The sequence below is a fragment of the Heterocephalus glaber genome, unplaced genomic scaffold (genome assembly GCF_053883595.1).
Source record: "Heterocephalus glaber isolate CG9 unplaced genomic scaffold, H.glaber_assembly_v1.0 deba00001729, whole genome shotgun sequence".
NCBI classification, from domain to species: domain Eukaryota; kingdom Metazoa; phylum Chordata; class Mammalia; order Rodentia; family Bathyergidae; genus Heterocephalus; species Heterocephalus glaber.
In genome coordinates this window covers 13,451,550-13,523,638 of record NW_028258440.1, presented here as the reverse complement: position 1 = coordinate 13,523,638, position 72,089 = coordinate 13,451,550, and the positions used below count along the sequence as shown (strand labels likewise).

Sequence of the window (72,089 nt, the reverse complement as noted above, 5' to 3'; positions counted from 1 at the left end):
CAATAGGTATAGAAATACTTTATCTCAGTCTGATAAAAAGCCATTTATGCCAAACCTACTGCAAACATTATGTTAAATGGGGAATAATGGAAAGTTTTCCCTCTAAAATTGGGAAAGGAAGTCCACTGTCACCTCTATCACCACTCCTCTTCATCATAGTACTCAAAATATTAGCAAGAACAACTAGGCAAGAAAATGAAATAAAAGTGATATGTATAAAAAAGAAGTCAAATTATCATTATTTGCAGACGATATGATCCTCTTTGTAAAAGACCCCCCCAAATCCCCCCAAAGTCTCTTGAAATTAATAGCCAAATTCAGAGTCTAAAATTAACATGCAAAAATCAATAGCATTCTTGTACACTAATAATTTATCCAGTGAGAAAGAACTTAGGAAATAAAGCCCATTCACAATAGCACCAAGAAAAATTAAATACTAAGGAATTAACCTAATTTTGGAAGTGAAAGTCCTCTACAATGAAAACTACAGTATGCCAAAAAAGGAAATTGAAGGGAACATCAGAAAATGGAAAGATATTCACATTCCCTGGATAGACTGAACCAATATAGTCCAAGTGACCACATCTCCAAAATTAATATGTACATTTAATGAAATCTCAATCAAAGTACCAATACATTCTTCACAAAATGAGATAAAACAATACTAAAATTTACATGGAACAAGAAAAGAAACAGAATGGCAAAAAAAAACCCTGGGTAACAAGAGCAAAGTTGGAGGCATCACAATCCCAGGCTTGAAGTTTTATTACAAAGCTACAGTGAAGAAATCAGCATGGTACTGGCTCCAAAATGGACATGACATCAATAGAACAGAATAGAGGATGTAGAAAAATCCCCAAATCACATTCAAGTATTTGATCTTTGACAAAAGTCAATGTTATGACTTATATATCTAGATGTCCCCCAAAGCTGCACGTACTCATAGTTTGGGCTTTTGGGAGTGACAAAATCAGAGGTGTGAGACACTCTATTAGTCCACTGATGGGTTTAGCACATAAATGTGACTGAATGGATTTATTGAAGATAGAAGACCCACCCTTGGTGTGAATGGCACCAACCAATAGGCTTGTAGCCTGAATGGACTAAAAAGGGAAAGCAGAAGGAAGGCTGCTCTTTCCTTCCTGCCACACCATGAAACTCCCTCTCTTCTGTCCTCTTGCCTTGCCTTGGAGCCAGAAGTCTATGGGCTGTACCCTCTACAAATTGTGAGCTAAAATAAATCTTTCCTCCTTTAATTTATGGGTGTTGCGTGTTTGTCCCAGCCACAATAAATTAGCTAAGACAGTCCTCTATTTTCACTGTTCATCATTTCCAAAATGAACTTTTATAACCCATCTATGAAGAAAAATGTACAGTTTTTAACTGTTCTGTTTTTCCTCACTAGAGTTTGAACCCAGGGGATTTGCACTGAGGGACATTCTCAGTCTTTTTTTTTTTTTTTTTGAACAAAGTATTGCTAGCAAAATTGCCCAAGCTGGGCTTTAACTTGAAATCCTCCTACCTCAACTTCCCAGAGTAGTGGGATTAGAAATTTACACCATTGTTTCCAGCATTCTGATTTTTTCCTCATTCTTTTCCTCTTCATTTCAGGCTGGAAGTTTAAACTGACCTATCATCAAGCTCACTGATTTTTCCTCACCTATGTCCAGTGTATTGATGGCTCCATCCTAGTCATTGCTTATCTTTATTACAATAATTATAATTCCCAGCATTTTCCCTTATTATTTCTTATATTTTTGATCTCCCTGATTATGTTAACTACTGGTTCTTGCATATTATCTTTTTTTTTACATTATCACCTTCAATATATGAATGAGAATTATATATATTCTTCAAAACTGCAATTTAAAATTTGATTTATGATTTTAATTTGAGTCTTGGTTAATATATTATTAGTTACATATTCAATAATAAAAATCATGAAGTATTTTTTCTGAGAGTGCAGTGCTATAAAAATTCTATAAAAGCTGAAGTTTTGTTCACATTATTATTTGTTTAAAAATTTTTAAACAAAATTTTGTATTTACTTATTGATTCTGAGATTCATGGATTTCCCCCAGATGATCTTTTTGTTTGTTCTGCTCTAATTTTTGTGTCTTGTATTACCTTCAGTTTTTCAAATTAATCAGTTTTATACAAATATTCTACATACACAAAAATTAGCTGTTTCTTCCAGAAAGTTTGATGTTTTTATTTACAAAAATATATTTTTACTAAAAAAAAAAAAAATTTAATTCCAGTACCTATGCTATATCTGTGTCTGACGCTTCTTGTTGTTTTTTTTTTTTCTTTTTGGACTGCGTTTTTCAATACCCTTTTAATTCTCTGTAATTTTTTATAGAAAGATATGATATATGAAGTTTAGGAAGTCAGTTAAGTGGTCTTTTACTGTAAGGATTTGTATTAATTAGGCTAGGAATTAGGCTGTATTTCATGTGTTTTGTAGCTACTGGTGCCAGAGATTTCAACTTATTCTAATGCTTCTAATTCTAATTATTCTTATTCTGTTCTTTTTGTCTCCCTTTATACTTTGTGATTCTCAAAGAGAATCTATATTTTGAAGTTCTTTCAGCTATAATCTACATTTTTGATATCAGAACCCTCTTTGTATGACAATAAAATGGGGTCAAAATGAGTTTTCTACAATGTTGTCATTAAATTAGTCTTTAGTGTACTTATTTTCATTGGTTTTGACTTTCACAAGTAGTATTGCTAAGCTTTTTTTGTTGTTGTTTCCTTTTGTCTCCTCAATTGAAAAGGAAAGCTAAAGAAAGATAAAAAACACAGGTAAAGTATTTTCTTCTATAGAATTAAGCCTTACTATGAAGAAAACTCTGGCCATATTTTACAGATTCTTCTTTGCCTCCCCCTGCCGAAACTTATGACTTTTCTTTGTTCTTTATTATGAAAACAAAACAGTAGTGGTTGTTTTTGAGGTAAAATAGAAGTGTGGGGATACCGAGGATCCTTTTAGTTATGCTACTGCACTCTTGGTCTCCATTGTTATTTAAGTTTCTGCGAGATTATGACTTCCGCAAAGCCTGTTAGAGATAAGCTTTTTTGGCTTTGACTTTGTGTATGTTTCTGTTCTCCAGATTTCATAGTAGCAAATTTGTGTTCTGCAATTTTAGCCTTATTTAATGGTGAAAGAGCAGTAGTTTGTTTTTAATTTATTTAGCTTTTCTTTTGTTCTATGTACAGGAGGGATACCTTATAAGAACTTATTGAAGATAAAACCAGTAATCCCAATATTCACTGTATATCTATTGACTATCAGTGTGAAGATGGGAAAGTCTCCAGGAAAGGGGGAGAGGGAATTGTAGGAGGGGATGGTGAAGTGAAAATGATTAAGATGTGATATGTTTATATGTATGGCAATGCCCAAATATGAATATTGTATAATTATTATGTATCATAAAGATACACCAACAATAGAAACCTGTGAGTGAGTGAGTTTGTAGGAAAGAATAAGCATACTCATTTGAAATAAGGTAATTTTATTCCTGATTCTCATGTATTTTCATATATTTGTGCAAATGGTCCTAGCAGCAATTGAACAATTGGGAAAATGAACAATTGAGATGCCATCAGAAGATAGAACAGAAAACTATATTCATCCTTGATATTTCGCATTTACCAATGGCATCACCTCAATTTTACATCCATCAGTAAATCATAGTAATTTTATCCTTAAAATATCAAATCTAAACATTTTACCTATATCCAGAGCAAGAATTCTTGTCCATACTACCATCATTTTAACCTTCCACTAGACTAGTAGTGTATCAACTTATGCACCTGCATCCTCACTAACCACCACTCCACGCATATTTTATGAGTATGATATTTTCAAAACACAAGTATGATAATTTCTGAAGCACACACATAGACATTATATGTCATTCAATAATTTTATCATATTGTTAGGATATATTCAAATGTCCTTAACATATTCTACAAAGCTCTACATGGTAAGCACCTTAATTTTCTAATTAATCTCTCAAAATTTTATTCTCAAACTCTATGCTGCAGGACACATCGGTCTTTATATTTTATATGCTGTTTCCTTGTTTCCTATCTGCCTTCACTGAATACATATATAAGCTGTACTATGTCATTGTCTCTGCCCCTTTTTTCCCCTCCTCATCACTAGTCAATCAATGGATTAATTTTGACTTGTCTTTAAAGACCTTTTGACCAAATAAGAAACCCCTATTACATTTCTGTAGTACAATAGAGTTCTCCTGCATGCTCTTATTATAGGGACAATTTTCTCTCCATTATATGGCTGTTTGTAAGGATAGTAACTGTGCATGGATGTTTTCCTCATCTTTTATTCCAAATACCTTGCACAGGGTTTTGTACATTGAAGTTTATCAATAAATACAAATTGAACAAATAAATACATTAATGAATAAATAAAACAAATCTTTTTGCTCTTTCATGAAGGCTAGGGGACTCATAACACAGGTGAAAACCTGGAAAATTAAAATATTAAGTGACTTCTTGAAGATTTAAACAATATCAAGCATATTAACTCTGTACTATAGTCAATTTTACTTATAAATTGTTTAAAGAAAGGGATATTTATAATTGTTTTACTTAAGGTCTTTTAATTTCAACATGGCCTGGTACTCAATAGTGTCTAAATATGTACTTGTGACTGACATGACACTTTGAAGTATGAACTCTTTGTCTACCTCAAAAGTTTCTGAATGACATTATAATGAAACTGAGACCAGAAGCATAACCTAGGAATCTTTACGTAAGTTACAAATAAAAAATGAATTACAGGGCTGGGAATTTAGCTCAGTGGTGCTGCTGCCTACCTCACAAGTGCAAGGTCCTGAGTTAGAACCCCAGTACAAAAAAAAAAATTAAAAGCAAATTTCCTGGAACTTTTCAGCAATGACCACTTAGGCTTGATTTTCAATTTGTAGTTTTTATGGAGAACTTTTAATATATAGCAATATTCTTCATTGTATGTCTTCATAGATTTTTTACATATGTTTAGACCCATGCATCCACAGCCCATGTCAACATATAGAATACTTTCAGTAAGCCAAATGCTTTTCTCATATTCCTTTCCAGTCCAAATTCCTCCAACAGATCTATTCAGGTGTTTTTGAATTACACCTGAATGTTGCCATTCTGGAGGCATTCTTTGTGTCTGTCCATTTTTACTCATGAGTATGACAATAAGACCAGACCGTATCATTGCATGTATCAGTATTTCATTATTTAATTTTTAGACAGTATTCTATTATAGTAATAATTATTTATCCTACTGTTGATGAAGATAGAAATTGTTTTCAAATCTATTGTGAATTAAGCTGCTTTGAGTATTATGATTGTATATATCTATCTGTGAGTAAAGACACACATTCTCTGTAGATACATACCTAGGAATTGAAGCTACATGTTTACCTTTAATAGATACTGCCACAGAATTTTACAAAATGGTTTTATCATGTACATTTTCATGAGCAATATATGTGAGTTCTTGTTGCTGTATACATCCTTGCTAATATTTGGTGTCAGCTCTTATTTTCAATGTTAGTAATTTTGTCATGTGCATAGTAAAAGTGAGAGTTTAACTCTGAGTCCTTGATGACTTATAATGCATGGTACTCTTCAGTGTCACATATTTAAGTTAAATTGAGAAATATACAAACTTATTTTTAAAATCGATTGTTGTATATGTGGGGTTTTCTTCTTGTATTTAATTACAAACAGTAAATTTATTTACACAAGTATGAAATAAATTCTTTCTCCTTATTAGAAGTGAAATCAGATAATGTCAGAACAATACAAGGTCATTCTCCTCTTCATATTTGGTGAGTTATGTGACCTCTGGATATAATATGTTTTCTTTTATATTGATATAAGTTGTGGTACATAATAATGACATTATTTTTTGTAAATGTACATATATGTATGCATGTGTATATGTATGTATGTATATAAGTATGTGTAGTAAGGTGATCAATGTTAATACCCTTACCTCTACCTATATAACTTCCTTATCTATGCTTCTTTTGTTGGGCATCTAGGTTGCCTCCATAATGCCTATGGTTAATTATCCTGATATAAACGTGGGTATGAATGTGTCATTGTCATATGATGTCTTCAAATATTTCAGAAATATACCCAGAAAAGGTATGGCTTGGTCAAATGGAATTTCTATTTTTAGATTTTTGAGCTGTCTCCATACTGCTTTCCATAGTGGTTGTGCTAATTTACATTTCTGCCAACAATGTAGAAGGGTTCCATTCCCTCAATATCCTCACCAGCAGTTGTTGTTCTTCCTCATGTGTCTGAGTCCTCAATGATCAAATGAAATCTCACAGTTGTTTTGATTTGCATTTCCACAGTGAACAAAGATGTTGAGTGTTTTAGAGGACCAAATGGTGAAATTTTTTTCCCAATTCTGTAAGGTATATCTTCACTTTGTTAGTTGTTTCTTTTGCTGTGCAGAAGTTTTTAATTTGACATAATACTGTTTTTTGTTTCTTGGTGTTATTTCTTGTGCTATTAGAGTTGCATTCAGGGAATTCTATGTCTTCAAGAATTTTTCCTATTTTATCTCGCCAAAGTTCCAGTGGTTTTGTTTTTGTATGTAGGTTTTGACTCATTTTATTTGATTTTATTACAGGTGAGAGATGTGGATCTAGATTCATTCTTCTCCACACAAATAACTGAATTTCCCAGGATTACTTGTTAAAAAGGTTGTATTTCTCCAGCATATCTTTGTAGCATATTTGTCAAGTATCAGATAGATAAAGGTACATGGAGTTGCTCATGTGTATTCTATTCTACTCCATTCATCTACATTACTACTTTTGCCAGTATCATGCTGCTTTTGTTACTATAGCTTTGTATTATAATTTGAAATTCAGGATTATAATGCCACTCACTTTGCACTATTTGATCAGGGTTCCCTTGGCTATTCTGTGTCTTTTCTGGTTAGATGTAAATGTTATTATTTATTTTTAGCTCTCTTAAAAAAGTTGTTGACATTTTTATAGGAATTACATTGAATCTGTGTATAACTTTTGGCAGTATGGCCATTTTGTTGATATTGATTCTGCCTAAACATGAACAGAGGAAGAATCTCACTTTTTACTGACCTCTTCAATCCCTTTCTTCACAGTAATATAGTATACATTATAGAAGTCTTTCACCTCTTTGATTAGGTTGATTCCAAATATTGTTTTTGACACTACTGCAAATGGAATTGTATTCCTGATTTCTTTTTCAATGGTTTCATTGTTGGTGTACACAAATGCTGCTGACTTTGGGGGTTGAGTTTGTATCCTGCCATTTTTCTGAATTTGGTTATTAGCTTTGGTGATATTTTTGGGATCTTCCATATAATTGACCGTATCATCTGTCAATAAAGATAATCTGACTTGTTGTTTTCATGTTTGTATCCCTTTTGTTTTGTGTACTTAATTGCTTTGGCTAAAGTTTTAAGTACTAGTTTGAAGAGGAGTAGTGAGAGTAAACACATTTCTTTCATTTCTGATTTTAGAGGCAATGATTCATGATTTATCCTTTTTTTTCCTGGTACCAGGGTTCAAACTCAGGACCTTGCACTTGCAAAGCAGGTGCAGTGCCACAGAGTTAAATCCTCAGCCAAATTTCTCCTTTTTGTATGATGTTAGCAGTAGATTTGTCATAAGTAACTTTTATCAATTTGAGGTAAGATCCTTCTATACATATTTTGCTAGAGTTTCTAACCAGAGCACCTGTTGGATTTTGTCAGAGGCTTTCTATGAATCTACTGACCTGACCATGTCATTTTTTTCCTTAATGCAGTCTATACGGGTATTACATTTACTGATTAACACATATCACACCATCCTTGCATCCTTGGGATGACCTTGTCATGTGGCATGATCTGTTTAGTGTTTTTTTGCATTCTTTTTGTGAGTACAGTGGTACCTCAGATCATGAATGCTTTTGTTTGCAAACAATTTGGTTCAAAATCCTAAGCATTTGGCAACACATTGTCTTTGTTTGCATTGAATGACAAACACAATCTTGGCTATCTTTCCCACACAAACATATGTGAGGCAATATTTTTCAATATTGTAGAACAAATTATGTTCACAAACTGAGATAACATGGTGCATTATAAAGGATAATTACATCTAAATTCATCAAGGATATTGACCTCTCATTTTCATTTTTTGTTGAGCTCTTGACTGGTTTTTTAATGATAGTATTATGGGTTTCATAGAACGAGTTTAGCAGTATTATTTCTCTTTCATTTCATAGAAGACTTTGTGAGGTACTGACATTATATCTTCTCTGGAGTTCTCATAAAATTCAGCAGTTAATCCATTTGGCCACTGATTTTTCTCTCTTGGAATAGTTTTGTTACTGTTATGGTTTATATCTAGATGTTGTCCAAAGCATCATAAATTCTTAAGTAGAACTTTTGGGTAGTGATTAGATTATGGGTGTGTGGTACTCATCAATGGATCACTCTGCTGATGAGTTCATAGCTAAATGTTGTGTTCAGAGATGAAGCCTGTTTGGAGGAGTTGGGTCACTAGGGTTGCGGGTCGGGAAAGATCTATCTCTGCTCCTATTCCCTAGAGCTCTCTCTGCTTTTTTTGGGGGGGGGGTACTGGGGATCGAACTCGGGACCTTACGCTTGCAAGGCAGGTGCCGGAACCACTGACCTAAATCCCCGACCTTCTCTCTGCTTTTTGACTGCCATGCCATGAGCAAGTTTCCTCTACCACGCCACTGTGCTATGCCACTCTGCTTGGGAACCAGCCAACTATGGACTGGAACCTCTAAAAATTGTGAGCCATAATAAATCTTTCCTCCTTTAATTTGTGGGTGTTAGATATGTGTTCCAATAATGAAGAAAGTTACTGAGACATATTTTTATAACAGAGAAATAGGGATGTTACTGTGACAATACTTGAGCATTTGGTTCAGAATCTTTTAGAATTGGTTTGAAGGGGAAGCTTGGAAATGTTTTCAGACACCAACTAAAGAAGCTTTAGAATCCAGTAAGCTGAGCTTGATGGGAGATTCTGATTAGAGGTGAGTGAGAAGATGAGAATGAGCTGAAAACACGAACACCGGAAACTAGGCCTTTATTAGGGGATGGGGTGCTGGGCTGTCTCGAACAATGGCAAGAGCAGCACTCAGGGGCTGTCTAGGTGACCTCTTATATGGGCAAGGGGCATAAGGATCGGGACATAGTGGAGGTAGATGTTTGGCTGCAGCCAGAGGTGAGGTTTAAATCCATTGGCAAGTTTGAACTTCTCAGTGGGAAGGACTATAAGCAGGAGAGCTTCCAGGTGGGAAAGTTAGGTTATTGTTTCCCTGAGTGATTTATTATCTGCAGGGAAGAGGCATTTAGGAGGTAGGGCTGCCAGAGCCATTTTATCTAGCAGTGAACTCTATCAGCGAGAAGATCAAAATGCTGATAAAAATGCAGCCAGTAAAGACCAGGCTCTGCAGGTTTCAGTTGGGAACAAGCACTGCATTGATAGCTGGACTCCAGGCCATGTGTTTTATGCTTCATCAGAAAATTTGCCTCCATTTTCATCCTGCTCTGAGACAATGCGGGAGAATGAGATGAAGAGCAATAAACTAACCTGGTGGAAGAAATTTTAAGGCAGTCTAATGTTGAGGTGGTGACATGGCTACTGTTGGGAGTTTTTAGCCAGCTGTGCCTTGAGAATCAAGACCAAGCACCCCAGGAGAATGATTTAAAAAGTTTTGAGTTTGGCCAGAAAAGAGGCTCTGGTAAAATTGCAGCCTGCAAAGATGGAGCAAAGAACATGAACGTCAAAAGCATTAGCATTAAAAAGCCAAGTATTTTGGAACAGGTCAATAAAAGAATGGCCTGAGGGTATTGCAAGAACCAGGAGGACTTCACCCTTGCAGGCTCAAAATTGCAAAAGTGAAAGAAAGACTTTGCTCTGAGAAGTGATCTCCAGGGCATCCTGTTCCAGAATGGCCACAGCCTAGGGAATGGGAATTGATACCTTAGAATTCAGATCACTGTGATCAGCCATCCATGCACTCAAAGACCTCTGCAACCACGAGCAAGATGCAAAAGGGCTCAGCTATTGCTCCAGCTGGAAACAAATCTTGGTGTCATCCACATGGTGCTGATTTTAGGAGAATGCAAAATGCAAGAGTTGTGAAGGTCAGGAAGGCTTCCATCTGTGTTTCAGAAAAAAAAGCCTGGAACACCAGGCAGTGTGCCCCTGAGAGGGAAATGTGTGAATCTATGAGTGTGAAGCTGAAAGTGCAGTGTAGGCCCCAGCATGCTGGAAAAGCCAAAAACATGGAATGTTTGAGAGAAGCCACAAGTACTGAACACAACCCACCCAAGAGAGAGGGCTACAACCACTGGCAGTGCCATAGGGGCAGGTCCACCTAAGCACTTTGGAGTTCACATATTGCCACAAATTATTCTGGGTACTGGACTTGGAACTAAGGGATTTAATGTAGTTCAGTTTTGCTTTGGTCCAATTCCTTTCTATCCCTCTATTTCTACCTTTTGTAATGGGAATGTTTATCCTGTATGTTGGAAGTGTTTAACTTTCTTTTCATCTCTGCAGGGATTTGCAGCTAAAAGTTTGCCTCAAAGCTCAGAAAAGACATTGGGCTTGGACTTTTCAGAAATGCTGAAACTATTAGGAATTTACCAACTCTTAGTGATGGACTAAATGTGTTTAATATAAAGGAATGCACATGAATCTTTTGGGAACCAGGGGCAGAATGTTAGTTCATATGTAGATGTCCCCAAAGCCTCATGCATACATAGACGGGGCTTTCAGTAGCTAATTTGATGGTGGGGGCATGATAATTATACATGGAGTAGGTCCACTGATGAGTTTTTATCTAAATGTGATTTTGGTAGGTTAAGCATGGTTGAAAGAGGTGAGTCACTGGCGGCGTGGCCTGAAAGGATCTATGTCTCTTCCTGATCCCTCTCTGCTTCTTTACTCCCATACCATAAGCAAGTCTCTTCTTCCATGCCTCTCTGCCATATATCACTTTTTTGGAGCTAGCCAACTATAGACTAAAAGCTCTAAAAACTGTGAGCCATAATAAGCCTTCCCTCCTTTAATTTGAGGATGTCAAGTATTGTGTCCCAACAATGAAGAAAGTAGCTAAGACCATTATGATTTTAGTTTTATTCCTTGTGATTGGTCTGTTCAGGGTACAGTGGTGCCTTGGTTCCTGAATTTAATTCATTTCATGATTTTGAAAAAGATGGCCACATTCATGTTAGAGCAGGAAATATGTCAGTAATCATGTTTGTCATACTATGCAGAGTTCACAAACAAAATTAAAATTTTGCCAAATGCTTGTTTGTGAATCAAATTGTTTGCAAACAAAAGCATTCTTGAACCACTGAAGTAGCATTGTGTTCATTCATTTATATATTTATTTATTTATTTATTTATTTATTGTGTTTTTGGGGGACAGAATCTTGCTATGTAGTCTAAGCTGGCCTTGAAATCACTATGTACCCCAGGCTCACCTTGAACTTGTGGCGATCCTCCTGCCTCAGCCTCTTGAGTGCTAGGATCGGGGTATTTATATGTTCTTTGTTCAACATTTTCAAGTCATCTCTGTCTAGGAATTTTACACTTTCTTCCAGATATTCTAATTTTTATTGGAATATTAGTTTTCTAAATCATTTCTTATAATCCTCTGTACTTCAGAGGGGTATGCTGTAACTTTGATTTATTACTTCTACTTCCACTAATATGAGTCTTTTTCTTAAATTTGGCTATGGGATTATTAGTCTTATGTCCTCAAGAAGCCAACTTTTTATTTACTGATTTTTTTCTAATTATTTTTCTCAAAGTTTCATTGATTTCTGCTCTGATTTTTATAATTTCTTTCCTAATACAAGTTTTGGATTTGGATTGCTCTTGATTTTCTAGGATCTTCAGATGTCTCATTTGGTTATTTATTTGGTAATGCTCTGTGTTTCTAATTTAGGCAGTGAGAGCTACTATCTTTGCTCTTAAAACTGCTTTCACTGTATCCCAACTCATTCTGAAATATTGTGTTGACATTTTGATCCTAGAAATTTTAAATTTTCTTTCCTAATTTGATCTATTAATTATTCAAAAATATTTAATCTCCACTTATTTGTGTAGCTTCTGTGGTTTCTTTTGCTATTGATTGCAAGTTTCATTCTATGGTCTGACAAGATGCAAGAATTATTTCAAATATTTTACTTTTGTTTTATGACTTAAGATATGGTCTATTTTGGATAAAATACCATGGTCTGCTGAAAAGAGCGTGTATTGTGTTTGTCAATGAAATACTCTGTTGATACTTACAGACAGCATTTGTTCGATATTGTGGTTCAACACTGATATTTCTTAGCTGATTTTATTTTCTGACTGACCTATTTGTGTTGGTGTGGTATTGATGTCCTCCACTAGGACTGTATTGTTGTTTCTGTCCTTTTGAGTAGTTTTTTAAAATGAAATTGGGTGCATCAAAAATTGGTGCTTCTGCATTTACAATCATTGCCGCTCCCAGCTGATTGTTTCCTTTACCAGTGTGTAGTGACCTTCTTTCTCTTTTGAGTAATTTTGGGTTGAGATTCACTTTCTCTCAAGATAGAAAACCTACGCTTGTTTGATATGGGGCTCCTATTTCATGGAGTAACATATTTTATCCTTTCAGTTTTAGGTTGTATGTTTTTTTATGAATGAGGTATTCTCTTGTAGGCAACTTAAAGTTTTGCTTTGGGATCTAATCTGCCAGACTTTGTCTCTTGACAGGGAAGTTAAAACTATTTACAATAAATGTAATTATTTAAATGTATTTAGTGACTCCTCTCAGTTTATTACTTTTCCATTGATGATTTTTTAAAATTTTCCCCTTTATTAAGGGGAAAAGGTATTATTTCCTTTGGGTTCTTTGGTGATTTTCATCTCATTCTATCTATTTAGCATTTTTTGAGTATTTCTGCAAAGCTGCTTGGTGGGCATGAATTCCTTTGGATTGTCTTTTTTGTGGAATTTTTTTTTATTTCTGTAGATTTTGAAGAATCAGGGTTGGGAATTATTTTCTTTTAGGGCTTAAAAAACTTTTTTCCAAGCTCTCCTTATATTTAAGGTTTGTATTAAAAATCTCTTATTCTGTTCATCTTGCCTTTATAAATTACTTGATGTTTTTCTCTATCAAATTTTAGTATTCTTTTTTCTGATTTTCTGATAGTTCACTGTGATGTGTTCTGAAGAGTTTTTTTTTCTATGATCATTTCTATTTGGGGTTTTAAGTGCCTCATTGATCATTTACCTGAATATTGATTTCACTCTCTAGATTTGGAAAATCTTCTTCAATGATTTTGTGGGTAAATTTTTGTATCTGTATTTTCATGTTCTAAACCTCCTTAGATCTTATTATTCTTAGTTTTTCTTTTTAGAGTCATCTCATACCTCTTGGCATCTTGTTTTGGGGGTATCATGAGTAAATTACCCACTACGTCAACTTTGTCTTCAGTTTCTGAATATGTCTTTTCTGATTGGCCATGCCTATTGTCAAAAATTTCAGTTCAGTTTTTCATTTCCAAGATTTCTGCTTGTTTCCTTTTTTCGATTTTTAAATCTTTACTAAAGTGATCATTTATATCCTGCATTTCCTTACTTAAATCCTTCAGCTATCTTCAAGTTCAGTAATCATATTAACTGAATAATTTAACTGTTTATATACATCTTCTTTGAGCTCATTGAAAATCTTAGTACTTGCTTTCTGCATCTGTTTATTGATCTTGAATTCCATATCTTTGATTATTTTAACTATGTTTTGAGCTTTTTTGGAAACATATCTGTTTCAGTGCCCATGAACTCAGCTTTTTGGGAGTTGTGAACTTTTGAAGGCATCTTCTTACATTTTTTTAATGATTCTTGTGTTTTTTTGTGTTGAACATTGTAGATAATTTGGGATAAAAGTCTCTGCTGTTATAGTAGACATATATTTAATGTGTGGGTTTTTCCTTATGATATGCCCTTGGCTTTCAGTATAAGTCATTTTCCAACTCTTCTTCCACCTTTTTAAGGAAATCGCTTTAGACTCTATCATTGTTTTGTGAAAAGAGAAAAATCATACATAAAACCAACATTCAAAGAACCAAATTATAACAATTATAAGAACAACATTCAAAGAACCAATCATATCTCAGCATTTAATTTAAGACTTGTGTAAACACTTATACCACTCTCCATAACACAGGAAATTAAAGGAATAATACTGATAAAGTATAGGGTGAGAGCTAGGAAAGAAAAAATGTGGGCAGGACATAATAAAACAAAATAATGCAAAATAAAAATTTTAAAATAGGAGAGAAACAAGAAAATGGATTATGATGGCATTGTTATTATTTTTTTTCATGGACTAGAGGTGGTAAGAACAGGCAGTTCAAAAATTTATGTGAAGAGGCAAGGAGGAACAAAAGACAAAAAAAAAAAAAAGGAAAAGAATTGGAAAACTTGACAGCAAAGTGTTTATGTGTTTTGGAAGCAATTATTTTCCTATCTCCCCCTTCAAAAACCCACACAGAAATTACAACATTAATCCACACCCATACACAGTTGCATAGTCACTTAAGCCTTTCACCTACACTTTGAGTATCAGGAGTTTTGAGATAGAGTCTCAAATTTGTTTCATGTGCAGTCTTCAGGTAGGTTTCAGGGGATAGCCAGTTCCAACCCTGCTGTTTTTAGCCCTCTGGGTTCTGGATCCTCAATTTTTTTCAAGATGCTTGCTGGAGCATTTAGTTGGCTCCTTCAGTGAGCTTCAGCATAGAGTTTCACCAAGAACTTTCAGACAGCTGCCCCTTGTCTTTTTCACAGAGTCTCTGGAACTATCTTTCCCTTTTTTCAGCTCTCTCAGCTCTATGATTTTGGTATCATCCAGGAAGTTCAGAGGAGGTTTTTTTCAGTTAGTGCAGTCCTTTTGTTTTTTTGTGCTTTTTAAATCTCCTTTCTAGGTTACAGGCCCTAATTGCCCCAACCCTCTGCATTTAGTTAGTTGTGGCATTTTCAAGCCCAGAACTTGAAAGATAGGAATCTCAACCCTTATCCTGCCACATGAGCAATGGGGAATAGAGGAAGTACCCAGCTACAGTTGCCCCTACTTTCTACCCCTGAAAGATTTAACATTTCACAGATAGCTAGAACTCTGAGCCTGCACTGGGCTCCACACTCCTGAATCAGGACCTGTTTGATATTATTGTCGTAGATTCTGAGCTGTGTCCTGGCAGAAAGACTGTAGGGTTCCACTGGGGATAGGGAACAATGGCTTTTTGAGTAAGTGCCAGACTGCAGCCACCCATGGCCTTCTTTCCATGACAGTTTTGTGCATTGCAATGCAAAATGGCTAAATGTCTGCCTGTCTCCAGAGTTGGGCTGGGATCCGCACTAGTGATTTGGTAGACTCTTTGCTAATACTGTAACAGATTCTGTCCCAACTGGGAATCTGCATGGCTCAGCTACTCTGAACAGTAGCATCTCCAGACCTAGGCTGAGTGAGTACTGGAGGGTTTTTTGTGACTTCATTTCTTATTCTAGCTTTTCCATGTTCTGTATTCAATCTGATAAGTATCCTGTTCAGGGTATAATCTGGTGGTTGGTATTTCTACCAACTCTGACCTTGATGCATACCACAGAGCACTCTGTGGATGCTTCATCTGCTATGTTTCCATGACGATCATCACTAAGTGAATCCATAACAATATTCTTTCCCAAATCCAAGTAATACAATTATCCAACATGTCTTATTAAAGCATTAATCTTTTCCCATTGATTTGAAATGCCATTCTATGGACTTTTTAATTCTTACACATTGATCTATGTGTTTATTTTGTGTCAATAAAATGCTATTTTAATACATGCTACTTTGCAATAAATATTGATGTACAGAAAAGTATCTCACCACTATCTTTGTTTCTATTTTTTAAAACTACATTTGCTACCCTTACATATTTACCATATATATCACGTGCTGTTGAATGCCTACTCACTTACCAATCTCCCTTTCCTCCTTCTTAAAAGAGCATGAATTTTAACCAGCAGTCTCCCTTATTCTATATAGTCATGTGCTTCAGAGGAGTATGACATTCTCCAGCTCTGTATATTTGATTCTAATCTGTTTAACCTCATCAGACTAATCCAATTTGTCTTGATAAATATTAGGCTAAGAATGCTCATATGGTTATTCTGAGAATGGTTTCCTCACTTCTAAAATGTAAAAAAGGACATAGCTATCATCTCTTCGTCTGTACATTCTTTTATCTGAAACTGCTGAACCCATATTACAACCACCTGGAAGTGTAGCTACTGCCAAAATTTTCAGAAGAAAGAGATTAGGTCTTTGATGACATTGGTAAGACAACAACTGTATCCTAGGGGCTGGGGATTTAGCTCAGTGGTTTCGCCACCTGCTGCGCAAGCGCAAGGACCCAAGTTCAATCCCCGGTACCAAAAAACCCAAAAAACAACTGTATCCTGTTTGGAATCAGCATATTTTCTAGACTTTTAGATATATTACATATTGTTTTACTTGCTTTTTGAACCACTTTGAAAAAGATTTTGTATTTTTAGAAGATGAAAACATCCTATATGATCCATTGGTCCATATGGACATTAGATATAACTTGTCAATTTCTTGGGAAAATATTGTTGAGTTTGTAGTTGCCTGTGCATTGTATTGATTGACAGGAAGAATCTACATTTTAAAATGTAAATATGCTTACAATTTCTGGTCTGGAATGTAAGGAGGTTGTAAATTATCACTGCTATCCATATAACAAGAAAAAGTTGAACAGATTGAATATCAGCACTCTTGTTCATTGGAGAACTGATGCCAAAGGCAAGCTGATGCTCCAAAAAGCAGGGAGAGATAAGGAAATATGGAGAAGTGCAACTTACATCAGAAATCCAAGAGCAGAAACCAATAGCAGTACAGGAAAATAAAGTGTAATTGATGAATTGACAAGTTTAAGAGTGAAAATTTCTAGAAGAACCAAGCTTAGGCGACCCCCCCCCCACACACTTTTGTGAATTTTACCTCCAGGAGCCCTATGAGGGTCTCAAAGAAAAGACTGAAGAAAAAAAAATTCCCTTATGCTTTCAGCAAGAGAAGGACAAAGTCAGTATATTGAAATATGCCAAAATAAGTCTATTTTTAACCAAGGCCTACTCTCAGAAGAAATTATTTAATCAAAGCATAACTGAATTGGTTTTTCATCAGACTCTAGCTGCCCTGGAGAAAAGAAATATCCCAATGTAGAACCCTCTAGCCCATTTGTCTTAACTATCCGGAGAACAGAAACATTTGTGAAAGTCACAGGTAGGGATCTGATTCATTTAAACATTGAAACTTGAACATAGGACTATAAAATGCTCTCCACTTCCCCCACACACACACCATGCCACCACATCAATGGGATGGATTCCTCTGTGATGATAGGGGAATACAGTGAAAAGAATTGTACGTCTCAGGCTTTATTTAAGAAGTTTCTAGGAAATATCAAAGGAAAAGAAATAAATCCAATGACCACAGAGGAAATATTAGCCTCTGACACCTGCAGTAAACAGTAAACACAGCCAAATCCCTGGAAAGAGAAGCCAATTACTAAAGGCTTATTTAGCTCCATTCCTCTTACTTGGAATATCATGTCTGGTCTCAAATAAAAAGTTACAGGGTACACTTGTAAAAGGCAAAGCCCTTAGTTTGAGAAGACAGATCAAAATCAACCATCAGAATGAGACTTACATATGACAGAAATGTTGAAAGTATCATAGCAGAAATTTCAAACAACTAATTTATATGCTAATTATTTTAACAGAACAAGTGGACAACATGAATCAGCAGTTGGGTGATATAAGCAGAGAGAAGAAAACTCTAAAAAAGAATCAAAAGGAAATTATAGAAATAAAATACTATAACAAAAATGAAGTATATGTATGATTTGTTCGTAATTGAGCCCCCTCTGCTCATTAATTTAAAAATATTTAAGAAATAGTTTAGAAGAAAGCTTTTTGGAATTTCCCCTATCATTTGAATCTTCAAAGATTAATATATAAGCACATGATGGAAGTTTTTAAGTGCAGAGTAAGACTTAGAGCCCTTATAACAGCTATTTGTTGATTTAATAAAAATTGTTTTTCATTAGCAAGATCATTCATCAGTGTGAAGTACTAGAAGCAAATGACGTTTCAGGCCAAAAAGTTACCTGAGGAAAGAGTAGGTGTAAATACACTGAGGGGAAATTTTCTTGAACATGGAGCCAATGTGTCTGGACTTTTGAGGAGGAAGATAATAAGGAGATGAGATTAAAGCCATGAGCTTTAATCCATAGAACACTAAAAGCCATAAAGTGGACCTTGGGTTTTATTTATGTGGGGCAGTCAGTCGGTGGAGTGCTTTAATTACACCTTTGAACATGAGGCTAATGTTTTAAACCAGAAATAATTATAATTTGATTTTGTTACAAGAGGGTATCTTATGCTACTCTGATAAGAATAAATTTTAAAAACTAGGATAAAAGTAGGACATCAATTAGGAGACTGTTACAGTAACTCTGGCAATAAATGATGGTAGCTTGGTCTTTGGGTTTCTAATTTCAATAGCTTTACCCATGGTCTCTAAATACTTCTACTGTTTTCCTTAAAATGGGAAGCAGGTATCTACAGCTCAGAGACTGATTGGTCTGAATAACTTTGCAGAGATAACCAGGTAATTACCATGTTAGTTTTCCTTAAATCCTCTTCTGCTTCTGGGTTCTTCTATCTCCAAATATAAACCACCTTTGGTATTGATCTTCCATTTCTGATGGCATAATATTTTCATGTTTAACCTTAACTGACTCTTGTTTTTGAGATTCTGTCTTCCCTCTGAGGCTTATCGTCCAATTTCCATTTTTCAGTGATCCTTCATGGGTTTGATCTCTTTCACTCTCTGTCTCTCTCTCTATATATATATATGTATATATATATACACATATATATGTATATATACACATATATGTGTAGATATATATGTGTGTGTACGTGAGTATATATATGTATGTGTATAATACATGTATTTTAATTATACATATGATTTTTGTGAGTGTGGTGTCAAAAAGGAAAAAAGTCTTTGTACTTAACCAAACATATTAAGCTGAATGGTGAATGTTTAAATTTTAAATAAATGGTTTATTGAGCAAAATATCTCATATATGAAATTCCAGGGTTCCCACAGATATTTTATAAACATATTTTTAGTGACCAGTTCATGCTTTTTTGTGACATTTGATGCTTAGAAAAATTTAGTTATTGGGCCAGGGATTTAGCTCAGTGGTTCGCCCACCTGCCTTGAAAGCGCTAGGACCCAAGTTCGATCCCTGGTACCCCCCCCAAAAAAAAGAAATTTTAGTTACTTGATTTTGATATTAAACCTTGAGACTCTGTCTCAAGGTACTGTACCCATTCTACAGAAAGATTCTGTAGGAGGTACAGAAAAGAATAGAGAAGTTAAATCTGGCTAGAGCAAATATGTATCTGGAAAAATTATAATTTAATAAATATGTGATCTCCATCAACATTTCTCAAATGTTTTAGCTAGAAAGATATCATCCTTCTGTGTGAATAAAAGACCATTCAGCCAGATAACAATTTTCCCATTCTATTAAAAGTTGCTTGTCATAAGAAATGGGAAGAATTTTGCTGCTTTTTCTAACACCACATCAAGAAGATGATATCTATTGGTAATTAAGTTCTAAAATCTGCCAGTATCATATTATATTATTGTTAATAGAAATCCATCTGCAGATCCCTCACATCACTTATGAAGAATTACTAGTCTACACAAAACCAGACTGGGAAAAAGATATATTGCTGGAAACAATAGTGGAAATAAATACTGAGTGGACATGTTTAAGAATATGACACACTATAATAATATTATTTTAAACATGATTCTATTTTATTATAATCTCAAAACACTAATAAAACACATATATAGTCACAACTAAGAAAGAACACATTCCAAGGAAGTGCCATTCTCCTTGGAATCAATAAAAATGACATCTTTATATAGATTCAAGCCTAATAATCATAAAATGCTCTTTGTCTTGAACAAGTTGAAGTACTATAATAAAATACCTTACAGTGGGTAATTTATAAACAATGTAGGTGTATTACGTACAGCTCTGGTGACTGGGAACTCCAAGATAAATGTGCCAATAGCTTTTATGTCTGTCATGGGGTGATTTCTCTTAGATGACAATTTCTGTGTCCTCACATGGTGAAACGTTATACAAACACTATTCACAGTAGTGAAGGCCTCACCTAGTGGCCCCATCTCTTATTATCTTATCAGACACTGTGTTTCACTGTATGAACTTTGAGTGGATATCGATATTGAGACCATAGTACTTCCTGAGCATTAACTTTTCCCCTTCTTTCCTTTTCTCTTGTTCCTTCCCTCTTCTATTTCTTGTTTCCTTTCTATCGTCAAACATAATTCATCAATCTTTATAGCATAATCCTAATTGAAGGACTGTTCTACTAGTCCTTGAATAGTCTCATCCCATAAAATATAACCTGACTCATATTAAATCTCCTTATTCTTTCATGATAATCTAGCACCCTTCTCAGAATTTTAAGAAATATGTAAGAATAGTTTAAAAAAGAAGAGGGTTTTTTGGAATTTTCCCCATTATTTGAATCTCACGAGGATTAATTAGGAGGAGATGGAAGCTTTTGTTGTAAGAATAGAATAAGACTTAGAGCAGTGCTGGTGAATCTATGGTGCGAGTGCCACAATAGGGTGTTTGCATCATTGAAAGCTCTAAAAGGTTTGCCATCACTGACCTGGAGCCTTTATAACAACTATTTGTTGATTTAATAGAAATTGTGTTTCACTAGCAGGGTCATTCATCAGCATGAAGCACTAGTAGCAATGTACACAGGAAAATCAATTTTCCAGAAGACTCAGAACTTACCATAAGTCTTATGTTTTAAAGTCAAGAAATTCAGTTTGGTTGCTGAAGAGTAAAAAGGAAGAATAAAAATGGGCATTTTAAACCAAAGCACATATCATCATCATGCTGCATCAGGTTTTATCATTCAAAGCAATTTAACAGATTTTATTGCTTTAGTAACCTTTTCATAGCAGAAATAAATCATCTGGATTTTAGAAAATCTGAAACAACTTGTATTTCAGCTGAACCTTATGAATGTGACTCATCATCATTGTCATCATCCTTGTCATAATCATCACAATTATTCAGTACTTTAAGTAATCATTGAGTTTAAAAGTGATATTTCATTACTTTCAAGACCATAATACAGCAAGATAATATTTTATTTAATTACTCATTCATTATGATTTTTATACTCATTTTGTACCCAATAATTTTTCTTCCACATTTAGTATTAGGGTAGGGCATACTGCAGGTCAAATTTATATCTCATATAAAGCCCTCATTACCACCAGATAGTCTGTGTATCCCTTCTATACATCCTTCTATGTAGCTATTTGAGAAAATGGTAGCTGAAATAAAGAAATGTCGAGTGGATCTCTATACCTCCTAAATGAATGAGATTGACCAGTGACTACCTTGAAAGACTTTGGGATGGGGGCAGTTACTCATATAGGTGCTGGTTAGGATGCACGGGCTATGAGTATAAGGTCATTTTGGATGGCATCTAGGGGAAGAAAATCTGGTTTTTGTTAGGACATTTGAAGAGGGGTAATACTTAGGTATTACTCCTGTTTTACTAAAGGCTGATTCTACAATATACTGACTATGCAACAACCTAGAAGTAAAAAAATTTGAAGCAATGTAACTTCAAACATTGAAATTAAGTTACCAATACTTTTGCAATGACCAACAATATCCTGCAGAGTAAATCACACTCATACAATTTTGATTTTAATTTTACAGATAATAAAACTGAGGATCAAGGGAGAAAGAAATTCATTTAAGGTTATCTAGGCATGAAGTTGAGATGCATGACTAAAAGCCAGGTCCTAGAAATCCCACTCATGAGAATTGTCCTGACATCATTGATGGTTTCTTCAACCAGCAAAAGATGGGCTAAAGTGCCAAAGGTTAATACCATTTTTTAACCTATGTTTTTCCAGAATCCTAGGAAATAATAGAACTAGGCAGAATAGAACTTAACATTTTTGACTAAATTATATTTTACCTCTGAAATCATTTGCCTCCTTTACACATGAAACACTATCCCCTAGAGATTAGGGTAGTACTATTGACAATTCTATTACTTGAAAAACTACTCTGGTCTCTTATTGATGGTGTTTGTTTGGTTGTTTGTCTGCAGCACTGGTGACTGAACCCAGGCCCTTGCACATGTTAAGCAAGTGTTCTACCACTCAGCACTTCAGCCCTTTTAAAATTTTATTTTGATACAAGGTCTTGCTGAGTTGAGTAGGCTTCTCTTGAAATCACAAGGCTATTGAGTCAGCCTACTAAGAAACTGTAATTATAGGTATGTGTCACCACCTCTGGCTTCTTGTAGATGGTCTTAATGATTTAAATGTACTTAGGTAACATTTTTCTCTCTGTCTTTGGAATATTCAGTTTTGCCCTTTCAAGTGCAGTAGTAGTACCTGTTGTTGTTCCCATTTCACAAGTTGATTTCTAAGTCCCTAATAGTGACATCATACTCAAGGCCACACGGGCAGTAAATATTAGAGCAGCGACAGGGACTACATTTTAGATCCTACTGCTAAAATGCTTTGAATTCTTTATTTTTGATTTTGAATACATCTCAGAGTTGCATTCGATGGAGACTAAGATTAGCTTTTATGAAAATAAATGAATTAAAATCTCCATGAGTTGTGTATACGCTTCATAATTAAAGTACCTGTGATTGTCAGTAAAAAGGCATGAACTTTTAACTCAAACACTATAGTGGAAAATAAACTGACAACAAAAAGTTCTATGTATAGGAACAAAATATTCTCTGAGATAGGAAACACTGACTACCCAAAGGAAACAAAACGAAATAAAGATCTAATGTTATTTTCTACAAATTCTTTGGAAAACTCAATCCACTGGTGAAGTAGCCTTTTGTTTTGTGGAATTATGAGATATTCATCCTTCATGAATTATTCAGAACCAAATATTGAGATTCAATAAGAAATGTGTGCCCATTTGTGTAAAGGAATCTCCAGGAGACAACTGAGTATTAAACTTAGTTCTTGTGATAGAAGTGTATTCTGAAACAGGATAGCTTTGTTCACTGAAAGAAAATTAAATTTTATTTAATTTCAAATAGGAGTAGTAAATATTTCATATTTTTTCATATTTTGAAATTGGTAGCATGCCTGCAAATAAAAAATTAGTAACATGAAAATTTTTATTGTTTATCTTGGATTTCATTTTATGGAAACTGAGGGTCTTGAGGATTATAAGAACTAAATTTTCCCAATGTGTTCCCATCAAGCATCTGTAAGAAGGAAGTTGTTTATTGATGGGAATATGATAAGATGTTTTCTTCTGTAGAAATTATCTGCTTTTAAGGTCTGAAAATTTGGTTTTGTTTTCTGCATCCTATGTGATGCTGTGTTCATGCTGGGAATCCAATCTATTGTTCTGATCTCAACAACAAAGGGAAATTTCTCTTCAGTCTCATCTCACTTCAGTTTGTCCATCCTTGCTAATATGACTTGACTTGAACTTTCCAAACTTTTGTCTTTCACAAAGTGTTGCTGTATTTTTATGCCCTCTCCCCCCACACACCTACCTCTACAAAATCCATTATAATTCCATGTATTAGTCAGCCTTCTCATTTTGGGGACACAATACTGATCACCCACACTTAAAGAAAGAGAGCTAAATAGATGCACATTGAGGCTATACTCTTAAGTGAAATAAATAGGACACAAGTGTAAATACCAAATAGTTCCTCTGGTGTGAAAAACTAAAAGTGTAAATAAGGTTCAAATGGTATAATTGATAATGCGAACTAGGAAGTAAAGGTCTAAAGGAGTAGGGGAAGTGAGAAGGGTAGGGGAAAGGAAAGAAGGGGAAAATATGACAAAAGGAAAAAATGGAAACAAAGTCTCTGTAAATAGGGAAGGGTGGAAGGGGTGAAGGGATGGCAGGGACATGGGGAAAAAATAAGAACTAAGATACACCATGTAAAGGTACAAGATCCCAACGAGGAATGTAACTGTATTTTATACCTCAAATGTACCAATAAACTTAATGAAAAAAATAAAAAGAAAGAAAGAGAGTCAACATATGGCTCATGATTTTGGGGATTCAGTCCAGAGTCAGCTAGGTACAAGGCCAAATCATCATGGCAGAAAGACTTGGTCAAGCAAAGTTGTCTAGTTCATGGCTTCTGGGAAGCAAAACAGGGAAACACCACTGTAGAGGAAGGGACCAGCAACCAGACACAGACCCTAGGGCTGTGCCTCTGTAACACATCTAGACAAACCTACAAGTGTACTCTTATTAATTCCCAGGGTAGATCCCAAAACAAATCAAGTTGAAACTCCACCATAACCATCATAATACATATTCATTGAAGATTGAAGAATCTCAATGAGTTCTTCTTTAGCTACAGTCACCTATCATTTTTGTTTTTCTGATTATCTATTACATATAACTTAATATACACAAGGTAACATTATAAATATTAATATAGTACCCTCCAGTAGTCAATTTCCATGTGTGAGTCTTCATTCAGGGAATGAATATTTATTGAATTATTGCTTGATACAAGGCTATATGATACTTTCTAGAGACAGAGAAATGAATAAGACACAGCCTTACCCTCAAGTTATTCACAATGGTAGGAAATGCTAACAAGTAATAGAGATACATTTTCATTGGTGCCATGAGAGAATTATGTACAGTGATGGTATAAAGAGGTAAAGTTGAGGGATAGGAAATTTTTCACAGAGGAACTTATATTTTAGAATTTCATTCTTCCACCCAAGAACCTTTCTGGTGAATTTAGTCTCTTAGCATTTGAAAGAAATAGTATGTAAAAGGATACTAAGATAATATACTTAATATTTGGCACATAATGAGACCTTCAGTTTTTCTTGAATGGTTATTACAAAACTGGCACTATTATTCTTATTCTATAACTTGTGGATAAAATTGTTAAGCAGTTTAATTAGGTTTGTTTTGAATTTTTTCAAAGTTCACTAGAAGCATTTGAGAATGGGGCCATGTCATTGATCTCTTCTCCCTAAAGTTATAGGACTTAAACAATTTTCAGTAAACACTTTTTGAATGAAGATAGGAGCTGTGTGTAATGGTTTTGTCATGTTCAAAATAACTCAGAGGTGTCTTATTTGTCTTCAGCATTGTCTATAAGATCCTGAAAGAACTGTAGCCATTGTATCCTTTCCAACTATATTTATACTTTTTTATTAGTACACATGTGAAGCCCATAATAATTATATTCATGACTGGGAGTTATGGCATGTACATGACACATCTCAAATATTTTTTCATCCTCTTTCTCTCTCCTTCCTCCTCCCTTCCAGCTCCTGCTCCCTTCCCTGTTGGAAAATATGTCTATCTTTTTCCTTTTATCTTTTATTTTGCTTTATAATTTATTCATAATTTATATTTTTCATGTAAGAGAAATCATGCAACATTTAAGTTTTGTGTCTGATTTACTTCACTTAACATTATGGTCTCAAGATTCATCCATTTTCCTACAAATGACTCAAATTCATCCTTCTCTATGGCACAGTGATACATGTGGAGATTTTTCAGAAATGTAAAAGTACAAATTACATTTGACCTAGCTATTTCACTTCTAGGTATGTTCTCAAAAGAGTTAAAGGCATCATACTAGAATGATACATGTTTATAGCAGCACAACTCATAATAACAAATCTTGGAAGTAGCAAATATGTCCATCAAAAGACAAAGAGATAAAAAGAATATGGTATTTACACACAATGAAACACAAACTCTATTCATTCTTGACTCAACCTTATATTTAATCACTAGCCATGATGAGCTTCTATTAATTTGTAGAACATGCCAAACCTTCTCCATGGCCTTTAACATGTGCTCTTTCCTATGCCTGATGTTTCTTCTGTGTGACCTTTCTTCAACTTTAAAGCTAACAAGCTCCTACAAATTTCATGTATTATTTCTTAAAGAAAGAAATGCAAAATGCCCAAATTTAGGTTCTCTTGTTAAAAGTACACATAATTATTTTGTGTTTAAAATTTTAATGAGACATTTACAGTTTATCTTTTCCTTTGGACTGATTACAGTCTAAAAGGAATCTCTTGTTTGCTGTTTTATCCCAAAAAAGAGTAGGCATGTACAACATTTGTTGATGAATTTAAACAAAAGTTCGATATTTTTCTACCCTGTATATAAATGGGTATTTTGTTTCGATGCAGATTTTATTTCACATTGCAGTCAACTTTATATACCACCATGTTGAAGTAGAACTATGCACATTGTACCCATTCTGTACTGAAATTCATGTTGTATATCCAATATCCCCTTTAATAATGAGAGGTATGTTACTAGCAAGCAATTAGGGCTAATGTAAACATTTCATTTCCATTCAGTTGACATTACCTCAAAATACATGATATCAAATTGAATATAGAAAATATGATTTTTAAAACAAATCAGCCAATGTCTGCTATTGGAAAGCTTTTTTTAGAAGGTTTGAGAAAATATTTCCATCATTTTTAAGGTTATCCTGAAAGAAGAAACCTGTTTAGTCATATAAATTTGGTTGAGTAAATTTTGTCTGTGGTCGAGATGCATGCATATCTTTATATCTTCTTTGTCCATGGAGTTATTAATAATGGTTTCCAATTCTTAAAAATAATAAAATAACTGAGCAATCATCAGTGGGATGTGTTATCTGTAACTGTCTTAAGAAAACCAGTGTTTTGAGAACACTCATTCCAAGCAGTATGGCACGATGTTCAAATCACAGCTCTTGTAGTAGTATAAAACTAGATTTGAACTGAAATCCTTCCACAATGTAGTGTATTATGTTGGTACTTTGAACAAGTTAACTATTTTAGTCTCAGGTTTCTTATCTGGGAATGAGTGATTGTCGTAACATCTGCCTCATTGAATCGTTTCAAAAGAATTAAAAGAGATTATTTGTGATAAGTACTTGACTAACATTGTGTACTTACCATTTACTCAATGAAATTACTTAATATGAAATACCTTGATAGTTATTATTACAAAGAGAAAGGATAGTGGAGAATATTTTATGCAAGGGAACTGAATGACAATATTCATGAAACTAGGGCTAAAATGAGTACAAGTTTTGTGTATATTTTTGAATCAATAAAAAGTCTCTAGTTTGCTAACAGAGATTATAAAGGAGAGACCAGAATGGATGGATATCTCTCTCTCTCTCTCTCTCCCTCTCTCTCTTGCTCTCTCTTTCTCTCTCTCTCCCTGTCTCTTCTTTTGTCTATCATTTCTCCAGGGTAATGAACCAAAAACCTATACTGTAAACAACAGGACAACATTGAAGTTACAATCTTCCTAGTAGCAGCAGTTTGCCATTTTTGTTCTGATACTGCCGTATTAAGAAATATATTGTATTAGAACATCATGTGCTTTGTTTAATATATCTTCAAAGTGACACTTGGACTTGTAATTTCAAGTTATTTAACACTAATCGGTTTGTCTCTAAATATTGAATACCTTTGCTGTTTGAGTAATAGATATTAAGTGGGATTTGATGGAATTTTAAAAGTAACCACCTATTAGGAGAATATTGTGAAAAATAAAAGAAATACTACTTTCAGACCAGAAGTTTTCCTCAAGTATATATATTTCTAATATATGTTTAGATCAAGTGATAATCTCTTCTCCTTATTGCAAGACACAAAAATGGGGAAAGCAGAGCTCTAAAGAAAGGGAGCTCCAAAGTAATAAAACATATCTTCAGAAATAAAACAATAGAAAGGAATATCAGAGTAGTTATAGATTTATTTACTCTTTTATTCATTGAACATTTTTTTGCTTATTTATGTCTTTTACTTGGTAAAGTCCATTTTTACCTTTAAGGAAAACAATAGTAAATCTTGAGTGAGCCCAAAAGATTAACAAAGAAGGCTCCAAGAGAAAATTATATCTTTTCAATTAGGTGAGAAGATTGTCAAGAAGATAAAATAATTGCCTGCTTATGAGAGATGCAAGCTACCAGCAAAATGTAACCCTCTCCCTCCAGTCAAGTTTTCCTGATTTCCTCTCATGTTTGGTTAGAAAAGTTTAAGTTTTAAATACTGAGAAAAGTTGATGTTTGACTGAGAAAATCTTACACTCAATTGGGATTTATCTTTTAACTTTTCACAAATGTTTAATGAAATTTCCAAATCCATATTTGTCTTTAAAGTGTGCTATAATTTGTTTCTCATTTAATTATTGCAAATTAAGAAATATATATTCCCAATTTTTTTCATTAAGTTTATTGGTACATTTTAGATATACAGTACAGTTACATTTATCATTGGGAACTTGTACCTTTACATGATATATCTTGGTTATTTTTTCCCCATTCCCTGCCCTCCCTTCAACCCCTCCATGCCTCCCTATTTGCAAAGACTTTTTTTCCATTTTTTCCTTTTCTCATATTTTTTCTTTTCCTTTCTTTCCTTTCCCCTACCCCTCCCACTTCCCCTACCCCTTTAGACCGTTTCTTCCAATTTCACATTATCAGTTATACATTTTGATCCTTATTTACACTTTTAGTCTCTCACACCAGAGAAACTATTTGGTATTTACATGTGTGCCCTATTTATTTCGCTTAAGAGTATGGCCTCAATGTGCATCCATTTAGCTACGAACATCTCTAGTTTCTCATTCTTTATGGCTGAGTAGTACTCCATTTGAACAAGGATTTATTCTGAAATATTTTGAATATAAACCTTGCCTTTCTCTTTGCTTCTTAACCATATCCATAGAGCCTAGTTGCTCCAAATATAAGGCGACTATTGCAAAACTGTCAGCATGGTGAGTGCTGATCCTATTTGAGCATCAAATACTTAAATATAAATGGTGTTTTTTCATTACTTCAAAGGCAAGCAGCTAGTTATTTTGGAAGCAATTTATAGCCCTTATTTTACTGAAAACAGGTAACTGCTTTTCAGTAAATTAATTTATAGAAATACAACCATTGATTCATAGCAATCATTGTCAATTTTTGTAGTTTAAATTGGCATGGATGTTTACAAATGCACTCTGCATTTTGAACATATTTGTGAGGGGCAGTATAATAAGAGTCCCTTACCTTTTTATATATGTAGAGCATATTATTAAAATATTAAAATATTTCATATATACTTTCTCACATGAATCCTAAGAACAGTCTTTCAGGGTTTATTCTCATTTTACATATACATTATCTTATGTTCAGAGAAGTTAAATTGTTCAGCTATGGTCATCCAATTAGTATATGGCAGACACAACACTAGAATTGAATCAACTAACTTGTGGTCTGTCCTGGTTCCATCTCACCAAACCAAGCATCTCTTCTCTCAGAGAAAAGAGGTAATCACCTTGAAACTCCTTCTTTAGAAGGGCTTCAGCATTTTTCTCTGTTCCTCATTGATCTTCACATTTTATGTCTCATAAATTATGGCCTTCTGTCACTTCCAAAGACATCTAAAATTTTATGCTTCTCCTGACAAAGTAGAACCACAGTATTCTTCATAGAGAAATGCCCATAGGGAATTTTTATGGTATTTGTACGAATACTATTCTTAAAACAGCAGTACATCACTGAGACACTGGTAGTCTGTTCTGATAACTTAGGACAGTATGTGGACTGTTCTGAATACAGAAACACAATTGTATAATTCTGTGTCATATTCTTCAGGTAATCAATGGACTCAGGTATTTTTTTCAACTAACAGCTCTAGGGGATTCAAGAGAACACAGTTCGTTGTAGATTCTGGGCATGCTGATTAATTAGAATTAATATCTGTATCTCTTAACAGCCTATATAGAAACTGATAAAGATTAACAGCCATATATATCAGCACTGTCCAGTAGAACTATAATGCAAATATATATGTAATTTTACATTTTTAAGAAGATGCACTTTAAAAGTACATTTCATTTTACATAATATATCTAAATATTGTAATTTCAACATGCAGCAAGTATTTAAAATTATTAATGATTTATTTTACATTACTTTTAGTAAGTTTTTGAAATCTGGTATTTTACATTTATAGCACAAATTAATTTGAATTATCTATATTTTAAGTGTTTAATTAGGTACATATGGCCAGTGTCTACTGTCACACAGCAGGCTAAAACTTACTGAAGACTATTTCAGGCATGGCCAGGGAAATGCTGAATTATGGACATCATTTAGAAAACTATAGAAGTGCCATTTTAGACCTCTAGATATGAAAGTTCATATAAAATTGAGAAATAAATGGACTACAACATAGTTTTTCATCCTCAGGACTATTGACTTTTGACTAGATAATTTTTTGAGGGACAGCCCTGAATATTATACCACTGGCTCCTAAACTTTTGAAAGACATTTTTTTCCAGGGTGGAAGGTAGTTTCAGGATGATTCAAGCATTTATCCTGAACTTCATTTCTTTTATTATCACATTTTAATATATATTGAAATAATTATAAAAATCACTGTGATAGAAAATCAGCAGGAGCTCTAAATGTTTTTTCTGCAATTACATGGTCCCATCTGGTGGTGCTGGGAAACAGTGGCACACCAGTTGTGTTGCTTCAGTCTAGTCAACTTTGCAAACTTGTTTTGGTTGTTGTCACCGCAGACAAACCTGCTTCACAAAGATGGATAACAGGCTTTTCAATGTTTTTGTGGTAAACTCAGGATATTCCACCTTAACTTTAATCCACAATGTATGGAGAATTGAAGTTTACTCAAATAAACTTTTAAGGCCACTATCATTTGTTATCTCAAGCAACTGATCATTTTCAAACATGGCCACAGTCGATTCTCCTAGCTTATTCACAAATGAGTGGAAGATTCACTCCTTCCCAATTCAGGGATTTTTTTTTATAATGGGGAAGTAATCATCAAACTCTTTAATTAAAGGTGATAGGTGATCATGCACTAGTTGGGAGAAAGAAGGCTCTGGCTTAGACTGTTTCAAAATCTCTGCTAATGTTTCAAATATGTCAAAAATCCCAGTGTTCACTTGTTGCCCCTATAATTCCAATTTGGCTTTGAATGCAGTCACATTATCTGCTTATGTGAACACAGTTGTCATTCTCCCCTACAGTGACAGACTGAGTTCATTGAGCAGATTGTATATGTCACACAAATAAATAAATTTTGCAACCCATTCTGTGTCACTGATATGTGCTGGCAATGGTGATTGATTTTCTAAAAGAAATTTCAGGAAGGCGCATGTAAATCAAACACTCTGGCCAGCGATTTATCTTTAGAAACCCATCTTACTTATTTGCATAAGAGAAGGCATGTGTGCTTTGCATCTATTTTCTCACACAGCTGCATGAGCAAGCATGGGTTAAGCGCATGTACTTAATATGGTTGGTATTTTAAAAACATCTTATAAAATGTTTTTAAATTCAAGTTACCTTTTCTCAGCTTGCCATCTTTTGTGTATCAATGACACAGTGTGTAGACTCACATTCAGAAGCAACCTCTTTGACCCAAGTAGTGAAACTTAGAAAGTCATTCAGTCATAGTAACTGCTCCATCAATGCATATGCTGAAGCAAAAAGACCAATTCAGTTTTCCCTATATACAATCCTTCAAAGACTTGAATAGTTCTATAGCTGTGGTGTTAGTTGGCAACAAAAGTGCACATAGCATATCTTCATGTACATCCTCCTAGATAGTACATCTCATAAAAAACAATCATTGTTGTCTTGTTATCAACATCTGTAGTCTGGTCAACTAGGATTGTTTACCATGGTAACTCATTAATCCTGACAGTTGTAGCACAATATCCTTTGCTATTTCATCAGTTACTCTAGTTATAACACACGGTACCTTTTAAACTGTAGACTCTCTCAAATTTCATTATGAATGTCCTTAGGAGCAGGCAAGATCAACTCTTAACCAAAAGTAAAGGGCTTCTTAGCTTTAGCAACACAGCCACTAGGAATGATCCTGTCAGTGAAGATATACTTGGCTTTCAATAATTGTTACTATTCTTTGTGCCTACATTTTTTTTTCTTTTGAAAAAGTCTAAAAGCTTGTCTTTTAATGCACTGTGCTTGGTCTCTATGTGGCAAAGCAGTTTCGAAGTTTTCAGGGCTTCAGTGAATAGCCAGTCATCACATACAATAATAAAGTGGGCTTGGAAAATGTGAATCACCTGTTGCAATGAAGCCTTAGTTTAAGTAAACTATTACTACTTTTTAAATGCAGCTTTATTTTTGTTGGCAGTCTTAGAGTCTTTTGCTGTCTCATCGTTGGCTCTTTTCCATTTTTCAAAGAAAAAATCTACTGAAATTTGTTTTCACTTATTTTGGCTAGGATTAGCTTGTGTGTTTACCAAAACCATAACTGAGAGAAATGCAGAGTTTTGGAAGGGGGCACAAATGGAAGTAGTAAATAAAATAATGGACAGGCAATGACTTAAAGTTGAAGTACATCAACTCACTTGCTACTATAAATCCTGTCACTAGATAAAGCTTAATTGTCACTTGTCATTCATTGATAGGATTTTGATATGAGTCTGAAAGCAAGTGATTTATTATTGTCTCTGTGGAGTCAAAGTTCTCTGCTAAGATTTATTTATATTTGCAACTTCTCTGTAGTGCTAGCATCACCATCTCAGCTCCACCCCAAATCATCAGGCATTAGATTCTCACAAGGAGCATGCAACCTAGATTACTCAAATGTACAATTCACAATAGACTTGAAGTCTTATGAAATTTCAGTGCTACTACTGATCAGACAAGAGACAAATCTCAAGGTGTAATACTAATGATGGAGTGAGTGGCTATAAATACAACAGAAGCTTAGCTTGCTCACGCACCACTCACCACATGCTGTGCAGGACACTTTAGGGACCCCTGTTATAAGATATTTAACAGCATCCCTGACATCTACCCTGTAGATATCAATTGTACTCCTCCTCAGATGTCACAGTGAGAACTACCTTCATAATAATTCAAATGTTCCCTGTGGGCAGGGAACATGAACCCTGGTTGAAAACTAGTCATATAAAGAATGCATCCAAGCAGATATTTTAGAATCAAATTGGGATGATAGCCAAAGATTCACAAATTTTTGAACATCAAATTTTCTATTATTAATACTGTAAATGCATCTTGAATGATTACAGAAGAAGATGAATATGATTTGGTGTTTTATTTTTAACTATTTGTTATTGTCTAGCATAGTGAATTTGACTCCAGATTGAAATACAGTAAATAGATTTCCTTTCTTCAAATGTTAGGATATTCTTGAACCTCTCCAAGAAATAAGTTGAAAAAGCAAGTAAAAGAGTGAGAACTTATAGGCATGTATGCATGCAGATTGCATGTATGCAAAGTCTCAGTCCCAGATACATTGCACAGACTTCAAAACACTTCACAATCTCACATTACACTATCCATTGGAAATCATTTTCATGATTTTCAATAGAAGATGGAACCAATCATCCAGATCTCTTTGTTTGCTGAATATGTCATGGTCATGTCCACAGTCATATATTTTTTAATGGAGGGTCTTTCACATAGGATGGTCTCCCTATTTCTTTTCACCAATATAAATTTGATATGTATTTAACATTTTGTTCAAGCCCTAGCTCATCTTGAAGGTATGTCTGACTTAAGTGACTTACAATGATCAATTTCTTTTCATTTTTGCTAAGACAAATTAAGTGTTAAGCTGCTAGCTACTTTGTGTGGTCTGGTCTAAAACTGATAGTGAGAGAAAAAAATTTTAGAAGCCAAGAGCTTTATTTTTTCAATCAATTAAAAAATGATAATCCCTCTATGCAATACCTGGAAGTATGTTACAAGCTGGATTTTCTGAGACGCAAGTTATTCGTTGGAATTTAGTGATATGGCTGGTTATTACAAATCAATATCTGTGGAAGAGAGATGAAGTAGAACTGGGCAGAAGGATAAATTGAGGTGTAATGCAGGTCAAAAACCTCAGTCAATCCCACATGGAGCTCTGGAGCTAGAATAGCTCTCAATGGGCCAAAACTACCAGACTTTTATAACTTTACCATGAAAAGATAGCTCGTATAGATGGACTTTTCTTAACAGGGTATGAACTTGGGGAGGGCTTGAAGGGACTAAGTGCATTCCCAGCAGCTAGAACAACAAATCAACAAATCTTTCCTAAATGAGGAATTTAGAAGACACAATTCTATGTCTATCAAAATTATATATACATAGAAAATATTCAGTGAATATTTCTGAATGCTAGAAAATCTTTTAATGGTGCTAACTAGCAGGAGAATGAATCAGGGGAAGATTTTTCTGTCATTATAGTTTAGTGGGTCTACTTGTAGCTAATCAGATGGGTTGTCTAAGGCAAACTCTCTTTCTAAGATAAAAAGCATGATTGTTTGTGATTTATCCCAAATTGTTCTATCAATTATAATTATTCTGAAGAATCTCCTGTGAATGTTACATTATAGAACAGATGTTGAGACTGAGATGGCATAAAATTTCTGCTGAGTATGTCAATAAACAAGCTAGCATATGACAGGTGCTGAATGACCATACTGTGGGCTCAATGATGTGTAAAGAAAAGCAAATAAGCCAGACCCTCAATATCTGACTCTGCTATTTCCATTCTTCTATACACAAGGAAAGAATCACTGGGGTATGATAGTGGGAAATATGAGTTTTTGTTAATATATACAAGGTCCTGTATATTATTATCTGATTACTTATTTCAGTGATCTTTAGAAATAGCACTACATCTTTTGCAGATGAGGAAACTGTAGGACTGAGGTTTAATCATCAATATCATTGTTATCATCATCATCAGAACTTTTGGAGTACTTTGTGCCAGGCACTTTTCTAAGTGATTTTCATGTTTGAACTCTTTCCCTTCTCAAAACTATCTTAGGAAGTATGTGCTATTGTTACTCACATCTACAGTTTAAGTACTGAGGTACAGAGAGATTTATTACCTTGTTTGAGGTCAAGTAGACAGGGGCAAGCCTGAGGTTTGAAATCTAATTGTTTAACTCTAATATGTATCCTGTAATTCACAAAGTTCCCTAATCTGTAAGAAGCAGAAAAGTGTCAGAAAACTAAATCTGTCTGATCCTAGAGGCGATCATTTTCCGCAACACATGGATGACTCAATACTCTGCTTGTGTACTTTGAGAAATCTTTCTTTTCTTATTGCAAGCATAGCCTACATAGAGAATTGATGAAATGATTATTCAGTAATCTTTAGGGAAATGGTATATTTTGTCAAGTGAGTAAAGATTATTTCTCATCATAATTTATGGCATTTCTGCAAAAGTGGCTCAGAATCAGATTTCACATTTGATTCCTTCTAGAAAATAACATTCTTCTCATTTTATTTAATGTAGCCATCAAAGATTCTTGCAGCATATTTGGCTATATCTAGACCATGTTTCCATTTTTGATTGCCTCAAGTGACAGAAGGCCAAAAATAAGCCCAAACAAAAGGGGTTTTAGGAGAAATCCACTACCAGTATTAAGCATGACAGAAATTTAGCCAGTTCCCAGAGAATTACCCTCCAGTTTTTTTCTTTATTCTTGTCCTATCTGTCCAGGTGTACTGCAAACTCATCCAAACAGGACATTATGCATTATTTCTATGTCCATGCTCTTCTATAATAGAGAATAAATAGTGCTTTGAAATCATGCCTACGGAAACTTGCCAGCGACTATATTACAAGGCTCTTATTTTCTTGACAATGCTCAAAATATCTTTTTTCAACCCAATATAACATATTGAAGTTAAATATCTCAATCTCATTGTTTCTGCAGTCAGCCTACAGGCTGAGAAAAGCCTGTTGCCATATACCCCCACAACCTAAAGCAAAAGGTTTTATTAACAATCTAGACCACAGTAGCATGCTAATATATTGTGAAACAGGTCTTGTTACCATTATCTAGACCAAGATTCTATGCAGGTTTGAGGAGGAGTAATGTATTAATATTGAGAGTTTGAAGAGTCTACTATGAAGATGAATAAAGTTACTTTCTGCTTGTAGCTCGTTCCATTCATGTCCACAAAATTCTATGAACTCAAATGATGCAGTCTCCCTTGAACATTACACTAGTATTTTCTGTGAGCAGTTTAGTCCTTGAAGTCTGCCTTCTTTAGAATTTCATTTTCACAGGAGAATTATGAATATTTTCAGTCTTATCTGGACTCAGTATTCTTTACCCACAATATTGAGTCTTTAGAAGCAATTGTAGTCATGCATGTGGATTTATGTCTACTTACAAACATAGAGACCAATGATTTACTTACGTATTATTACGAATCAAAATATTGGGGCCAAGCACTAGCTTATCATTGAACATGTGGAAGGACAGATACTTAAAAATAGAAGCTATGTACAGTCTATAAACAAGAGAAGCATATTCAAAATGGACTACTCTAAATAAAAGAACAAAAAGTCCTAAACCACTGACCTTTTTGTCAAAAAAAAAAACACCACAAGTTAAAGGCAATTTGCAAAGTACCTGAGAGATAGGGACAGATTGAGAATATCTTGCATTTCATGAATTGAAGTTCACTGGGAAATTTCAACTCACTAGTTATCAATGCACTTTATTTCTTTTTTGATATTGGGGATGAAACTTCGGACCTTGCGCTTGCAAGACAGGAGGCAGAACCACTGAGCTAAATCCCTGGCCCAGTTATCAACGCACTTTAAATTTAAAAATGTATTTTACATATAAGATTAGGAAAAATTGAAAAGAATGTTAATACTCAGTGGAGATGAGAATAAAGAGAAATAAGATATGTGATAGACTAGGGGTTGAGCTTATATATTGATACAATATAACTTGAGGTTAATTCCAAAATAAATACCAGAAGTTTAAAAAATGGACATATGCTTTAATAAGACAATTCATATCCAGGAAAGTATTCTATTGGATATAAATATATATATTTTATTGTGTATACATATATATATGCAAAATACCTTCAGTATGTGTGAACAAATCAACAAAGTATATCCTTGAGAGATAATCAAATAAATTTTACATGTAATTCAGTGCTATAGGGCCATTAAAAATCAGAATGTCTATATATAAATATAGAATGATGCCTACAACATTGTGTTAAAAGCTCAGTTAATATATCATGGTGTTCAATATAATCTCATTTTTTCATTAAAACTAACATTTAGGCCTGAACATATATTACATAGGAAAAACTTTCAGAAAAAACACATTGATTATCCATAGTCTCCCTTGAGGTCTATGAACTCCATATTGATGACCTCTGTCACAACTACTTTCCCACTAAGTTAAGAATTTCAGTCGCTCACCAGCCACTAGCACAGCTGCCGCAGGCCAAGTGGTCTGGGCTGACTGGAGCCACGCTCTGACTGGCTTGCCACACCCACTTGTGACCAGGAGCTGGTGAGGACCCACAGGCACACCCACCAGCCACCAGCTTAGCTGCCCAGGGTACATGCAGCAAGAGCCACACCACCACCACCTCTGGACTCTTGGCTGTGCAGCTACCTGGTTCCACACTACAGAGGCACAGGGGACATAAAGGCCATTGTCCTGAGCTGCAGAAGTGAACAAGAGAGAGGGCCTCTAACAGGCTCCCTGATGAAAACTGAAGCCCACTGGAAAAGTGAAGAGAATCTCTGCAATAAAGGCACACCAGACCACTGTACTTGGTAAGTCAGAGGGATGATCACCTCTCATTGGAACCTGGACTATCTTCAGGGGGAAGGGAGCTGGAACCTGCAATAGAACCTTGCAGAGTTCACCCTTGCAGGAGGACAGGGACCTCAACTTGGGACTTTCAGCCAGAAACCTGCCTGAATCTCATGGGTCTGTGACTGGCTTACTGAGACTCATAGACTTATGAGTCTATGCACACTGTTGCCCACATTGTCTATTGTGACAACAGAGACATAACCTGAAGGAGGCCCTTCATTTTTATCTTTTATTTGTAATTTTCAAAATTACCACAATTTTTTTGCTCTTATTTTTAATTTTTTTCTCCTTTTTCTACTCTTTTAAAATTTTTATTTTTCTCTTTTTTCTTTCTTTTCTCTTTTCTTTCTCTCTCTCTCTCTCCCTTGCCCCCTTGCTGACCCACATTGTTCTTCATCTCCCTTTGTGTACCTGTTCTGGTCCTAATTCATATTTCTTCTTTCTTCTTCTTTTCTTCTCTTGCCTTCTCTAGCCTGTGTCCTCTGGCCTCACTGCTAACCTTGCCCTATCCTTCTACCTACCTATCCATCCCTCCCCAACTCCTTCTACTAACTCCCCATCCCAAAGGGTAAAGTTGCTATATTGAAGTTTATTCACTCTAAATATATGTTGGGTTGATCCTTGATTTTGATTTAATTCACACAGTTGAAGGTGATAGATTAATAACTACCACAAATTGTCATTTTCTAAGAGGTACATGATGCTATAGTGTTGCTGATTGTATCACTTGGGCTAAGGTGTTGTGATTGATCTAATCAGTTCTCATTCCTGCTATAATGAAAATGAGACAGCCTCAGAGTCACTAAAGACTCAAAACCTAAAAAACAGCTATATCTGGAAGACACCTCTGAGAAGCAATCATTCCATAAGGGTTCTAAATACATCAACAAAGATACTTACTATAAGCAACTTCAAAGTATCAACCCAGGAACTAAACCATGGACAGTACCAAAAGCAAAAATGAGAAGACATTTAAGTAAGGCACAAACTCAGACTTCCACAACACCATGGGTAAATTCTGGGGGAAATGAGGTGGAAAAGTCTGATAATCAACAACCTGGATGCCCTGAACTGATAGCACAGGAAGTAACAAAACAAATGAATGAGGCTCTAGAAAAATTCAAAACAGAAATAATCTCCCACATGACTACAGAGATGGTGAGCAGAGTGAAAGAAATGATTAGAGGCTCTACAACAGAAACAGATAAAAAAAATAGATGAGCTCAGAAACATCCTGGAAGCCATGAATGCCCAGCATAAGAAAGAAATGGAACCCATGATTGCCCAACATAAGAAAGAAATGGAATCCATGAAGCAGATTCAAACAGATATTCAGGAGATTAAAAACTCCATTTAAAGTATGCAGAGCAGATTAAGGGACTCTGAAGATAGAATATCAGATATAGAAAACAAGATTGCGATTAAGGATCATGAAAACAGAAATTTCTTAAAAATAGTAAGTGACCATGAGAACTCAATCCAGCAGCTACTAGATGATGCAAAGAAGAATAACATAAGACTGATAGGAGTCCACAAAAAAAACAGAAGAAAGTATAATTGACATAAAAAAACTGTTCACAGAAGTAATAGTAGAAAACTTCCCAGACAGAGGTAAAGAATTGGACATACAGATAAGTGAGGCATATAGAACTCCACCTAGCCGTGATCAAAAAAAAAAAAAATCTACATCTAGATATATAATAGTCAAGTTCCCAGAAACACAACTGAAGAATAAAGTCCTACAAGCAGTTAGAGAAAATAAACAAATCACCTACAAAGGAAAACCCATCAGAATCACGGCAGACTTCTCAACACAAACCCTCAAGTCAAGGAGAGCCTAGAGTGAAGTATTTCAAACCCTAAAAGAAAATAACTTCCAACCTAGACTGTTGTATCCTGTAAAATTATCTTTCAAAATCGATGGGGAAATTAGATACTTCCATGACAAAGAACACCTGAGAAATTTCGTGAACATCAAACCAGCACTCCAAAAAATTCTAAGCAATATCCTAGAAAAAGACAATGAAGGTCACAACTCCATGAGGTCCAACAGAGTGAAGCCACCAAGCAAGTAAAAAACTAAATGGAAAGGGGGAAAAATAAGAAATAAAGAGCCAACAACAGTAAAACATTGCAACAAGGATGAGTCAATATCTATTAATTATAACTATCAATGTTAACGGCCTCAATTCACCAATCAAAAGAAACAGACTGACCAAATGGATTAAGAAGCAAAATCAAACAATAAGCTGTATACAAGAAGCACACCTAACTCAAAAAGGAATTGATAGACTGAAAGTAAAAGGATGGAAAACAGTTCTCCACACCACAGGTACCCAGACAAAAGCAGAGGTAGAAATCTTATTTGCAGACAAAGTAAATTTCAAATCAAAACTAATTAAGAGAGACAAAGAAGGACAGTACATCCTTGTAAAGGGAACAATCCAAGAGGAAGAGATGACAATGATAAATATATATGCATCAAACAATAGTGTGCCCAACTATATAAAACAAATACTAACGGACATGAAAAGTCATATATGCACTAATACAATAATAGTGGGAGACCTCAATACCACACTGTCCCAAATAGGTACATCAACTAGACAAAAAATAAATGAGGAAATACTAGAACTCTATCAAACTCTTGAACAAATGAACTTAATAGATGTTTACAAAATGTTCCACCCCACAAAATCAGAATACACATTCTTTTCAGCCGCACATGGGTCATTCACCAAAATAGATCACATGCTTGCTCACAGGCCATGTCTAAGTCAATGTAAAAGAATTGAAATTACCCCCTGTATATTATCAGACCATAGTGCAACATAATTGGAGATTAAAAACATGAGAAACTGCAAAACTCCCACAAATACGTGGAAATTGAATAACACCCTCCTGAACAACCAATGGGTCACAGAGGAAATTAAAGAAGATATTAGGCAGTTTCTACAAGTAAGTGATGATGCCAGTACAACATGCAGGAATCTATGGGACACAATGAAAGCAGTTCTATGTGGGAAATTCATAGCAGTGAATGCCCATATTAGGAAAACAGAAAGAGCTCAAATAAACAACCCTCAAGCTCCTTGAAAAAGAAGAGCAGGACAAACTCAAAGCTCCTAAAAGAGAGGAAATTATAAAGATCAGAGCAGAAATCAATGAAATGGAGATTAAGAGAATGGTACAAAAATTAATGAAACAAAGAGTTGGTTTTTTGAAAGAATAAATAAAAGCAATAAACATTTAGCCAAACTTATCAAAAAGAGGAAACACAAGGCTCAAATCCAAGGAATTAGGAATGAAAAAGTTGAAGTCACAACAGACCCAGCAGAAATCCAGAGGATCATCAATACCTACTTTGAGAACCTGTATTCTAATAAAACGGAAAACAGAGAAGAAATGGACAGATTCCTAGATACATACAAATTGCCAAAGTTAAATGAAGAAGATATAGAAATTCTAGACACCCCAATTACAATGATTGAAATTGAAAATGTAATAAACAATTTGCCAACAAAGAAAAGCCCAGGTCCTGATGGTTTCAGTGCTGAACTTTACAAGACATTTAAAGAAATATCGTCAATACTCTTTGAACTCATCAAGGAAATTGAAAGGGAAGCAAGGCTTCCAAATTCATTCTTGGAAGCATGTATTGCTTTGATTCCGAAACCAGGGAAAGACCCAACCCAAAAAGAGAACTAAAGGCCAATCTCCCTAATGAACATACATGCTAAACTCCTCAACAAGATACTGGCAAACAGAATACAGAGGGCCATCAAGAAGATCATACACCCTGACCAAGCTGGATTTATCCCAGGGATGCAAGGATGAGTCAACATTTGTAAATCAATAAATGTAATGTACTATATTAACAGAATCAAGGACAAAAACCCTATGATCATCTCAATAGATGCAGAAAAGACATTCAACAAAATGCACACCCATTCATGAAAAAAACCCTCAGAAAATTGGAATAGAAGGTCTTTATCTCAGCCTGATTAAAGCTATCTATAAAAAGCCAACAGTCAACATCATACTAAATGATCAAATACTGAAGACTTCCATGCTAAAATCAGGAAGAAGACAAGGATGCCCACTATCACCACTCCTCTTCAATATATTTCTGGAAAGACTATCAGAGCAATTAGAAAAGAGAAAGAAAAGGAATTAAGATAGGAAAGGAAGAAGTTAAACTGTCATTATTTGCTGATGATATGATACTTTACATACAAGACCAAAAACTCTGCCAAAAGTCTTCTAGACTTAATTGACAGATTCAGTAGAGTAGCTGGATATAAGCTCAACACTCAAAAAACAATAGCCTTCTTAAACACAAGTAACAGACTCACTGAGTGAGAAATTAGGGAAGCAATTCCTTTTACAATAGCATCCAAAAAAATGAAATATCTAGGAATCAACCTAACAAAGGAAACAAAAGAACTCTACATTGAAAACTACAGCACTCTGAAAAAGAAGATCAAGTAGAATATAAGAAAATGGAAAGACATCCCTTGTTCCTGGGTAGGAAGAATCAATACAGTGAAAATGGCCATACTTCCAAAACTACTATATAGATTTAATGCAATGCCAATTGAAATTCCAACAATATACTTCACAGAACTGGAAAAAACAATCCAAAAATTCATTTGGAACCAGAAGTGACCTAGAATACCAAAAGCAATTCTAGGGAACAGAGACGTGGCTGGGGGTATCACAATCCCCAACTTGAAACTATACTACAAAGCTACTATGATAAAAAATAGCATGGTACTGGCAAAGAAACAGACCCGAGGATCAGTGGAATAGATTAGAAGAGTAGAAACAACTCCAGACATACTCAGCCACCTCATTTTTGACAAAGGAGCCAACCACCCTCATTGGAGGAAGGATAGCTTATTTAATAATTGGTGGTGAAAAAACTGAATTTCAGCCTGCCAAAGATTAAAACTAGACCCATACCTATCACCATGCACTAAAATACAAAAGAAGTGGATTTAAGATCTAAATATTAAGACAGAAACACTAAACTTGCTGGAAGATAAGTTAAGTAGAACTCTTGAAGATATTGGTATAGGAAAAGACTTCATGAACAAAACCTCAGTAGCATGGGAACTATCACAAAGAATCAACAACTGGGATCTCATCTTATTAAAAAGCTTCTGCACTGCAAGAGAAACCACCAACAGAGCTAACAGACAACCTACAATGTGGGAAAAAATTTTAGCAGCTGTACCTCAGACAAAGGACTACTATCTAGAATATATAAAGAACTGAAAAAATTCACCCCCCCCCAAATTCAATGACCCAAGTCAAAAATGGGCATCTGAAATGAACAGACATTTGTCAGACAAAGCAGGAAATAAATATATAAAAAAATGTTCAACCTCACTGGTCATTCAAGAGTTCCAGATGAAAATAACACTGAGATTCCACCTCACCCCAGAAAGAATGGCTGCTATCAAGAAATCAACCATTAACAAATGTTGGCGGGAGTGTGGGGGAAAGGAACCCTTCTCCATTGTTGATGGGAGTGCAGACTGGTGCAACCACTGTGGAAATGATTTATGGAGATACCTTAAAGAACTAAGACTAGAGGTCCCCTTTGACCCAGCTATTCCTCTGCTGGGTACCTTACCCCCAAAATTAAAAGAATCATACCACAGTGATATATGTGCACCCATGTTTATAGTGGCACAGTTTGTAATAGCTAAATCTTGGAAACAGCCCAAGTGCCCATCAACTGGAAACTGGTTAAAGAAGATGTGTTTTTGTTTTATATATATAAAATGGAGTACTACTGAGTCACAAAGAATGACAAACTGGATTCTCTAGTGTGAGAAACGGAAAGTCTAAATAAAGTCTAAAATGTATAACAGATAATGTGAAATAGGAAGAAAAGGGGCAAAGGGGAAGGGGAAGTGGGAGAGGTAGGGGAAAGGAAAGAAGGGAATGGAATTAATATGAGAAAATGAAAAATTGGAAACAAAATCTTTGTAAATAAGGAGGGATGGAGGGGTTGAAAGGAAGGCAGGGGAAGGGGGAAAAATAAGAACCAGGAGAGATTATGTAAAGTTGCAAATTTCCAATCATGAATGTCATTATATTGTATACCTAAAATGTACCAATAAAATAAAATTTAAAAAAAGAATGAGAAACTAGAGACATTTATAGCCAAATGGATGCATATTGAGGCCATACTCTTAAGGGAAATAAATAGGACACACACACATGTAAATACCGAATAGTTTTTCTGGTGTGAGAAACTTAAAGTGTAAATAAGGATTAAAATGATTAAAATGAATAACTGATAATTTGATATAGGAAGAAAAGGTCCAAAGGGATTTGAGAAAGGGAGGGGGAGGTGAAAGGAAAGAAGGGAAAGGAAAAATTATGAGAAAAAATGAAAACGAAGTCTATGTAAATAGGGAAGGGTGGAGGGGGTGAAGGGCACACAGGTAATGGGAACAAAATAAGAACCAAGATACATCATGTACAGCTACAAGCACCCAATGATAAATGTAAATGTATTGTATACCTAAAATGTACCAATAAAAGAAATTAAGGAGAAATAAAGAGAATTTCACTTTATTTGGACAAGATAGAGCTATTTGTTTTCCTCTCTTCTTCCTCTGTAAATCTTGCACACCAGCATTTTCATGTGAAAGTTCTCGGTTTTTTCCACTTAAATTTTCATCCGTAGAGATTTTTCTATATGTTAAAACAGAAATAATACACTATAATTTTTGTTTTACTACCCAAATATTGTGCACATTATGACATGGACTTTATATTTATGTAAGTTATGCAATCCTGACTTGGTGGAAAATCTTAAGATATATAAGAGCAACTAATGAGTCATCCCATTACTGTCAAACAGAATAGTCAGAGAAGTGTATAGTATGTTATCATCTATTTGTGACAAGCTAGATAAATCAGGAATGAAATTTTTCAACTATATCTCCCTGTTTTTGTGGACCAGAACATGAATGCTACTACTATCATCTAAGTGCAGATTATTTTTGCATCATTTTTAGAATTTATTGGAAAAATGTAGTCTCTATCTAACAGTACTTCCGATATTTGCCTACTAAGACTTCATGTCTTTGGCTGGGTTTAAATAATGTCAGTCACATTGAATTTGGCCCTAGTGTTTGGTGGGAGTAAACTCAAAAGTCATTTAAAGTAGATCCAATGTCACTGGCTTGACTGAAATTAATGAATTCAGTAGGACCTAGTCATACCTTTTTTTGGCCAAGATATATTCCCAAATGTTCCCATTCGTAAAAGTGTCACGTTTTATAAATCTCAGTAATTCCTTTGCAGGTTGTAGGCAAATCTACCTTTAGTAATTGGCCATCTCAGTAGAGTTTGTTCTTCATCAAGATAGTCTGGATTAGTCTGTAAATTCATTCTATTTCTCACTTACTATACATTGTGAAATATTCTGGGATTCATTGTATTTTTGGTTATAAGCATACAAGACCTGTCCTAATGGTTCTTAGTTGGGTATTTTCAGAAGAGATCTTCTCTCTGATGGAAAACAGTATCTTCAATATATTATAATTTGCATTTTAGGATATGCATATGTCAATGCTCATTGTGTGAAGAAAGTTGACTTTTTCATTCAAATTGAATATGCAGTGGTTCACGAAAAAGAAAAATCTGAGAAAGTTTTTTCTAATGCATTGCCAACACATTACCCGGAGACAATTTAAAGACATTTTACAGAAGAACTATATTTCATACTTGAAGTTAACTTTTGAATAAGGATCATTGTTTGTCTAGAATTTAATTATCTCTTTCAGGTAATAACATATTTTAGTAAACTCAAGAACAGTTTACTAATGCATTTTAATTCCTGGAAATTAGTATAAGAAAATAAACAAGGTCACCAAGAAAGTGATCTTACCTTTTTATTGTAGAGAAAAATGTAAAATAGTAAAATCCTGTTGCATATTTGAAAATAAAGGTAGATATTTTCGATATTACCTGTCTTTAAATCTCAGAAGATGAAAGCAGGGCTGGTGTTGCTTAGAGGCAATGACAGATGACTTAAAAGTTATGAACTGGCCAAGTGCAATTAGGCCAGTGTCCACAGCCTTATGTTTTAGGTAAAATATAGCTACTTTGTACGCAAATGCTTTGTTCATTCCATTTGTTCATTCCATTCATGCTAGATACTTAAAACACATTTCTATTCTACTGATATTTATACATGTGTCATAATCTATCTTTCTAAATTGAATGTTCAGTTCAGAGTATACATGAAATGTATTTGAATTTATTAGGACAAAAAGATCACATAACAAGAAACCATCTTGGAAACACTTTTGACAATTCACAAAGTATACTTTTAGCTCTGTGTGATGGTGCATGCCTGTAATACTAGCAAGTCGGGAAATTCAGGCAAGGGGATAGAAAGTTTGAGGCCTGCTTGGGCAATGTAGAGAGATCATGCTTCAAAATATTTTTTTAAATTAAAAAAGACCAGGGTGGGGGAGTAGAGTACCAGTGAGTTTGATCTTTAGCACAATTTTAAAAAGTAAATTTTAATACATTCAAACACATCAATTTATAAAAGTTACTCTTCCTTAACTGAATATTTAAATAGCTGGTACATGAAGACTAAAGGCATTATTTTCCTGCAAATCCATCTTTTAGTTTTACATATATTCTAGTAAAGCAGAGAGCTTAGGAATTCTGTACCATAATCCTATAGTAGTAAAGTATGTATACTAGATAAAAATGTTATACGAAGACATGTATATTTCTTTATCTCTGTGTTGATGTAACTGTATTAGCAAAAAATTGTGTGAGGAAATTAGACAGAGGGAAGGGAAAATAATGCTAGAACGTTGGAGATAGAAAACCATAATGGTTAAGTGAACCTAATTCCAACTCCCCAGCCAACATCAGTATTTTCACCTTTTTGAAGCCTTCCAAGAAATCATTTCCCTAGTCTCCTTCCTTCTTTGTGTTCCATATTTTATCATAGTGATGTTTGAGATGAATTACTCTTGTCTGAACAATTTTAGTTTTAGCCCACATGTACCTTTTAAGTTTCTTCCAACACAAATCACATCCAATAATTTACACACATCTTTCTTATAATATTCAATTGAATTGAATTGAATTATTACTCTGTTTCTTGCCTAAGAACTCAAATTTGTCTATCAGTTTTTCACAGATGATTTAACTATTATTTTATGTTAATTTGACTGCTCTTAAAACTTTCCAGAAATTTTATAATTTCTTAAAATTTATGATGTGTCCAACCATCACAAAACTATTCTTGTCACACTATTCCATTTTCCCACATGCTTCTAATGATTATTTTGTCAAATATTATCTCTGTGTTTTTGGCTTTTAGTTTTTATACTTTTCACAAGCACTAGTTTTGCATCTCCACCTATGTACTGGATATCATCGCTGGAGTACCCTAATGTTAATCATTCGATCTAGAAGAAAATGATTTTTCTTTTACTAAAGTAAAACTCCCTTTCTTTTATTAATTACATGCTTCTTTTAATGATATTTTCATTCTGCCAGGTGATCGGCATCATCCTGGAGGAAGGATGATGCTTCAAACTTCAAAAATCTAGAGAACAAAGTCAGCACTTGGATGATCATGGTAGCCAAGCAGTTTCTAGACTAAAAACAAAAACAAAGATCAAGTAGGTGGGCTAGATGAAACAGCCTGAACTACATAGCAAGACCTTGTCTCAAAAATAAATAAATAGAGGTCTGCGGGGTGGGGGAAGCGGGAGAAGTGACTGCTGCAGTTGGCACGGGCTAGCAGCTGCTCTAACCCGGCTGGGAGCCAGGCTCCCTCTGTCTGCGAGCTGGGGGACCATCTGCTGACTGGGTTGCGAATCATGACAGGGGCAGGGACCAGCGGCCCCTCCCCCTCCCCTCCGAGGACCAAAGATGAGCTTCCTCTTCAGCAGCCGCTCTTCTAAAACATTCAAGCCCAAGAAGAATATCCGTGAAGGGTCTCATCAGTATGAACTCTTAAAACATGCAGAAGCAACTCTAGGAAGTGGAAATCTGAGACAAGCAGTTATGTTGCCAGAAGGAGAGGACCTCAATGAATAGAATGCTGTTAACACTGGATTTCTTCAATCAAATCAACATGTTGTATGGAACTATTACAGAATTCTGCACTGAAGCAAGCTGTCTAGTCATGTCTGCAGGCACCAGGTATGAGCATCACTGGGCAGATGGTACTAATATTAAAAAGCCAATCAAATGTTCTGCACCAAAATACATCGACTATTTGATGACCTAGGTTCAATTTCAGCTTGATGATGAAACCCTTTTTCCTTCTAAGATTGGTGTCCAATTTCCCAAAAACTTCATGTCTGTGGAAAAGACAATTCTAAAACGCCTCTCCAGGGTATATGCTCACATTTATCACCAGCACTTTGATTCTGTGATGCAGCTGCAGGAGGAGGCCCACCTCAACACCTCCTTTAAGCACTTTATTTTCTTTGTTCAGGAGTTTAATCTGATCAATAGGCGTGTGCTGGCACCTCTTCAGGAATTGAGAAGCTTGGATGGAAAGACAGTGTTTCTTCTAGAACACGCTTATCCTCTTGCTTCATCTACTGCCACAGCTATCTCATTGCTATTTGTTTTAGACTAGTGACACAGACTGTAAGAAGACAGGATAAAAGATAAAAGGACACACCCTGTCTGTGTCAGCAGATTAAATTGTTCCAAAGGTAGGTTGTTTAGTAGCTTCAGAAACGGTAGTAAGGACACAGCCAAATCAGAGGTGCTGTGTGAGCACTCCTGTTATTGTCAGTTGTACTTGGTTGTAACATATGATGACTAACCTGTAGTTTATTGGTTCACTAATTTTTTTATTCACGATAATTATTGCATCTGTCTCAGGTGACAGCATAACGGATATTAAGAGTTTTTATTTCATTGATTTATTAGTACATTTCCAGAACAAATTTCCTAATACAGATAGATTTTATTCTTTTATTTTATTAATAGAAAAGATATTTTTAAATTTCTTAAAGATTTAGAATTTCTAGGCTGGGTGTGGTGGTGCACGCCTGTAAGCCCAGCACATGGGAAGCTGAGGCAGGAGAATTGCTATGAGTTTGAGCCCAGCCTGAGCTACATAGTCAGACACTGTTTCAAAAAAAAAAAATTAGAGACGCCCGACCAAGGTCCCCAGTCGCGCGGAACACGCCGAATCACCCCTCTGCAGACAGGCAGCCACCTGGTTCGACATTACAATGACGCAGAGGACACCAGACCACCAGACCAAGGTACAGAGTCCCACTGTTCCCGGACCAGAGGTAGGGGTTTCTGAGCCATGGTCCCACTGCTCCTGGTCCAGAGGAAGGGGCTTCCCAGTCACCATCCCTCCCGCTGCTCCCATCCCAGAGGAAAGGGCTTTTGGGCCACCTTCAGTCACACTGCTCCTGGCCCAGAGGAAGGGGCTTCTGAGCTGCCATCCCACTGCTCCTGGTCCAGAGGAAGGGGCTTCCCGGCCACCATCCCTCCCAATGCTCCCAGCCCACAAGAAAGGGCTTTTGGGTCACCATCCCTACCGCTGCTCCCAGCCCCTGTCCCACCTCTCCCAGCTCAGAGGAGGTAATCCGGGCAGGCACTAACAGCCCCCCGCTCCAGTTGAAATGAGAAAACACTTAAATAAGTCTCAAATCCAGACTTCCAGATCACCTACAGCAACCTCAAAGGGAAATGAAATGGAACACTCTGATACTCAAACACCTGGACTCACTGAACTGGCAACAAAAGAGGATGTGGGAAAAATGAAATCAGAAATAATTTCTCAGATAACAGGAGAAATTGTGCCCCTAGGGCAAGACATGATTAAAGAATCTAGAGAGGAGCTCAGGAACATGATGGAATCCCAACATAAGAAACCAATGGAATCCATAAAACAGATGCAAATAGATTTCCAGAACATGAAAAACTCCACTGAAAGTCTACACAGCAGAATGAGCCAATGTGAGGAAAGAATTTCAGATATAGAAGAAAAGATTGCAATTAGTGACCAGGAAAAGAAAAATTGCTTCAAAATTATAAGGGAACATGAGAAATCAATCCAGCAGCTGTTAGGTGATGGAAAGAAGAATAACATAAGACTGATTGGGCTCAATGAAGAAACAGGAGAGAGTGCAGATAACATAAAAAATCTCTTCACAGAAATAATGGCAGAAAACTTCCCAAGCAGGGAAAAAGAGCTTGACATACAGATAAGTGAGTCATATAGGACTCCAAATAGCCTTGATCAAAAAAAATCTACACATAGGCATATAATTGTTAAGATTCCAGAAACACAACAGAAGAACAAATTTCTCCAAGCAGTCAGAGAAAAGAAACAAATCACATACAAAGGAAAGCCCATCAGATTCACAGCAGGCTTCTCAACACAAACCATCAAGGCAAGAAGAGCTTGGAGTGACATATTCCAAGCCCTAAAAGAAAACAGCCTCCAACCCAGCTTGATGTACCCTGCAAAACTATCTTTCAAAATTGATGGAGAAATAAGATACTTTCATGACAAAGAGCACATTAGAAACTTTGTGAATACCAAACCAGCACTCCAAAGAATTTTACACAATATCCAAGGAACAGACATTGAGGATCACAACCCCAGGAAGCAAAGCAGAATGAACCCATCTGGCATGACAAGAAACTAAATGTAAAGGGGGAGAACCCAACAAAAAGAAAAAGTCATGGCAATGACAAGTCAATACGTTTCAATTATACCCATCAATGTTAATGGTCTCAATTCACCAATCAAAAGAAATAGACTGGCAGAATGGGTCAAGAAGCAAAATCCAACCATATGCTGCATACAAGAAACACACTTAATTCAAAAGGACTCTCATAGACTGAAAGTTAAAATATGGAAAACAATACTCCATGCAACAGGGACCCCCCAAAAAGCAAGAGTAGCTATCCTCTTTGCAGATCAAGTAGATTTCAAACCAACACTGATTAAGAGAGATGAAGAAGGACACTACATCCTTGTAAAGGGAACAATCCAAGAGGAAGAGATGACAATTATTAATATCTATGCACCAAACCCTAGTGCGCCCAACTATACAAAACAAATACTGACATGAAAAGTCATATATGCACTAATACAATTGTAGTGGGGGACCTCAACACCCCACTGTCACAAATAGATAGATCAACTACACAAAAAATAAGTAATGAAATACTAGAACTCAATCGATCTCTTGAACAAATGCACTTAACAGATGTTTACAGAGTCTTCCACCCCACAATATCAGAATACGCATTCTTCTCATCTGCACATGGGTCATTCTCCAAAATAAACCACATACTCACACATAGAACATGTTTAAGTAAGTGCAAAGGAACTGAAGTTATCCCCTGTATATTATCAGACCATAGTGAGATGAAATTGGAGATCCATAGCAAAAGAAACAAAAAATTTCATAAACACGTGGAAATTGAACAACACACTTCTGAATAACCAATGGGGCACAGAGGAAATTAAAGGAGAAATCAGACAGTTCCTTCAATTAAATGACAATGACAATACAACATATCAGAATCTATGGGACACAATGAAAGCAGTCTTACGAGGGAAATTTCTAGCAGTGAATATGCATATTAGGAAAACAGAATGAGCCCAATTAAACAACCTGATGCTGAACCTCAAGCTTCTAGAAAAAGAAGAACAGGACAACCCCAAAGCTCATACAAGGGAGGAAATTATAAAGATCAGAGGAGAAATCAATGCAATGGAGACTAAGAGAATGATACAAAAAATCAAAGAAGCCAAGAGTTGGTTCTTCGAAAGAATCAACAAAATTGACAAACCTTTAGCCAACCTTGTCAGTAAAAGGAAAGAAAAGGCCCAAATCCATGCAATTAGGAATGAAAAGGGTGAAATTACAACAGACCCAGCAGAAATCCAGAGGATCATCAATACCTACTTCCAGAACCTATATGCCAATAAGATGGACAACACAGAAGAAATGGACAGATTCCTAGATACATATGAATTACCAAAGTTGAACGAAGAAGACCTAAAAATTTTGAACAACCCAATATCAACCAATGAAATTGAAAATGTAATGAAAAACTTATCAACTAAGAAAAGCCTGGGCCCTGATGGCTTCACTGCTGAATTCTACAAAACATTTAGAGAGGAACTGCTGCCACTACTGTTTAAATTCTTCAATGAAATTGAAAGGGAAGCAATACTCCCAAATTCATTCCTGGAAGCAAGCATCACCTTGATCCCCAAAGCAGAGAAAGACCCAACTGAAAAAGAGAACTATAGGCCAATCTCACTAATGAACATAGATGCAAAAATCCTTAATAGGATAATGGCCAACAGAATGCAGAAGATCATCAAGAAGATCATACACCCTGATCAAGTGGGATTCATCCCAGGGATGCAGGGATGGTTCAATATATGCAGATCAATCAATGGAATACACTATATCAATAGAGCCAAGGACAAAAACCATATGATTATCTCCATAGATGCAGAAAAAGCATTTGACAAAATCCAACATGCATTTATGATAAAAACCCCACAAAAAATTGGAATAGATGGTCTCTACCTCAAACTGATAGAAGCCGTCTATGAAAAACCAACAGCCAATATCATACTAAATGGTCACAAACTGAAATCCTTCACACTAAAATCAGGAACAAGACAAGGATGTCCACTATCACCACTCTTGTTCAATATAGTTCTGGAAACATTAGCCACGGCAATTAGACAAGAGAAATAAATAAAAGGAATAAAGAGAGGAAATGAAGAAGTCAAATTGTCATTATTTGCAGATGACGTGATACTGTATATAGAAGACCCCAAGAACTCCACCAAAAGTGTTCTAGACTTAACCAAATTCAGTCAAGTAGCTGGTTACAAGGTCAACATACAAAAATCAATAGCTTTCCTCTACATGAATGACAGACTCACTGAGAGAGAAATAGGGCAAATAATTCCTTTCACAATAGCATCCAAAAAACTGAAATACCTAGGAATCAACCTAACAAAAGAAATCAAAGACCTCTTCTCTGAAAACTATGGTACTCTGAAAAGAGAGATTGAAGATGATATCAGAAAATAGACAGACATCCCTTGCTCCTGGGTAGGAAGGATTAATATAGTGAAAATGGTCATAGTTCCAAAACTTCTATATAGATTTAATGCAATTCCAATTGAGATCCCAGCAGCATACTTCGTAGACCTTGAGAAAACCATCCAAAAATTCATTTGGAACAAGAAGAGATGCAGAATAGCAAAAGCAATTCTAGGTAACAGAGACATGGCAGGGGGTTTCACAATCCCCAACCTGCAACTCTACTACAAAGCTATTGTGATAAAAACAGCATGGTACTGGCAAAGAAACAGACTTGAGGATCAGTGGAACAGATTAGAAAATTCAGAAACAATGCCAGACACACTCAACCATCTCATCTTAGATAAAGGGGCCAAATATCCTCACTGGAGGAAAGATAGCCTCTTTAATACATGGTGCTGAAGAACTTGGGCTTCAACTTGCCAGAGATTAAAACTAGACCTGTATCTCTCACCATGCACTAAACTAAAATCAAAATGGATTAAAGATCTAAATATTAAAATAGAAACTATGAACCAGTTGGAACAGAGATTAGGTAGAACCCTTGAAGACATCGGTGTAGGAAAAGATTTTATGTACAAAACCTCAGTTGCCCATGAACTAGCACAAACAATCAACAAGTGGGATCTCTTTTTATTAAAAGGCTTCTGCACAGCAACAGAAAGCACCAGCAGTGTGAAGACACAACCCACAATGTGGGAAAAAATCTTCACCTGCTCTTCCTCAGACAAAGGTCTACTATCTCAAATCTATAAAGAACTTAAAAAGATCAGACAATCCAAATTTAAAAACCCAATCCTCAAATGGGCATCTGAAATGAACAGACATTTCTCAGACCAAGAAATAGAAATAGCAAATAAATACATGAAAAAATGTTTAACATCACTGGTCATTCGAGAGATCCAAATGAAAACAATGCTGAGATTCCACTTCACTCCAGAAAGAATGGCTGCTATCATGAGATCCACCAATAACAAATGCTGGTGGGGCTGTGTGGAAAGAGGAACCCTGCTCCACTGCTGGTGGGAGTGTAGGCTGGTGCAACCACTGTGGAAATCAGTATGGAGATACCTCAAAGAACTAGGTCTGGAAGTCCCATTTGACCCCGCTATTCCACTGCTAGGGACCTTCCCCAAGCAATGAAAAAAATCATACCACAATGATATACGTGTGCCCATGTTCATAGCATCACAGTTTTCAATAGCTAAAACTTGGAAACAGCCCAAATGCCCAGCAACTGGAGACTGGATGAAGAAAAATGTGTTTTTTTTATAAAATGGAGTACTACTCAGCCATAAAAAATGAGAAATTAGAGACATTTATAGTGAAGTGGATGCACATTGAGGCGATACTCTTAAGTGAAATAAATAGGACACACATGAATAAATACCGAATAGTTTCTCTGGTGTGAGAAACTGAAAGTGTAAATAAGGACTAAAATGTATAATAGGTAATGTGAAATAGGAAGAAAAGGGGCAAAGGGGAAGGAAGTGGGAGGGCTAGGGGAAAGGATAGAAGGGAATGGGATTAATATGAGAAAATGGAAAAACAGGAAAAAAATCTTTGTAAATAGGGAGGACTGGAGGGGTTGAAGGGAGGGCTGGGCAAGGATGAAAAATAAGAACCAAGAGAGACTATGTAAAGGTGCAAATTTCCAATGATGAATGTCATTATATTGTATACCTAAAATGTACCAATGATTAAAATGAATAATCGAAAATGTAAAATAGGAAGAAAAGGTCCAAAGGGGTAGGAGTAGTGGGATGGGCAGGGGAAAGGAAAGAAGGGAAAGGAAAAATGATGCGAAATGGAAAAAATGGAAATAAAGTCTTTTTAAATAGGAAAGAGTGGAGGGCGTGAAGGGAGGGCTAGGAGTGGGGAAAAAATAAGAACCAAGATGCATTATGAAAAGATACAATTCCCAATGAGAAATGTAATTGTGTTGTATACCTATAATGTACCAATAAAAGAATTTAATTAAAAAAATAGAACTTCTTTGTCACTTTGGATAACCTTTTAGTTTCAGGTTTGTATGCTTGTGTTTTTATAGATAAGAGTATATATTTTTCGGAATTCGTGATTGCAATTTAAATAGTGGCATATGTGGAATGGGAGTAACCAAAGTTATTTTTAAAGTGATTTTTTTTCATATATCAGAAATAACATTTTTAGGCTTCTGAGGATGGTCTTGTAGGTTTTTATTTTAAAATGCTTTTTTAAAATTAATATGTAGCTTTTGGCTGAAAAAAGGCAAACTAAAAATACATGACAAACTTGGGTATAAAAACCACTATTTTCATTCAAATTGTTTTTTCAGAGGCCTTGCAGTTTGGGTAAGAGTAAAAGAAAGCATTCAGAGTACTTGTTTCTTCTGTTTCCTAAAAAAAATTACCTCTGAGTTTTTTGTTTTTTGGTACTGGGAGTGGAACCCTGGGCCCTCTGCGTGTGAGGCAAGTGCTATCACAGACCTGCATCCCCCGGCCTTTTGAATCAAGATCTAGGTTTCCCAGTCTGGCCTTGAACTTGTGATCTTCCTGCCTCAGCCTCCAGAGTACTTGGAGTTATAGGTGTGCGCCACCATGCCTGGGTTTTTGTCATGACTTGACACTTAGTTTGTAAGAGTAGTGTGACAAAATGAGACATAAAATAAGTAAAAATAGAGAAAAATCTCATTTCATTCTGTTAATAAAGGATTGAACTTCCATAGAGGTTTTATCCTGTTCTAATTATTTTTGTGTCAAAACCTGAAATTTTTCTTTTTATTAAGATATCATCATCTTCCCTTTTATTGAGGAAAATGCCTTTTTCATTGGGTTCCTTGGATTTGAATGTACCTCGACTATTTAAATGCACTGAGAGCTAACAAGTACCCTGGAAGACTTGCCAGACCGGCAAAGCTTTACTTCATCAGCGGTCAGTATCAGAGCTGTGATTTTTACAAAGCACTCACCAACCTCCTCATGGCTTTGATAAAGGTTACATTTGATAAAGTTTTGTGTTACTTATTTTTATTCCACTAGATCATAAAGAAAAGAATTGCTTAGAAACTCCACTTTTAATAACTAAATTTCAATGAATTCTTAAAGATACACAGATTTTAAAGGAAATAATTGATTCTTATTTAGGCTGAAACCATGTATCATTGTTTGAGGAATTTAAAAGTGGGATGCTCTTTTTTCTTTTTATTTTTTGGTCCTGGGGATTGAACTCGGGACCTTGCACTTGCAAGGCTGGCAGCAGAATCACTGAGCTAAATCCTGGGCCCTAAAAGTGAGATAACAGGGGCTGGGGATTTGGCTTAGTGGTTCCACCTCCCGCCTTGAGAGCTTAAGGACCTGAGTTTGATCCCCGGGACCAAAAAAAGAGAGAGAGAAAATCCCTCTATGGAACATTCAACAGCCTATGTTTTAAACTTACCCAGAGGTCCAAGTATCAGGCATTTTGCCCATTTAATATTGATTATTTACAAACAAAACAAGTTTCTAGATGCATCTCCACTATAACTGCCTCATTGTACATTCATCATTTCTAATATTTCAAATATTCTCAAATAAAAGGGTTCTTGGTTTCCATTTATTTTCAATGATAAAAATCCCCTCTTCACGACTGAGCCCCTAAATGAACCAAAGAAGGTCACATGCTAGGCCAGTAGTAAAGGCAGCTAAGCATAATGTCCTTAATTATGTCGGACATAAATCAGAAATTTGTAATTTTGAACTTGGAATATGCTTTTTCTAAGCTTTCTTTTTCCTTCTCTTTTTTTCTTTTTCATTTTTTAACAAAAAAACAAGTTTCCAAGCCAGTCTGGCTTCACAAACAGTGTACCTAAACATTACACTGTCTACTTCCGAGGCAGGAGGAGAGTTGGAGAAAGGGGCAAGAATGGAAGAGGATGGCACCTTTCTGACATGACTGGAGGGCCACCCTCTGATAAGCGCTTGAAGAAGTCGTTGAATGTGTCCTGGGCTCTTCTCACTTTTGATTTGTGTGCCCCAGCCCAGGGTCTCCAACACATCATCCACGTTTCCTGCTAGGCAGCCTGCCTCTCCTCTCAGTGGCCAACGTCTGCTCCTCATTTGCGATTATAGTCATAGAGTGGAGAGTGCTTGCTAAATTATGCAGGTCATCCTGTGGTGCTTTAATTTTCAGGCCTTTTAAAATCTTGGACCATGATGTACATATATTTGTTTAAATATTCAAACTTCCTCATACTACTGTTTTTATATTTACAGCCAAATATACCCTTCTTTCCTTCTTCATCTTGTGAATAAAGTGATTTTACAGGGCCACCAGCTTACAAGGTATTCCATTCATCTTAGATTTGGAGAGATCTAGCTTATGTGCTGCTTCCTCAAGAAATGCAAATCTGTTTTCACCATGACTTTGATAACAGTGACAGTTTCTCTAGTAATGTAGAGGCAAGAGGAACCTGACACCTCCAGCGTGATGTTTTACTTCATATGAATAAACAAATCAGGCCCAAAGAGTGCAAATCTGAGAAATGTGTTTCTAAGCAGCTCCAGTCACAGTGATGGGGCACCTCTGCCCCGCTGTATGAGGCAGTCTCCTGTCAGAGGGGACTCTGGCTTGGAAAATGCCAGCCTGTACCCCAAGCACTGAGCGCCTTCGACAGGCATGTGATTCCTCCTGAGATCAGCTCAGAGTGGATTTGGTTTCTACTATTGTAGAATTCCGGCAAAGAGGGAAAATAGTTCTTTGCTCTTCTTTTGCATTCAGTTTTAATACTTCAGACTATAAGGGGCTTTGGGTAATGATATTATATGTGGTAACAGTAATTTTATTAAAACTACATTGAAATTCACTTGGATTTTCTTTCCTTATCAGACAAACAAGTATTCTGTCAATCCAAAAGGATCACCAGTGTGCTATGAATTTACTATATAGCAATATTCTATATTTGGTCTACATTGAAAGTTTCCATTAGTCTTGATTACCATCTAAAATACTTTGAAATGTCCTTTACATAAAAATTTAGGTTGTATTTTTACATCTTTAGGGGGCATTATCTATTTTTTGTCAGTTAACTGTACTTTAAAAAAATGTACTTTGTATCTACTTTTGTAACTTCATCAGAATAAAACATGTTATAAGCAAAAAATAAATAAATAAATAAGAATTAATCCTTTCTGCCAAATACTTGTAGAACTTGTCTCTATCAGCTTTTCAGAACGACACTTTTCAGAACTATTCATACCATTACTAGCGTTTAAAATGAAGAATAAAAGTCAAAAGTTTTTAATTTATTGAGGCCTTTTATTTCAAGAAATCTTCATGATGTTACAAAATTATGTCTGAAATTAAGCCTATAATGTTAGAGCTTTTTCCTCAGTTTCCAATTAAGAAGATTATAGAATAAGAACAATTTGCTTAGTTCCAGTATGTGAATCCAATCAAAATATTGTTAGTACTAGTTATTTAAAGTATTTCTTTTGCTGTTCACATTTAGAAATAACTTATGCATCTCTAGAAAATGCAAGTAATTTTTCTATATTAATGATTTGTTTAGTTTTTAACATAGGATAAATCTGTGTGACTGCAAAAAAAATGCACTGAGGTAATGACATCATGAGAAATTTTATTGCTTACATCTGAAATATAAACCATGATACAAGTTTTTGAAAGCTTATTTTTTTTTACCACAGCAATGTCATTTGTATTGTAATCCTTCTTGATTGGATCAGAATTAATCTTTGCTTAGTTAAAATACTGCCTATTACTCATTTGCAGGAGAGAATACAAAGAACAAAAGCACATTTCAGAAAATATTTCTCAGAAGAAACAATATTGGATTCTAGAGATCATTTTGGATATTTTAGTGGATAATTTTTAGTTATAATAATTGTGAATGAACTCTAATAGCATGTAGTGAGAGCCAGGGATGCAATCAGCAGGAACTATAGAAAATAATCCTGTGCCTTGAATTTTGAATGTTCTGTTAGACGCTTAAGTCATATTTTCAGAGCTAAATAAATAATTAAACCTGGAAAACTATGTTATGCTAGAATGTCTAACTCCATACAGTTAAAGTCAGTTTGATTAATTGTAATAAATAATATATTTTTAACAATGCAGCCTGGATGTAAATTGAGGGAATAGTGTGCATTGGTGTGCTTAGAATTTTGTAAAGACCTGCCTATCATTTAGAAAACTACATGATATTTGAGTTAGCAATTCAAAATTTCTTAATTGTTTTGAATATTTAGCTGTCAGGTTTGGGGTGGTGCTATGTATAGTTGCAAGCATTGAAATACTTCATCATTCCATCTAGTGTAATTGCATACAATTTATTTACATATTGAAATATTTATTATGACATACTTTTCGTATTCTTCTTTAAGCTATATTGAAGGTATTATATTGGATTCATTGTATATGCACATAGTTTACATTAATTGTAAACTTATTTCAACATAACAAAGGGGATTACATGATGTATTTGTTGTTAAAAAGTAAGTTCACTATAAAGTTCATTGACATGGATCCAGAATAAAGATTGAAGAACAGTTTGAGAATGTTGCTCTATTTCATGTTAATTTTAACTATCAGTAAAATTGGGGTAATGATTCACATCTTGTGGTTTTGTAATCTAACATTAAATTAGAATATGCATGCCAAGAACTAATTATCATTCCTATTATACAGAACTTACTCAACAAAATAAGCTATAACTAGCAGCAGCAACATCATTAATACAAAATTATCATATCTGGTTATTTAAGCCACATCCCTCAAAATATAAGTAGTGTACTTGGTATAGAATGCATACCCCACTTGACACAGTAGAAATGCTATTCTCCCTGAACCCTTAAATTTGCTTGTGGGTTCCTAAAATTCTTAAATTTTCCATGAACTGATCTTTTTCATTCTCCACATCTCAGTACTGTACTTATCATGTGTATAACCTCTTAACTTTGGAGTATTACACTACTCAAAGTTTGGATAACTTGTCATTCCTGTATACAGCAATTAGTTGGTGGTCCCATCCTGTTCCATGTCTTCTTATATATAATACACACACACACACACACACACACACACACACATAATGACTGTTTAACTTGTACTAATTGTATAAATTATCAGTGTGATATTCCTACACATGAATACAACAACATGCACCAATCAAATTCAGCTTCCTTTTGTCCACCACTCCTTGTCTTCCCAGCCTCTAATCATCACTACTGTACATTTAGGTTAATACTTTTTATCTCCTAGAGATGTTCTGCTGATTTCTAAGTCCATATTTCAAGCCAGGAATACTCCCTGAATTCCAGCCTCATACATACAACTGCCGATTTTATATCTCTGTTTGTAGTGTATGTCTGATATACATGTTAAATTAAGATATGTAAAACCAAACTCTAGTGAGCTCTGATCTAAAAATAATAATTGTTTTTCTACTACCATTTTTCTGGGCTATTACTGAATCTGCATCTTTATAGTTATTTAGGAAAAAAATCTTAAAACATTTTAATCATTCTTTTTCATTCATACCCTATAACCCAGGCTATCAACAAATCTTCCTACTGATTTTGCTTTCCAAAAATTCTTGATTTTTGTGGCTGGGGATTTAGCTCAGTGGTGCCTCCTCCTGGCTCACAACTGCAAGGTCCTGAGTTAGATGCCCAGTACCAAAAAAAGAAAATCTTGATTTTGACTACTTTTACTATTCCCATTGCTGCCACTCTGGTCTGAATTACCATCAGCTTCACCTTGGATGACTATAATACCTCTTTAACTATTCTCCCCCCAATCACTCTTCTCCACATTGCTACTTTATTCAAAATATAATATTCAAAGTGATCCTTTTAAGCATAAACAATCCAATGACTTCCCATCTCACTTGCAATACATAGCAAAGCTATACAATGGCTCATGCATTCCTAATTGATATGAATTTCTGCTACCTTCCCAACTTCATCAATACTTTCTCCCTTGCTCTCTTACTCCAATTGCCCTTGTGGTTAGTGCTGTTCCTGGAAAATTCTCTTGTTTAAGAGATTTTAAGCACTCTGATTTCTCTGTTTAGAACACTATTCTCCCAGTTATCTGCAGGACTTGCTCCGTCTTCTTAGCGTATTTGCTCAAAAGGGAAGTTAGAAAGTATCTTGAGACAAATGAAAAAAAAGCACGCACACACACAACATACCCAAAGCCATGATATACCGAAAGAACAGTACTTAAAATAAATTTATAGTGAAAAAGCTATAATAAAAGTAAGACAAACTGAATCAAGCTCATTTTATGCACAAAGGAAGTAAAAAAATTAACAAACTAAGCCTATGGTTAGCATAAGAAAGAAATAATTAAGATTAGAATAGAAAGAAATGAAATATAAGCTAAATATACAAAAATCAATAAAATGAGGGTGATTTTTAAAAAAGGAAATGAAATTGACAAAACTTTAGATATGCTATGAAAGAGATGAATCAATAAAATCATAAATGAAGGATACATTATAACTGATACCACATTTTCTATTATAAAAATTTAAATACCAATAAAGTGGATAACCCAGAAGAAATATGTAAATTCCTAGATACATACAATCTAAGCTGTTGAAAAACGAAAGTCCTAAAAGACCTATAATTTGTATTGAAATTGAATCAGTGATCTAAACCTCGCCAAAAGTGAAAGATCAGAACTTGATGGTGCCACTAGTGAATTTTAAAAATTATTTTAAAAATCACCGTTAGCTCTTCTTATACTCTTCCCAAAAAACAAAGGATGGGAACATTTCCACTTTCTAAGATTGACATTCCACTGATACCAAACTCAGAAAAAGAACAATAAAAGAAAATTACATATATACATACACACACATGCACGCGCATGTGTGTGTATCCAAGAGATGGAGGGAGGGTAGGGGAAGGAGATAAAAGAAGAATTAAGAAATGTCATGTACACCCTATGATGAATTGCTGAATGTAATTATTATGTACTGCAAGTATGTACCAATAAAAAATAAATAGAACAATAAAAATTACAGGTCTATGTCTGTGATAAACCTAGGTATAAAAAATTTAAACAAAAACACTAGTAAACTTAATTTAAAAGCACTTCAAAAAAATCTTCCACTATGATTGAGATTTATCTCTACAATATAAGGTTAATTAACTATATGCATATCAATTAATATGTTAGACCACATTAAGAATATGCAGGAAAAATTTATGTGGTCATCTCAACAGATTCCGAAAAAGCACTTAACAAAATTTAATACTTTTTCATGATTAAAATGGTAAATGAACTAAGTATGGAAATAATATGCCTCAACATATAAAGACCACATATTACAATCCACAGCTAGAATGATAGTGAAAAATTTATCTTCCTTAAAGTAGTTCATAGACTTCACCAATGAATTGAGTCAATGAATAGTCCAAAATTTCTTTTAGTTGAGGATTTAGATCATTCATTTAATTACTTATTAATTGTAGATATTCTAATACTTTTCATTTCTTCATGATTTTTCTCTTCGTAGTTTATGGCTTTTTTGAAATTTTTCTGTTTCATCTATGTTTTGCAAATTATTGGGGTACAATCATACAAATTACTATCTTATAATCACTTTTATTTACACAAACTTGATTATATTATTGTTTCCTTTCTTCTTTTAGTAACAAGTCTTGTTACTTCTTACTTGATATAGCACAAAAAGGTTTATTTTAGTAATCTTTACAAAAAATTTCATTGAATTAATTTTCTACATTATTTCTAGGTTTTTATTTTATTTTTATCACTATTATCAGTATCTCCTTTTTCTTCAAGGTGTAGGTTTAGTTGTTTATGATTTGTCTTTCCTTAAAGTGTAAAGTTAATTTATTCAAGATATTTTTTAAATTTAAATTTAATTTTTTATTTTTTAAAAGGGAACTTCTGAAATTTATCAAAGGACATTTATAAAATTTTAATTTCAATGGACTATTAGGGACTAAGAAGAAAACTGAGGAGAGAAGAGGGAGAGGCAAAGATGGGAGACAGTAGAGGGTAGGGTGAACACAAATTTTTTAATTGATAGATAAAAATAGAGATCACATGTGACATTTTGGTACATAGACACATTGCATAGTGCTTAAAGTAGTGTAAATGTATCCATCTTCTTAAATACTTATCACTTCTTTCTTTTAAAAATATTCAATATCTTATTAAGGATTTTTGCATCTATGTTCATTAATGAGATTTGCCTATAATTCTCTTTTTCGGTTGTGTCTTTCTCTGCTTTGGGGATCAAGGTGATGCTTGCTTCCAGGAATGAATTTGGGAGTATTTCTTCCCTTTCAATTTCACTGAAGAGTTTAAACAGTAGTGGCAGTAGTTCCTCTCTAAATGTCTTGTAGAATTTGGCAGTGAAGCCATCAGGACCCGGGCTTTTCTTAGTTGGTAAGTTTTTAATTACATTTTCAATTTCCCATTTGACTCAGCTATTCCCCTACTGGTATCTTCCCCAAAGGCCCAAAGGTGTAGGGGTGGTGGGTGGGGAAGGGGAAAGGGAAGAAGGGAAAGGAAAAATTATAAGAAAGAAAAATGGAAACGAAATCTATGTAAATAGGGAAGGGTGGAGGGGATGAAGGGCGCATAGGTAATGGGAAAAAAAATAAGAACCAAGATACATCATGTACAGGTACAAGCACCCAATAATAAATGTAAACTTATTGTGTACCTAAAATGTACCAATAAAAGAAAAAAAAAGAATTATACCACAGTGATATATGTGCATCCATGTTCATAGCATCACAATTCATGATAGCTAAAACTTGGAAGCAACCCAATTGCCCATTAACTGGAGACTGGATAAAGCAAATGTGAATTTTTTAATAAGTGGAGTATTACTCAGCCATAAAGAGCAAGAAACTAGAGAGTTTTATAGCTAAATGGATGCACATGGAGGCGATACTCTTAAGTGAAATAAGTAGGACACACGTGTAAATACTAGCTTTCTGTTTGCTAGGATCAAATACCTAACATCTACAATTTAAAGGAGGAGAAGTTTAATTTAGCTCACAATTTCAGGGATTCAGCAAATAGTTGCTAGCTCCATGACAGGAACATCATTGTGGAGAAGCAAAGCTGCCATAGTTCATGACAACGGGGAAGCACAACAGGGAAGCAGCATCAGGAGGAAGGGGCAGGGGACAAGACATACTACTCAAAGTCATACCTTCCATGACCCAGACAGAAATGTGCTTCACCAATACCCCCAAGTATATGACAAAGCAATCAGATTGACACAATCAAGGTGAACTATCAAAATAAGTTATGGGGTGAACTTTTTCCTGTGCCTTTTGGACATTTGTATATTTCTTTTTCAGAAATATCTACTTAGGTCTATAACTAGTTATTTTGTTGCTATTGAGTTGTTTCAATTTCTTATACATTTTGGATATTGACATGTGCCAGATGTATAGTTGGGAAATATTTTCTGCCATTTCGGAATCTTTTCTTTTCACAATACTGATATTTTCCTTTGCTGCGCAGAAACCTTTTCATTTGAGGTATTCTTGTTTGTCTATTTTACCTTTTGTTTCCTGTAATGTTGAGGTTTTGTAAAAAATTTCCTTGCCCTTCAAATATTCTAAGATGTTTCTTCTTGTTTCATGTTTTCTTCTAGTAATTTCATGTCTCACATTAATACTTTTTGATATGATTTTTAACTGGTAATGGTGGTCTAATTTCATTCTTATGTATGTGAATATCCAATTTTCTTAGAATAATTTCTTGAAAAGATTTTTCATTCAGTAATGTATATTCTCAGCACCTTTGTTGAAAATCAGTTCATTATAGATGCAAAGATTTAGAGCTTCTATTCTCTTCTATTGGTTTATGTGACTGTTTTTGTACCAAATATGCTATTGGGGTTACAGCAGCTTTGTAGTGTATTTTGAATCAGGTAGTACAATGCCTCCTATTTTTTGTTTGTTTTATTTTGTTTGCTCCAGTTTATTTTTACTATTAGGGAATTTTTGTGGTCTGATACATTTTTAGGATTATTTTGTTTCAGTTTTGTAAAGGTTGTCATTGGTATTTGATATAGAATGTATATTGTATATTCCTTTCAGTAATATAAATGTTTTAACAATATTGATATTTCCAATACATGAACACAGGATGCCTTTCCATTTTTGTGTGTATCTTCTTTGAATATTTAAATCAATGTGTTATAGATTTAATTGTAGTATATACCTTTCATTTCTTTAGTTCAATTTACTCTTAAGTATTTTTGTAGCTATTGCAAATGATACTGCATTTTAATTTTTATTTCGAAGAATTCTGTGTATTTTGTATGTTGATTTTGCATTCTGCAATATGCTGAATTTTTTTATTAGTTATAATTATTTGGTGGATTCTTTGTAGCTATCTATATATAAGATTAATGTTAATTGGAAACAACAACAATTAGACTTCCTCATTTCCAATTTGGTTAGCTTTAATTTATTTCTCTTACTTGGTTGTTCTGGCTGTGATTTCAAATATTATTCTGAATAAAAACAGAGAGGTAGGCATCTTGTACTATTCTAGGTCGGTCTTACCGAGAAAGTTTTCAGATTTTCTTATTTCACTATAACTTAACTATTTGTGTATTATCCATGGCTTTTATTATGTTGAAGAATGTTTCATCTATACCACATTTTTTTAGTATTTTTATTATGAAAGGGGTGTTGAATTTTATCACATGCTTTTTTAGACATCTGTTGAAAAGATTATATGTTTTTTTCTTCCACTCTGCTTATGTGTTGTATTACATTTATTGATTTTCATATTTTGAGTCATCCTTTCATGACTGAGATGAATTCCACTCCATCTTGGTGAACAATCTTTTCATGGTTGATTTTATTCAGTAGTATTTCTTTAAGGATTTTTACATCTATGTTCCCCAATAATTTTGTCTTGTAATATTCATTTTTACCATTTTTTTCAAGTTTTGGTATTAAGGTAATATTTACCTCATAGAATGAAGTCAGAAGTTTCCTGCTTTGCAATTTTGGAAAATTTTAAGAAAAATGCTACATGTTTTTTTCTTGAGTTTTTGGTAGAACTTAGCAGTAAGTCTATCTAGTTCTGGTCATTTCTTTGATGTTAGAGTATTTATTATGAATTCCTATTTATTCACGATTCCATCTTGGTAAGGTATATGTGTCCAGGAAATTCTCCATCAGTCCATGTTATCAAATTTTGAGGCATACACTAGTGCATAGCAGTCTAATGATCCTTTCAATATCTGTGGTTTTAGTTGTAAAATTTCCTATTAAATCTCTGATTATATTTTACTCTTCTATTTTTCATAGTCTAGAACAGTACTTATTAATTTTATCTTTTTGAAAACTCAGACTTTCAATTAATTGATCTTTTGTATTGCATTTTGTTCTCTATTTCATTTATTTCTGATCTGATTTTATTTCTTTCCGTCTACCAATTTTGAATTTTATTTATTCTTGTTCTTGTAGTTCCTTGATGTGTACTTATTGAATTTTGAGTCCTTTCTACTTTTTTGATATACATGTAGTTTGCTCTTAATCTTCATCTTTGAATTTTCTTCTTGCAGTGTCCTGTATGTTTTAGTATGTTGAGTTTCATTTGTGTCAAGATATTTTTTAATTTCTTTGTTAATTTTTTTTGTGGATCCATTGTTTAGAATTATGTTGTTAAATTTGAAGTATTTACATAATTTTTAAAGTATTGTTATTTGTTTCTAATTTTATTTACTATTTTTTGTTCATAAAATAGTAAATGTAGTTTCAGTATTTTTTAAATTTGCTGAGACTTCTCTTTTGGCTTATTATATAATCTATCCTGGAGAAAGTTCCATGTGTAAATTTTTTAAATGTGCATTTTACGGCTTTTGAATGCAATATTCTTTAGATATCTAGTAGATATATTTGATTTATAGCACAATTTGCTTTATATATTTGGATATTCTTGTGTTGGGAACATATATACATATATATTTTTTCTTTTCTTGCTGAACTGACCCCTTTATCACATAGTTTCCTCTTTGTCTCTTTTTACTATGTCATTGTTATCTAAGAATTCTATGATTTTTTATATAAATATTGCCAACTTTCATTTGGATACAGTTTACATAGAATATGTTATTTCATCCCTTTACTTTTGGTCTACATGTGTCCTCAGAAATAAAGTTAATTTCCTGTACCAAGATATAATATCTTGCCTTTTATCCATTCGGTTACTCTATATCTTTTAACTGGAGAACTTACTCTTTTGATATTCAAAGTAATTATCAATAAGTAAGTTCATTCTACAATCACTTTGTGTCCAATTTTTTAGGGTTTTTTCAAATTTTTATTTTTACTACTACATGTTTGCAGTACATAATCACCACATTACTCTTGGGGAGTTATCACAGGCATACAACACATCTTAATTCTTTTTTCATCCCATTCTTTTCTAGGAGTGTGTTTTGATTCAATGCTTACAATTTTATATGCATGTTATAGTATAAGTGTCTGGCTTTGTGATTACCACCATCTTAGAAAAATAGCCTTTGACTAAACAATTTACTTAGAATCAAATGCATCATAACATTATGGTAAAGCTAAGAAAAGAAATAAAGGAATAAAAATATACTAATAAAAATTCCACACTTAGAGTCCATTCGCCCCTACCTTTTGAGTTCTTTTTTTTTCCTTAAATTCTTTTACTGGTACATTTTAGGTATACAATACATTTACATTTATCATTGGGAACTTGCACCTTTAAATGGTGTACCTGGATTCTTATTTTCTCCCATTCCCTGCCCTTCCTTCACCCGCTCCACCCCTCCCTAATTATAAAGACTTTGTTTCTTTTTTTTCCAGTTCTCATTATTTTTCCTTTCCCTTCATTCCTTTCTTGTACCCCTCCCACTTCCCCTACCACTTTGGACTTTTTCTTCCTATTTTGCATTATCAATTACTCATTTTAATAATTGGTACATTATAGATATACAATATAATGACATTCATCATTGGAAATTTACACCTTTACGTAATCTCTCTTGGATCTTATTTTTCCCCATTCCCCTGCCCTCCTTTCGACTCCTCCATTCCTCCTTATTTACAAAGACTTTGTTTCCATTTTTTCCATTTTCTCGTAGTAATTCCATTCCCATCTTTCTTTTCTCCAACCACTCCCACTTCCCCTTCCACATTGTCCCCCTTTTCTTCCTATTTCACATTATCTATTATAACTTTTAGACCTTATTTACACTTTCGGTTTCTCACACTAGAGAAACTATTCCATATTTATTTGTGTGTGTTCTATTTATTTCACTTAAGAGTATCTCCTCAATGTCCATCCCTTTAGCTATAAATGTCTTTAAATTCTCATTTTTTTATGGATGAGTAGTACACCATTTTATTAAAAAAAACACACATTTTCTTTATCCAGTCTCCAGTTGATGGACATTTGGGCTGCTTCCAATTTTAGCTTTACAAATTGTGCTGCTATGAACATGGGTGCACATATATCACTGTGGTATGATACTTTTAATTCTTTGGGGAAGATACCCAGCAGGGGAATAGCTGGGTCAAATGCGACTTCCAGTCCTAGATCTATGAGGTATCTCCATGCTGATTTCCACAATGGTTGCACCAGTGTACACTCCCACCAGCAGTGGAGCAGGGTTCCTCTTTCCCCACAGCCCCACCATCATTTGTTATTGGTTGATTTCATGATAGCAGCCATTCTTTCTGGAGTGAGGTGGAATCTCAGCATTGTTTTCATTTGCATCTCTCCAATGACCAGTGATGTTGAACCCTTTTTCAAAAGTTTATTTGCAATTTCTACTTCTTTGTCTCAGAAATGTCTGTTCATTTCAGATGCCCATTTTCGGATTGGGTCTTGAAATTTGGGAGGTCTGATTTTTTTAAGTTCTTTATAGATTCAAGATAGTAGGCCTTTGTCTAAGGTACAGAAGGTGAAGATTTTTTCCCACATTGTGGGCTGTCTCTTAACATTGCTGGTGGTTGCTCTTGCTGTGCAGAAGGTTTTTAATTAGAAAAGATCCCACTTGTTTATTGTTTGTGCTAGTTCATGGGCAGCTGAGGTTTTGTTCATAAAATCTTTTCCTACAGCAATGTCTTCAAGAGTTCTACCTAACTTCTGATCCAGCGAATTCAGGATTTCTATATTAATATTTAGATCTTTAATCCATTTCAATTTTAGATCAGAGCATGGTGAAAGTTATAGGTCTAGTTTTAATCTTTGGCAAGTTGAAACCCAATTTTTCCATCACCATTTATTAAAGAGGCTATCTTTCCTCCAGTGAGGGTGTTTGGCTCATTTATCAAAGATGAGGTGCCTGAGGGTGTCTGAAGCTGTTTCTGTATCTTCTAATCTGTTCCACTGGTACTCGGGTGTGCTTCTTTGCCAGTAGCATGCTTTTATTTCCTTTTTATCACAGTAGCTTTGTAGTATAGTTTCAAGTTGGGGATTGTGATACCTCCTGCCATGTTTCTGTTACTTACAATTGCTTTTGTTATTCTGGGTCTCTTCTTATTGCAAATGAATTATTGGATTGTTTTCTCAAGGTCTGTGAAGTATGCTGCTTGGGTTTCAATTGGGATTGCATTGAATCTATATAGCAGTTTTGGAAGTATGGCCATTTTCTACTATGTTGATCCTTCCTACCCTGGAGCAAGGGATGTCTTTCCATTTTCTGACATCATCTTCAATCTCTCTTTTCAGGGTGCTATATTTTTCAGGAAGAAGGTCTTTGATTTCTTTTGTTAGGTTGATTCCTAGGTATTTCAGTTTTTTGGATGCTATTGTGAAAAGAATTGTTTGCCCTATTTCTGTCTCAGTGAGTCTGTTGTTCATGTAGAGGAAAGCTATTGATTTTTGTGTGTTGACCTTGTATCCAGCTACTCTACTGAATTTGGTTATTGAGTCTAGAAGATTTTTGGTGGTGTTCGTGGGGTCTACTATATAGAGTATCATGTCATCTTCAAATAATGACAATTTGACTTCTTCATTTCTTATGTTTATTCCTTTTATTTCTTTCTCTTGTCTAATTGCCATGACTAATATTTCCTAAACTATATTTAACAAGAGTGGTGATAGTGGGCATCCTTGTCTTGTACCTGATTTTAGAGTGAAGGATTTCAGTGTTTGACCATTTAGTATGATATTGGCTGTTGGTTTTTCATAGATGGCTTTTATCAGATTGAGGTAGAGACCATCTATTCTGATTTTTGTAGGGTTTTTATCATAAATGCATGTTGGATTTTGTCAAATGCTTTTTATGCATCTATTGAGATGATCATATGGTTTTCGTCCTTGGCTCTGTTGATATAGTGTATTACATTCATTGATTTGCGTATGTTGAACCATCCCTGCATCCCTGGGATGAATCCCACTTGATCAGGGTATATGATCTTGTTGATGATCTTCTGCATTCTATTTGCCAGTATCTTATTAAGGATTTTTGCATCTATATTCATTAGTGACATTGGCCTATAGTTCTCTTTTTCAGTTGGGTTTTTCTCTGCTTTGGGGATCAAGGTGATGCTTGCTTCCAGGAATGAATTTGGAAGTATTGCTTCCCTTTCAATTTCATTGAAGTGTTTAAATAGTAATGGGAGCAGTTCCTCTTTTAATGTCTTGTAGAATTTAGCAGTGAAGGCATCAGGACCCGGGCTTTTCTTAGTTGGTAAATTTTTAGTTACATTTTCAATGTCATTGATTGATATTGGGTCATTTAGAATTTTTAGGTCATCGTCATTCAACTTTGGTAATTCATATGTATCTAAGAATCTGTCCATTTCTTCTGTGTTGTCCATCTTATTGGCGCATAGGTTCTTGAAGTAGGTATTCATGTTCCTCTGGATTTCTTCTGGGTCTGTTGTCATTTCACCCTTTTCCTTCCTAATTGCATGGATTTGGGCCTTTTCTTTCCTTTTTCTGATAAGGTTGGCTAAGGGTTTGTCAATTTTGTTTATTCTTTTGAAGAACCAACTCTTGGCTTCATTGATTTTTTTTGTATCATTCTCTTAGTCTCCATTGAATTGATCTCTGCTGTGATCTTTATAATTTCCTCCCTTGTACAAGCTTTGGGTTTGTCCTGCTCTTCTTTTTCTACAAGCTTGAGGTTCAGCAGCAGGTTGTTTAATTGGGCTTGCTCTCTTTTCCTAATATGTGTATTCACTGCTATGAATTTCCCTCCTAAGACTGCTTTCATTGTGTCCCATAGATTCCAATATGTTGTATTGTCATCGTCATTTAATTGAAGGAACTGTCTGATTTCTTCTTTAATTTCCTCTGTGACCCATTGGCTATTCAGAAGTGTGTTGTTCAATTTCCTTCTGTTTATGAAGTTTTTGTGGTTTCTTTTGCTATGGATCTGCAATTTCATCACACTATGGTCTGATAATATACAGGGGATAACTTTAGTTCTTTTGCACTTACTTAAACATGTTCTATGTGGTCTATTTTGGAGAACAGCCTGTGTGTAGCTGAGAAGAATGTGTATTCTGATTTGGGGGACGGAACACTCTGTAAACATCTGTTAAGTTCATTTGTTCAAGAGATCGATTGAGTTCTAGTATTCATTACTTTTTTTTTTGTCTAGTTGATCTATCTATTTGTGACAGTGGGGTATTGAGGTCCCCCACTACAGTTGTATTAGTGCATATATGGCTTTTCATGTCCGTTAGTATTTGCCATATACAGTTGGGTGTTTGGTGCATAGATATTTATGATTGTCATCTCTTCCTGTTGGATTGTTCCCTTTAGAAGGATGTAGTATCCTTCTTTGTCTCTCTTAATCAGTGTTGGTTTGAGATCTACTTGCTCTGCAAAGAGCATAGTTACTCCTGCTTTTTTCGGGTCCCTGTCACATGGAGTATTGTTTTCCATCCTTTAACTTTCAGTGTATGAGTTTCATTTTGATTTGTGTTTCTTGTATCCAGCATATTGTTGGATCTTGCTTCTTGGCCTATTCTGCCAGTCTATTTCTTTTGAATGGTGAATTGACGCCTTTAACATTGATGGTTATAACTGATACTTATTGACTTATCATTGTCAT

At 34.8% G+C, this 72,089-nt stretch overlaps 1 pseudogene; it reads left to right on the top strand.

Annotated features, from left to right (window-relative positions):
* The first annotated feature begins 47,827 nt into the window (after positions 1–47,827).
* LOC101720026 (MOB kinase activator 1A pseudogene) lies at positions 47,828–48,602 on the top strand (annotated as a pseudogene).
* The last annotated feature ends 23,487 nt before the right edge of the window (positions 48,603–72,089 follow it).